This window comes from Humulus lupulus, chromosome 1, assembly GCF_963169125.1.
Source record: "Humulus lupulus chromosome 1, drHumLupu1.1, whole genome shotgun sequence".
In the NCBI taxonomy this organism is placed as follows: domain Eukaryota; kingdom Viridiplantae; phylum Streptophyta; class Magnoliopsida; order Rosales; family Cannabaceae; genus Humulus; species Humulus lupulus.
In genome coordinates this window covers 4,285,816-4,346,763 of record NC_084793.1, presented here as the reverse complement: position 1 = coordinate 4,346,763, position 60,948 = coordinate 4,285,816, and the positions used below count along the sequence as shown (strand labels likewise).

Genomic DNA, 60,948 nt, shown 5'->3' with positions numbered 1-60,948 from the left:
AATTACTATATTTATTTTTTAAAATATAATTTATAAAATTGATTATCAAAACTTGAATTTAAAATAAACTAAAACCTAAATAAAATAATTATACTTTATATTTTTAAGGTGTTGACTGTATTTTTCGCTTTCAACTAAATAAATAAGAATTTAAAGAAATGCAAGAAAGAGACACGAGTTTTACGTGGTTCATATTATAAAACAATCACAATCCACGAGACTTTAACATTAGTGTTCTTGAAGCTTGAGATGACCAGCTCTAATAGAGGTTTCTTAGGTAGCGTATATATTCCTTTGAGTACAAAAGAGAGATCAAATGTCTAAAGGCCAAAAGTCATTTACAATGGAAGTTCGAACCCTATTTATAGTGGTTGCGGATAATTAATTCCCTTAATGAGAATATATTACAAATATTCCCAGTCATTTGGGAGTTTAATGCTAATTAATACCTCCAGATGCACTAATTAAGGTGGTGGGCCTAGGCGTATCGCACGAGGCCCAATTCGTAGGTTGCAGCCCATTACTTAATTAGAGACACGCCCCTTGATTTCATTGGAAGTCAAAGAGACTGTCAAAATATAGTTGGACGTTTCTCATGTTAGACAGCGCATTGGGACATGCCAATCGTTTAGTGTACGAACTCGACACCACTACTCGATGCACAAAAATCTATCAGATGGCCGCTTGCGGTACTAAGCTACTACGATTGACATATGTCGCTCCCTCAAAGTCCCGAGGACAAACTCCTAGACCTGGACGACTAACTGACCAAAAAGATGGGAGGACCATAACGGATGTCCTCGGGACATGGCTTAACTTGATGACATCCACACCTGGAAATGGATCATAATACGCTGGGAGAAGTCTACGCTTCAGGTAGCTCTAGGCGAGTTCCACAAGACTTCATTCGCTCCCGAAAGACCTAATTACTTCTCTAATGACAACTACTTGTCCAATGATGACAACATTAGACATTGATATATTGATACTATTTTGTAAATAATTTACAAAATTAATTAATAGCAGTGGCAGCGTGGAGTGGTGGTGTTCTAACGCCTTGAGGAAGTGGTTGTGGTGGTGTTACTATGGAAGAGAATGAGAGAGGGGCAGAGAGAATGGTGTTAATGGGAGGGGCAATTAAGTGCACATATAATAATTAGTAAGTATTATTAGGTATAATATATGATATAAATAATAAAAAATTATAAGTTTCCCCTTTTGAAAAAATTCCAAAATTCCTGACAAAAAAAAAAAACTCCAAAATTAAAATAACTTTTTATTGCTTTTATAAAAAAAAAGGCTTAGAAAAAATTAGTCCGTGACACGTTGCGAGCCAATCTTGACCGTTCGTGAAAACACGCGCTATAGCTTGAGCGGTAACGCAGAAAACCCGTAACAAATCGGGGTTCGATTATATAATAAGAATGAGCCACTGTTGAGGACTGAGGTGAGGCTTAAGTCAATTTCACTCACGCGCTCCTCTCTCGTTTTCTTCTGCTAGGGTTTTAGGGTTTTCTCCAGAGGAAGGACAAAAAAGAAAATCACTGAAACAAAAAAAATCTCCGAATCGATAGAAGCATGGATAGGTATCAGAGGGTTGAGAAGCCCAAGCCCGAATCGCCAATCAATGAGAACGAAATCCGAATCACAACTCAGGGTGTTATCAGAAACTATATCAGCTATGCGACCACTCTTCTCCAGGTACTTTTCTTTTCCCCTCTACACATGCAACAGAGTAATTTTTTTTCGAAGGATTGTTTGTATCATTGTTTTTTGATGAGTTCTATATCAGATTATATAGATTATTGTGCTTTTGAACACAGTGCTGAACATATATTTCAATGATTTTTTTTTAATAGACATTATGTCTTGGTGTGTGTTTATTTAAATATTTTTGTGGATTTTTGAAAATGAATTTTATTACTTACCATCGAAGGAAGTTTTGGTTTCTGGGTTTTGTTTTTTCGGATAAAGGGTCTCTAATTTCCTGTTTAACTTTATGTTTGATTCTCTGATTGCATATTAATAAATTTGATAGGTAGTATTAAGCTTCAAATGGGAGCCAAAAGAAGAAGAAAATTATTGCTTGGTTGATTCTTTTATTCTTCTCTGTTTGTCGAGTTGGGGAAGGTCTCTGTTTTCTATGGGTTTTTTCTTGTATGGCCTTGCCTCTTACAAAGCTTCTAGATGCCATTGTTGGGCAAAATTTTATGCTTGTAATTTCACACTGCTTCTCACGCCTTGTTTGCCTAGTTGCATGTTTATCTTATGGTGTTGGGTCTGATTAGTGTTTATTACGCCGGGATGTTGTTTGGCCTGAAAATTCTGGCTGTAATTATTCAAACTGTGTTTTGTTTCCTATTGTATTTAGGAGAAACGAGTAAAAGAGATTGTACTGAAAGCGATGGGACAGGCAATCAGCAAGACGGTTGCCATTTCAGAGATTATAAAGGTCGGTATAATCTCGCAAGATGAACTTTTCGGCTTCTCTCTCTGATACAAAACTAATATGTAATTTGTTTCTAAAAAACAGAGCAGAATCCCAAGGTTGCATCAAGACACTGCTATCAGCTCAGTGAGCATAACTGATGTATGGGAACCTATTGAAGAGGGTCTTGTGCCGTAAGTTTGGTTTTATAGTGTTTCCATCTTTAATGTAATATGTAATTATGTGAAGAAAAAAAAATTGCCGTGACCTGCTTCTGTGTGCTGTGTTTATTTTTGTATACGCACGAATGATGGGACATATTTTGCTGGTTTGTTCTGTTCATTTTATGTATACTAAAATGTTAAATTCTGATGCAGTGTGGAGATGACTCGTCATGTCTCGATGATTTCAATTACTCTATCTACTAAGGAGCTTGACAAATCCTCTCCTGGGTATTTTTACAGCTTGATAAATGATAATCTTTGTTTATTTGTTTTTTTTTTGGGGTGCTTTTGAACTCATAAGTTGAATGCCATCGAGGTCTGACTGTTAAATTAACGGTTTGTGCAGCTACCAAGAGCCTTACCAAGTGGATCAATCTAAACCACAGCCCAACTATCAGCAGCAATTGCAACAACCTAAGCAACCTCGTGTTCAATATAATGCTGGAAATGAAGGTGATGCAAATAGCTTGTTTTTTCTCATAGCAACATGCTTTTAAAGTTGTAAATATTCTGAATCCTATATGTTTCTTGCTTTGCTTTTAGAATCATATAACCGAGGGCGGGGCCGTGGTAGAGGACGAGGGAGGGGTTGGAATAGGGGCGGGTATGGTGGAAACTATCAGGGTGGGTATGGTGGAAATTATCAAGGTGGTGGATATGGAAATTATCAAGGAGGTTATGGAAACTACCAAGGTAATACATTCTTGAATATCTTGAGGGCTCAAATTTGTTTTATTGTGGTTTAATGATCGAAAGATTTCCTTTCAAACTTTATCTGTTTTTTGACGTGCACTTGCTTCCACTAGACAATGGTGGATATTCAAATCGGGGTAGAGGTGGTGGACGAGGTAGGAATTGGGGTTATCGTGGTAAGTGGTTTCCATAACTGTTATTATTCATGCAATCTGTTTCATTCATCGATGCTCTGCAAACGAAGAATTGTGTTTGGCTGTTTACATTGAATACTAATAAAGTAATAAGCCTAGGAAGGAACTCATTTTCATGTTTTCACTTGCCCATAACAAAAGTTTTGATGACTTCATAAATGGGATTGGTGGTGGATAATATAACTTTTAATATCATTTCAATCTCTTTACTTAATTTCCATTACTATTCTTTTCATTGCGTCAATTAAAATGACCTTAGTTTCTTCTCGGCAAGTATAATTATCCAAATATGCTTGTTCAATAAAACTAAAATCTTGAATCAACTCCTTATCTTATAGGTACAGGTACATATGAAAGAGGTACAGGTTCTGGATATGAGAGGGGTACAGGTTCTGGATATGAAAGAGGTGCAGGATATGAAAGAAGTACAGGATACGAAAGAGGTGCAGGTTACGAAAAGGGTACAGGATATGAAAGAGGAAGGGGTGGAGGTGGAGGGGGAAGAGGGTATGGCCGTGGCCGAGGACGGATGGGTGGCCGCTCAAGGGGGGGCGGTGGCGGGGGCAGTGGCGGTGGCGGTGGCAACCAGGTGTAATCGGTTGACAGTATGCTGTTATTTTGCTTTAGCTAAATGCTTGCCTGTGGTCCGTGGGGGTGAATTTTTATCAGGTTACTGTTTTTAATAGGCGTGAAATGTGAGCTTTCGAAAGCAGTTTCTATTTTCAGTTTCCCTCTTGCGTTTATATGAAATGTGGGGCAAAGGTTGTTTTAGTCAAGTGCAAAAAGTAGTTGGTTTAAGCTGTTAATTCGTTCCAACTATATTCCCGCCAATATTTGTATTTAGATTTTTTTGTTTGTTTATCACATATCTTTATTCCTTGAAAAGCAGCCTCTTTTATACTATTAAAATATAACACAGCCATGTTATTTCCTTGTTTACCTAGATATCTGTGATCACTATTTTTCAGAGAATTGAAAATGCAAAATATGGAGCCCTTTTAGTTGTCAATAGGTCCTATTTTAAAGATTATAAAGTAAAATATGTGGATGGTAAATTTATGGTGGTAGCTCAAAGGGTACGGCTCTTGTGCCACCAAGTCCTTAAGCTAGTACTTGCAATTATTATATTTTTTGGGCAGGAAAATATAAGTGCTATGCAAAAGTTTTTGCAAATTGTACTAACCACACTTGAAAAACCCAAATAAACTTGAGAAAAGTTCAAACGGCTTAATAATTACATATTGTTTTTAGATTTTTAACAATCAATTTAGAATAATGTTTTAAAATTTCAATTTAGAATAATATATCTAAGTTTAAAAGATGTATATTGTTGAATCTAATTATTTGAACATTTTTTTTCAAAAAAAAAAACTTAAGATTGGTTTGAGCAGGTTAATCCGACCAAATTACATAAAACATTAGACAGGTTAAACTTTTTTTTTCTTCTTAATTAGACGGATTAGAGTTGAATTTTCGCAACTCGATTTTTACATTGAGTTACTAAAATATGTTTATAATTTTCAAATTATAAACACATTTTAAGTTCATTAAATGTAAACCCATATTATAAATAATGTAAAATTGAGCAAATGGGTGTCTTCAACAATCACAAATTTATTCACTAAAAATGAAATATATAATTGTGAAAAATAAAATCTCAGATATGACAATTACTATTAATTTAAAATGATTTTTAATTTTCTTAAGGTTTTAATTATTTGTTTAATAAAAAGAATTATATTTTATGGGCACGATTTTGTAGCAGTCAAAATTCGAAGGATAAAATTACTAATTATTCTATATATGGCATTGTCACATCATTATTCCGCTAGCCATTTGTGGTGAAATCTAACAAAAGTTCCGCGTTTGAGTAATGTGTATAGTTCGGGAAATTTTTTTATTATCGTAAATCATTCGGGAACACAATATGAATTGGTCATAGTTCTGGGAACAAACAAATTGTTTATTCTACTAATTGTCATTTAAGTATTCCTCTCGCGTATTCAATTGCTTCCAATTGCAAGTATACAATTTAATTATTTGTTATTATTGAAAACAAGTAAAAAAGCCATAAAGTAATATGACACTCTTTTTACAAGAAAAAAGGACTAGTTTTTAGTTTCAAGAACTCATATTTGCATTACAAGAATTATATAAACTTCATTTTTTTTTTAAAAAGTACTCATTTGCAACCAAGTTTTCAAGGAAGACATATAGATTATTACTTTACACCTTTTTTTTTTTTTTTTTTTAAAGTAAAATGCCTTTCTAAATTTTAAGCAACTTTTGGATGACAGTATATTTGAATCTATATAATATATTGAGTTCACTTCGTATATTTTTATTTTTAAAATTCATAAGATTAAAAATATGTTATATAATTAAAAAAATGGAAAGTGAAAAATTAAATACATAGATAAATAATAGAATTTATATTATTATTCCTTAAAAAAATGTTAACGTAGCACCCCCTAAATAAATAAATAATACATGGATAAATAATAGAATATAGGAGAACTGTATATCTATTACGATTTTTATAAAAACTTTCTAAATTTGTAAAAAATAGTATTTTTTTTTAAATCCCTTATTTAAATGCCAATTGCTATATCACCATTTTTATTTTATTTGCAAATTTAATAAATATGGCATTTTTATTTAAATGCCAAACACGAGATTTTTAAAAGATATATAAATTTTAAGACATATATGTTTTTTATTTATCTGAGAATAAAGCCTTAAGAAAAATCTCACCAAAGAAGAACTTATTTTTTTAGTTGATATTAAAAAATTATTCCACTTTATAGTAACGTTGTTCGTGTATCATTTTATATTTATATTGATTTATTTATATATTTTGTCGTTTATACAATGCTTTTACATTTTTATGGCTGACATGATTCTGTGACATATTATCACCTGCTTGTGTAAGACATTGTCGTTTCCATGTTTGTTCCCATTTTTCTTGACTTCAGTGAAACATTAAAATAAGTTTATGGTTGAAATTGGATTAATAAGAAAAATTTAACCATATTTGGGGAAAAGTATAGAATTATTCAAAATGCTAGATTTAAGTACTTAAATTATTTTTATTACTGCAAAAATATTCATGTTTAACTTTTAATTGTACTGTTAGTCTTCCCTATTACTATCTAACAACAAAATTAAATGGAATACTTTTAACGTCCTTGGCCACAGCCTGGAACACTCAAGACTGTGGCCTGGGGTTACTGAGTAGCCTCTCAATTTTGCATTTTTATCAACAAAAAAATATCTCAATTCAATCAATTTTGATTTTGTAACTTTCATTCACTTAATGGTAGTCAAAATCACATCTCTACAGCTATTAAACACAATAACTCATGAAATTCAAAATTAGAGATGTGTAACTCTTATTTTACACATTAATTGATGATTTTTTTAGGAGTTACAAATTTGTAACCAAATTTGCACTCTTTAAATAAATGTTACATTTTGACAAAGTATAATTTTGTCACACCTCTTAATTTATCACATTTTCATTTAATCAAAACGTTATATTATTTTAACAATAAATATAAATTTAAATATCAAATAAATAAATATTCATGTAAAATTAATAAGTCATTAATTTGCATTTATAAAAGTGACACCTTTTACATTCTTAATCAACAATAATATTTATATGGTTGATTATAACAGTTAGATATAACCTGAAAACGACAAACAAGTGGGTGCTCAACAAAATAATCTCTTTTTAATAGTAATTTTGTACAATAATTTAGTTTGATAATTCTTTTCAAACACATCCTATCTCAACAACTTTTCTGTATACCATTTTACAAAAAATTATATATATATATTTATATAAGCATTTTTTTCTTCTATTTTTATCAAGAAAAAATCCTACTAGTATTCTCAATAATATTGTACATATACTACATCATATGCAGTTTATTGAAATGAGAACTTGTCATTTTGATGTATATTGACACGATTTGTAGCCAAATACATCCAATGTATGGGGTCCAATTTCTTTAAATATGTTAGTAATTATCACTCTCGGCGGAGTGCTATAAAAGTGATGTATAATCATTTTTTACCGTTTTCATAAAATTGATGGTCTAAAATATTTGACAAATGCTAAAAACTGTGTCAAATTTGACACAAAATATAACATAGGTCAAATTTTGTCCACAATAAATATCATTTTTAATTACTTATTTGCCACTCATTAATACAAATTATTATTTTTTTAATTTATCTTTTAATAAAAAAACTAATTATTTTTGTATATTTTCAATAAACACTAATATTTATATTGACTTTTTTTAGCTAGTTTGCACATTGAATAGAGTAGGGCCAAATATATCATTAATATATAATTTGGGCTAAATTTGGCACAAATTATACACCATCCATTGGAGATGGTACTAGATCATCTCTAATGTAAGATGTAAAATATATCAAATTTAGCACAAAAAATGAGTTAATGTTTTATTTGTAATTGAACTTCAATGCAAAAGATCCAGACTAACACAAAAAGTCAATAATTTATTTAATATTTATTGATAATTTACAAAAATTAATTTTTTTTATGTACTCCAAGAAATTAGTCATTTAAAAAAAGATATATGGTTAACAATTAATTGTCAACTACTAAATTATAATAATTAGCGATAACATAGTTAATAAAAAATTAATATTTATTGATGTGCTAATTTAACTCGTGCTATATTTGTGCCAAATTTGACATAAAGTTTAGCATGTGCCAAATTTAATACACTTTTTAAAATAATATTAAAGTTATATATATAGGACAATTTTTCTATAGGGGCTTCACTTTAAGCCCTACCGGTAGGGCTTTCAGTGTTTCTCGACCCGTGAACAGTTTTCGGCGCGATTTTTTTTTTATGACCGTGTATATTGTAACTATTTAGAGCATCCTGCAAATTTTCAAAAAATTCCGAATAGTTTACAGTACCGAAAACTAGGTTCAAACATGTTGTTTTCCACGCGCATAAAAAAAATTAGTCACACGCGTGTGCAACATGTTTGAACCTAGTTTTCGGTACTGTAAACTATTCGAAATTTTTTGAAAATTTGCAGGATGCTCTACATAGCTACAATATACACAGCCATAAAAAAAATCGTGTTGAAAACTGTTCATAGTTTGTAAACACTGAGAGTTCTATCGGTAGGACTTAAAGTGAAACCTGTAAAAGAATTATCATATATATATATATTTATTTTGTAAGATATGCTTAATTTGCATCAACTTTTTTTTACATTCGGTTGGAGATGCTCTTGAGTACTTGGACGTAAAAATCAACACAAAATAGGCTGCCTTGTGGCCCAGCTGGTTTCGATTTTTTTTCAAGCAGAATAGTAAAAAACACAACAAATAAAATAAAATAAATTATCTGATCAAATATATCACAAACACACAAACTAAATATATCTTATCTATGTGTCTAGGTTCATTGCATGTTCCCCACATCCCAAATAATTTGACACGTCAGATTAACTTTTTGTTTTTTCGTGAAAAACATGCATGGATTATTTTGTAACGTAAAAATAAAAAAATTAACTATCAAAATCTCGATGATAAAATTGGCCAATTAGTTTAATTGTGGAATTTATTATTAAGGAGTTTTTTTTTTCTTTCGATTATTTGATTCACTTGCTTTTAAAGAAACATATTCAAATTTGAAAGTACATGTTTATAAAAGAGTGTTGTTATTTGACATTTTAAGGTGTCCAACACTACATAATATGATATTTTATGATTGGTTAGCGATAACTCATAATACTTATTAATTCAAATAAGTAAGACCCGATATTAAATTGCACCAATAACAATCTATATATTTGTGGTGTTGGACACTAGTAGTACCCTTTTACAATTATCTTTATAAAAAGCTAAGATGATTTGTCCACTAGTAGTACCTGTGTATGAGCCTCAATTAAAGGCTAGGTACATTCATATATATATATATAATTGTACCCATACACAATTTCAAGCAAAAAATACATACATATAAATATTTTTATAGATTTTAAAATAATAAAAGTTAACGGTGTATTATTTGAATTCAAGTTGAAAATTTCCATATTTAGGCGAAAAAAAAATAATTCCATAACTAATTAGTTTGAAGATAAAAAAGCATTATAGACTTCTAGAAGATTAAATTACTTCATATACTGTAATAATATACTAGGGTTTTTACTATTATATATCTCACATTTTTAAAAACACATGCAGTCATAATTAAGAATATTTAAAATTACAAGAAATTATTATCCATATCGAGATATTATTAGGTAATTTACATATATATATTATATTAGAAAACAATGTTAAACTTTCATAAGTTCCTATTATTATTATTATTATTATTATTATTAGAAAAAGGCTTATTTATAGAAAATACTGTCAATCTAATCCATTAAACTAGACTTTTGCAGCAAAAATGTCCATCTTATTACCCTGTCTTTTGCACTATACAATATTTCTTACCTTATAATTTAATATATAAAATAAAATTTAACTTCAAAATTCATTGGAAAAAAATATATATAATCCATGGTTAATCAAAGACAAATTAAAAAAAAATCTTATATAAATAGAATCATATTTACTTTTTGTACATCAAATTATAAAATTACTGTATATTTATATATGCTAGATACAAACAAGGCGAAATACACGTTTGTTTAGTTTTATTTATATAATTTATTAATTATATTTATTAAATTTGTATTATTATCATATAAATATTTTAAATAAATAAATAATATTATATATAAAATAATAACATAAACATATTAAATGAATAATTAAACTAAAACACCGTTTACGATTTAAAAAATATATATATATAATATGATAACCTTTTTAAACATAAATGATAATTTTTTAAATAAAAATTAAGATTATGTATTATATATTATATATTATTATTATAATATTTAAAATTATATTGATATAAGTATTAAATATCTAGTCTTGTATTAAATATTTAATAATAATATTTTATAACATTTGAATTCATATTAATATAATTAGTAAAAAAATAGGATTATATATTATTATCATAATAATATTTTATAATATTTAAATTTATATTAATATAGTTATTAAATATCTAGTCTTATATTATATATTATTATAATAATGATATTTTATAAATTTGAATTTGAATTTATATTAATATAATTATTATATATATAGCCTTATATTAAATATTATTATAATATTTAAATTTATATTAATATAATTGATAAATATCTATTTGTAAGTTAATTTTAAAAGTATATTACATTAAATATTTATAATATTCCATTAAAGTTAACAAAATAAACGATTAAAAACAATAATTTTTATTATCTACACATTTATTATATAGAAGAGATAAATTCTAAACAATCAAAATATAACAATAATAACATATAACTTTGTGATTTATTTATTGTAAATTAAAAAATATAATAATAAAAAAAGTTGGCTAATTAGTTTTTATAATTACCAAATTTAATGAGAAACCTGGATATACTTTCTAGCTTTGAAATTATAAATATAATTATGTATATATTTTAATCAATATTCAACAATATCATTGCAAATGAACTAATATAGTACTTAATTTCCATGATTATGTTTGCAAGTGGGTCACTCAACTTGCCTATGAAACAGGAGAACAAAGGGCACTATCGTAACTTACGTTAGAACCGGTCACAAATCATTGTACGTCTACTTTTGTCTTTCATTAGCATTGGGAAGTTCTTGAGTGCACCCTAAAAAAGACATATCGGTAATTTTTTTTTTTTGTTTTTGGGATAGGGAGTATTTTTGTCGAAATTTTTTATTATATGTTGGTATATATTGTAGTTATTTAGATCATCCTGCAAAGCTTCAGAAAATTATGAATAATTTACAGTGCTTAAAATAATGTTCGAATAAACTACTTTCCACGCCCATAGAAAAACAGTCACGAGTGCAACAAACTATTTTTATTTTATTTTTTGGCATTGTAAATTATTCAGAATTTCCTAAAAATTTACAGGACGCTCTAAATAACTACAATATACACGGTCATAAAAAAAATTTGAGCTGAAAATACTTTCCAACCAAAAACTAGAGAGGAGAGCATGGTGTGTCCCATTTTAGGAGTGCACCAGAGATTTTCCTATTAGCATTATTCCAAAAAAACATAATTTTAAGTAGTAATGGAAATAATAATCATAAATTATATTAGGTAGTTCTCCAGTGCACTCCCAAAAAGGGGCACACCGTTACACCCCTATAGTTTTTGGCACGAGAAGTATTTTTGGCGTAATTTTTTTTATAACCGTGTATATTATAGTTATTTAGAGCATCCTGCAATTTTTTCGGGAAATTCCGAATAATTTACACTGTAAAAAATAAAGTTCAAATAGTTTGTTACACTCGTAACTTTTTTTTATCCGCGTGTAAGGTAACCTGTTTGAGCCTTATTTTCGGTACTCTAAATTATTCAGAATTTCCAAAAAATTTTACAGGATGCTCTAAATAACTAAAATGTATACCTCGATAAAAAAAGATTTGCCGAAAATACTTTCCGACCCAAAGAATCTTCCAATTTTATTTATTTATTTTAAATTTCTCGAGTCATTATTTATATTATTATTTCATGAATTAATCATAGTTCATGGTTCATCATGGAGAAGACTAATATATATATAAGCTAAGATGAACAAGGGTTCGTAGAAATGACGAATGGCATTAGGACACGTGTCGAACCGACAGTGTAGAGATGAGTTCATTGGCAGTTGAGCTCATCAGAAGGAGAGTGAACTTGGTCGCATAAGAGTCCACATTCGTTGGCCACCTCATAAGAGCTTTCGTCTATATATTACCTTCCTCATCTTCTTCTTCCCACTCTCTCTGGTCCGTACCATTTATAAACTAAATATTTCTTCTTCTTCTTCGTCTTTTTTTTTTCTAACACAGAAAAGAAATTAAGAGATATTAATGGAAGAAAATAGTTATCTGAAGATGATGGTGATGAGCAATAACAATGGTGGCAAAGGGAATAAGATAGATGATCTTTATCATGTGATTCACAAGGTTCCTTCTGGTGATTCTCCTTATGTTAGAGCCAAACATGCTCAGGTATATATGTTTATATATATATATATATTTATTTATTAGTTTTAGATTTGGTTTTTTTAAGAAATATATATATAATCTACTGTTGTATATATATGAACTATTATTGAGTATATCTAGTACTGCACCTTTATTAATTTGTGTGCCAATTATTTATATATATATACATATAATGATTGAGCTATAGAAATTGTATACATATACTAGTAAAATACTTCTTATTCAAGTAATAATTACATAAAATACAAGCTAGGTTTCTGGGATATTTTGATGACTCATGTCCAAGAAATTTATTTGATGTGTTTTTGTAATAATTTATTTAGATATAAAGATAATAAATATAATTGTGGTATTTTTTTTTTATTTTCGATCGTTGGATCCCCAAATTTTCATATTAATTGGAAAGATCTGACTCATCTCCATTTCTGGATCTTCATGATCTTTCACCATTTCTTTCTCTTCAAATCAATAAGATTCAAGAATAATAGACCAGATTAGAGCTTAATTCACTTCAAATTTGAAGATTTTTAGTATTAATCTCAGTACTCTTCTCGATCATTATGAATAATTTCGAACTTAAATCCACTTTTGTTCAATATTCAGATTAATATTTAATGAATTTGAGGTCAAATGGTCAACATTCAGATTAGTAAGGTATAGTATCTATTGTTTTAGACAAACTAATTAGTTGAAGATATTAAACCAATTTTGCTAAGCTTTAAAGTTAATCATAATATATATTGGTTGTAAATTGTAATCTTAATCGACATTACTAATTAAAACATTATTGTATGATTTGGGATAGAATTTCAATGTTATTAGAAAATATAGTAAGCAATTATTACTTAATGTATGTATTATAATTTATTTTTATTTGATTTTGCTATTTTTGGAAAGAAAAAAGAAACAACTCAATAGTATAGTTCAACTAGATAATTTTTGTATTATACTCGAAAATTTTCCAATTAAGTTGAATTTTAAGTAAGTAATTTTTGTATTCGAAGAATGACAAGTAAGAACATTTGGTGAAAACTTTGGTGGGACCACACTCATATATATCTAGTCTCCTCCAAAGTTCCTCAATTACTGTCCGAAGAGGACAAAAAAAGAGACATCACTACTCGATGTGAAATTTAACAAGAGATATATATTGATTGGGAAATGTTGTTGTGTATTGAGATATCGGTGTATATAGTGTAGTTATAATAGTTATTACACAACTTTTTTAGAAAGTGAGGATTCAAATATTGAATTGTATTACTTTTATACGTGTGCAAAATATATTGTTTGAATTCTGATTTCGGTACCTTATATTATTTGAAATTTTTCAAAAATTAGTGAGATCGATTTTTGATAGTATCATGTACACTGTCATGCATATAAAAAAAAAATTATATTGTAATTTTTTCAAGTGCCGAAAATAGAAGCTCCTACTATAGACTTTTTTCTTATATTGGAACTTGTATGAATGTATCTTGGTGCAACTCACAAAAAGAGGTGCACCGATGCATATCTTTTTGTTTGCACCCTCTGAACAGTTTTCAGCGCAATTTTTTTTATGACCGTGTATATTATAGTTATTTAAAGTATCCTTCAAATTTTCAGAAACTTTCGAATAATTTATAGCACTGAAAATAATGTTCAAACATTCGTACAACAACATGTTTGATGAAACTTATTTTCGATAGTGTAAATTATTCAGAATTTTCTGAAAATTTGCAGGATTCTCTAAATAACTCCAATATACATACACACTCATAAAAAAAAATTCACATCGAAAACCGTTCACAAGGTGCAAATAAAAAGAGGTGAATTGGTGCACCTCTTAATATAATTAGTATATTAATTAAGTTAATTAATTACATATAATGAGAGAGAGCTGTTGTTCATGGTGGTACACAGCTAGTCGAAAAGGATCCAGAAGCAGCAGTAGTGTTGTTTTGGGCAGCCATAAACGCAGGAGATCGAGTAGACAGTGCCCTAAAAGACATGGCAGTTGTGATGAAACAACTCAATCGATCCGAAGAGGCCATTCAAGCTGTCAAATCATTTAGAGGTCTGTGCTCCAAACAAGCCCAGGATTCACTTGATAACGTTCTCTTAGATCTATTCAAGGTACCTAATAATACGTACATAATTATACTCAATTTCTTTCATGCATGCATGCATGCAAATTTCTACGTACTTTGTTATTGTTTTGTGTTTAATGTTATTTATAATACTATGTAGAAATGTGGGAAAGTTGAGGAGCAAATTGAGTTGCTGAAGAGAAAGCTGAGGTTGATCTATCAAGGCGAGGCCTTCCATGGAAGACCTACCAAGACAGCTCGATCCCATGGCAAGAGATTCCAGGTTTCTGTTAAGCAAGAAATCACGAGATTATTGGTACGTATATACTCGTCGATCATTTTATTACGAGAAATTGGTGAACATGACGTTTTCTTGAAGTGAATTTGCAATTTGACCTGCTTTTGATAATTTTTTGCAAAATGACATCTGTCTAAAATTCGACCAGTTGTCTTAGAGTCCATTTTGCATCCTCGTTATTTGAATTTTTCGACAATCTGTCTAAATTTTCGACTAGCTCTCTAAATTATGAAATATCATCTTACAAATAATTATTAAAACTAGACTAGAGTGCAAAATGACTTTAAAAAATAAGACATTTTGCCGAGAGACCATTTTATTAACTGTATATACATATCATTAACAATTCATTAGTTTTTATAATTAACAATTTTTTAGTATTAATTCTAATAATAGTAGCTTCATAATGTTTAGAGAATTCCAATTAAAAGTAATTACTTTTATATATATTTGAAAGTAATGCTATGTTATAGTTTGTTTGGTCGTGTAATCGGAGTATAGACGGGCTAGGCTCACACCTAAGGCTCTACCTTAAATGGCTCCCAAATTTTAGAAAAATATTAATTTTTACATAAAAAAAAAAGTTAAATTTGAGAAAAATATCATTTTATGTATAAAAATTAAAAAATATATATTTTTGTTTCTTTATTTGCCTTGGGCTCGCCTATCTGAAGCACACCTCTTTAGTTTGTATATAACATAAAGTATAATTAGTAAAAATAGACTATTTTATAAAAATAAAAAAATTTATATATATATTTTTGCAAAATGATCTATATTTGAAATCAAGATAGGAAATGAGGAATTTCCAATAAAATATGTAGAATTCTCTAGTGTTGAGAATTTTCGATAAAATAGTAAGGGGTATCAAGAATATTTAAAAAGCTATTTTATAATTTTTTTTATCAAAATAACATTATTATTATTATTAAGCAAAATAACCATAATTTTTTTTTGGTCAAACACCCTCTTATATATCCAGCGAGCTCACTCTAAATTATATTTTATATGGGTTTTTCAATAAAGTTTTCAAAAATATGACTTTTTTTTTACAAGTATTATTTTATGGCTTTTTAAAACTTGTATTCCCTTTTATGAGATTTGTTCCCCATATTTTTGTCAAAAAATCATTATTATGCCATATTTTTGTAAAAAATCAGTATTATGCCATATTTTTTTCCCATAATCTGATTTTACTTTAATTAAATTTGTCCATACAAACCAAGAAAAGTTTAATTACCATATTTTTAAATATTAATAGCTAAAAAGCCATAATTATGAAAAAAAATCCCTTATTTCTATTGCAGGGGAATTTGGGCTGGGCCTATATGCAAAAGTCGAGCTTTATGATGGCTGAAGTCGTGTATAGAAAAGCCCAAATGATTGATCCAGACTCAAATAAGGCCTGCAATTTGGGCCTTTGCCTAATCAAACAAGGCCGATATAACGATGCTAGTTTGGTTCTAGAAGATATATTACAAGGTAGGCTTCCGGGCTCTGAAGATTCAAAGTCACAAAAAAGGGCCCAAGAATTGCTAATCGATCTCGAGTCAAGAAAATATTTAACCACACCTTCACCTTTAGATCTATTGGGCCTTGATGATGATTTTGTCAATGGGCTTGAGCAGTTGATGAATGAGAAAGGCCCATTTAGATCTAAGAGACTTCCCATCTTTGAAGAGATAAGTCCATTTAGAGATCAATTGGCTTGTTAAATATGTATATTTTAGAGTAGAATGTGTTGTGTACGAAATGAAGGTCATTGATTTGTTTGTAAGGGTTTCAAGGTTTGGTAGAATAAGTCCAGTTGTAATTATTTAGAGGACACTTTTTGAAGTAGAAGTGAAATTGTATCATATGTCTTTGCATTGTGTAATTTGAAACACCACTGGTTTGCTAATAAAAACAGATATCAAGAACTAATATATTTGTCCTATGCTAAAATTTTCAACTATTTGAATGTTTATTACATCATAATTGGAATAAAAATAAATTAGTGGTAGCGTGTCCGGTAGGGTAGTTTTTTTTATCTTATCGGTGCAATACACTCATTGTATAGGCAGATGGTGTTTTCACCCTAATATTTTCTCACGACGGTGTTCATTATAGTAGTAAGCACTTACAGGTGAGTATTAATGGTTGCGCCAAAAATGTGATTTAGTTATTATCGCAAAAAAAAGTATTAAAGTGTAATTTTTGAATTTTTTTGGATATTATCGCTGTTAATTAGACTAATAAAAAATGTGCAACGTGGATACTTGGCAGACAATTAACGGTAAGTACTAACGGTTGTAATAAAATTATAGAATTAAGTATTATTATTGCCCAAAAAAATATTTGAGTATTAAAGTGCAACTTTTGAAAAAAATTGTGTTTTATCGCCACTAATATCTCTTATTATTATTATTAGGGTTTTATACTTTTTTGGACTCTTTATTTTGTCTCATTACTTGTTTGGACTATATGTTTTGATAAATTACTTTTTGGACCCTGTATTTTGTAAAATTGTTCAAATAGAATCCCAAATCCTTTTTTTTTTTAATTTTCTTAACTGAAATCATAAATAATTCACAAAACGAATACTTCAGAAAAAAAATAAAATTATTCTACTTAAAAACTGTGTGGTGTAATATTCAAATTTTTATTTATCAAAATTGAATTTTGAATCTATTTAAACCATTTTAGTCGAAAAATAAAATTTTAAAATACACGGTGGAAAGAGTTAAGTTAATCGGAAAAATTTATGTAAAAAAAGTTATAAACCCTTAGTATTGAAGGTGATTACTTTTACTGATAAGAGTATTAAAAAATATTATCTTTGTTCGTTGGTCAGAAAAAAAAGCCGCCACCTTACCAAACCCATATATAGTATGTTTAGACTTGTGCATATTTCCTTTCAATTTCATTTGTCAAAAGGCTTATTTTCATCGAATCCTCCGAATTCAATCTCCTTCAATAACTCTCTGGTATTATACCCACAAAACACGAGCACCAAAACCCAGTTCTCAAATGGCTACAAAGGAACCAGAGGTAATAACCGATAAACATGAGATGAGGAAATGGTCGAGAGCCATGAGATCCCAAGGCAAAACCATTGGCTTCGTACCCACAATGGGTTATCTCCACGAGGGTCACATAACGCTAGTGAGAGAAGCTCACAACCACTCTGATCTCATAGTGGTCTCGATATATGTAAACCCAGGTCAGTTTTCTCCCACCGAGGATCTTTCCACATACCCTTCTGATTTTCGTGGTGATATCGAGAAGCTCATGGCTATTCCCGGTGGGGTTGATGTCGTTTTTCACCCTCATAATCTATACGACTATGGACCAAATCTGAGTGGTGATAATGGGTTTGAGAGTAAAGGGGGAAAACTGAAAGGAGCTGGAGTGGTTTCATGCGTAGAAGATAGTGGCTTTGGGCATGAGACTTGGGTCAGAGTTGAAAATTTGGAAAAGGGTATGTGTGGGGAGAGTAGGCCTGTTTTCTTTCGAGGGGTTGCCACTGTAGTAACCAAGTTGTTTAATATAGTGGAGCCAGATGTAGCTATGTTTGGGAAGAAAGATTATCAACAATGGCGAGTTATTCAGCGGTTGGTGAGTTTTGATTGATTTCTTCTCACATTCCTCTCTTTGGCTTAGCTTAGCTCAATTGTGCAAAAATGTTAAACGTTTGAATGTAGTACACTGTAGCTCTGTTAATGGTACCAAAACTCATTTTCTTGCTTGATCATTTGAGACCAATTTAGTGTGTTGTAGTCTTATGTTTTTGCTAGTACATATTCCATTGAATCTTTGAACATGTCAGTAGCGCTATTCATAATATTAAACATCATTGTGACCAATAGTACTGTTTATCTTTACAGGTTCGAGATCTTGATTTTTCCATTAAAGTGATAGGTTCTGAAATAGTTCGTCATAATGATGGCCTCGCAATGAGTTCACGCAATGTTCACCTCTCACCTGAACAAAGACAACAGGTACTGACTAGTGACCAAGTTCTTTTTTTTTATCATTCTAAATTTTTGTTTGTCATGTACGTTTTTATTTGGTTATGTTCTTTTGTATGCTACCCTACAAATGATATTGTCTGCTCAGCTCTATTTACTATAGTGGTACAACTTGTTTGATTGTGGTCAATTTATTGTTCTCTGTGTCTCTAGGCATTGTCAATAAACAGGTCCTTGTTAAGAGCTAGAATTGCTGCAGAAAAGGGTCACGTTAATTGTCAAGAGTTGAGAGATTTGGTCACCAAAGCAATCCAAGAAGCTGGTGGAAAAGTTGATTATGCTGAGGTAAACCCAAAAAAAAAGAAAAGTCAATTTTCAAGTGCTTTTACTTGTTGGATTCAAAATACATTTTCCAGAACCAAAAGTGTCCCATGTAACGACGCACGTCACTATGGATGCTTCTTGGAATGACAATTGACCCTGCAACCAACACGAGTCTTTCCAGTAGAAAACTTTCCAAGAGGTTATCCATCATGAGACTACTCCAGGTCAAGCACGCTTAACTTTGGAGTAGTCTCATGATGGGTGACCTCCTGATAAGTTTTCCCAGGAAGCAAGCACGTTGGAAAGACTCTTGTTGGTTTGCAGGGTCAGTCGTCATTCCAGGAAGCATCTATAGTGACGTGGGGTATTACAAATGGTATTAGAGCCTTGACCCAGCCAAAAGTGTGGCCGACGGGGACATCGAACCCCTAAGAGAGGGTGATTGTGACTGTCAGAATCTCGTGATCCCCAAGGAGAAAGACCGAGTAAAAAATGTGCAATCTCACATCGCCTGGGTAAGGTCAAGTGTGATGATTCTAAGACTGTGTAGGTATGGGACTGAAGAGGGCCTAAATGGATTGATGGGTACTACATATGCCAACAAAATGCATATTCTTTTCGGCAGCCCATTACATGAGAATTCCAAAGTTAAGAGTTTTTGAATTAAAGTAATCTCATGATGGGTGACCTCCTGGAAAACAGTCATAGTAACGTGGGGCGTTATAGTCCCCTCTAGTTTTAGGAATACTTTTACAATATTCATATAAAATGAGCCTTAAAGATGTAATAAAATGTTCTTTTTTATGGTAGCAGATTGTCGACCAAGAAAGTCTAAGGGCTGTGGAAGAAATCACAAGTCCTGTTGTGTTCTGCGTTGCTGCGTGGTTTGGGAAAGTCAGATTGATAGACAACATGGAGATCTGCTTACGAAATGGTGATCTATAGGTACCTATTTTTTTGTGCTTTAATTAGGCCTTTGAGACCAGAATTCGCAGCAACTTTCGACCTATTTCTTCTTTTAATAAAGCTCATGTTTACGATGTTGTACTTTATATTATAATAGGGCATTGTTCCCAACTAAGCCATGCACAATTTGCAGGTTGTCTTATATAGGTGGGAACCATCTTTATAGAGATTCTTTTCATCGAGACCATACACAGATTTAGGAAAATAATGCATTGGTTTTGACCTTTCTTGGTAATGTCTTTTTTTTCCTTTTTTCTTCTAACTTTCTTGATATTTGATAGTTTTGAGAGATGCATTTTCCTATGGAAAGGAAAGATAAAGTGTAAAAAAGATTCTCAAGGTTAAATAAATGCATGCCATACAATGAGAGCATCAAAATGAATTACAAATACTATCAAACAAATTTGGAATCAATCACACAAAATTGCAATTTTCCATTGTTTTAACCTCGAAAAAGATTCAAGGTAAAGGAACAAAAGACATTCCACGCGTCAAAAAGACTAGACAAGGAAAGAATTCACTACAAACTATACATACAGTCTTAACAGTAGACTGTATCGGACAAAAGTGGAAAAAGCAAACCAAAAAATGGTGGCAAGATGAAGCTGTAAGAGGAACTCCAACATAGAATAGTGCCAGAGGAGTGAAGAGCCATCAACAATTGAAGCCTCCACAAACAGAGAGAACAATTATGAGAATCAGTGCAATTAAGATTCCCAAAACTATTAGCTTTATCTTCATGTTCTGCAACCACATCTTCCTCCTCACTTGGGTCCCCTGCTGCCTGAAATCTTGCGCCTACGTAACAAAGTTGATTAATTGGGAAGTTAAAATAAAAGCAGCCAAGAGATGAGACAAAAATCATATGCCTGAAATATGAACCGCACTTCTTTCAAAACTATAAATCTAAGAGAATTACTTGGTGCCCAACAACACAAAAAGATAGTGTATCGCTATTGGTGTAATTCAATATCGGGTCCCACACATATGTATCATTAAACAACCAACCATAGGATGCCACCTCATAAATCTAAAGACATAAAGACAACTAATCTGACTCCAATCCACTACTGGAATTTATTGGTTATATACGGTTCTCAATGCCCATTAGCAAGTAAAGAGAACATTTTCAGCCAACAATATCATTTTTTTTTCAGTCAAAAAAAAAAAAGACATTCAAAACCTGCACCTCTACAAGTTCATTCATATAACTCAATGGCAACAAATAAAGCTATGATGAAATGCTGACCTGAGAGCGAAGGTTCTCTGTTTTATCAACCAGAAGTTCGATTTTCTCTCCCCGGTCCAGGACCTGCACAGGGCAAAGTAATAAAAAAAATCGAGTGTCACACACACAGCATTTCCCAAGTTATAAACAACCGCAACAATCCAAACATCTGAGAACAGAAACAACCAAAAGGGTGGAGAGAAGGAGAAGACTACAGATAATAAATAGAAATATAACAAAGAAATAATTTTCTTTTTTTATTTTGCAGTTCCAAGATATCAATTAGAAGAGGGAAGAGCAGGGCCTTACCTTTTCAATATTTTCCATCATAACACCTTTAACTTCTGAGACCTGAGCTTTTACTTTAGCAAGCTTGTTGATCTCGTCCGGATGATCCACACAATATTGCATGTGCTCCTTTAATTTGGATCTAAATATATAGTTCGCCAAAACTTTGAAGTTATTTATACATTAGAAAAACACATTTTTACTTAATGGATTAGTAAAGAGAAGAGATTTACCCAAACTCCTTGTTCAGGCTATTAGCAACTGCTGTTGCAGCTTTGCCTCCACCATATCTCTTGGTAAAATCCTCCTTGACTCGCTCAAGGAACGCAATTGGAATCTGTCGACCAATAGCCTCTACAGCAACCACGCAGTAAGCTGCAGAAATCAAAGATTATCTCAATAAGGTCTTACAGACTATACGCAGCGAGTTTCTAAGAAATGAGCAAACCGGAAACGAAGAAAATGAGTTGACCACTGCTTTGCATGTGAACTTACATTCTTTTTTACTATACATATAGTGCACATCCACGAATAGGTAATGAAAAGAGATGCAAAAGGAAAGGTCTTGAAATGGATTGATAAAGTTTCACAACTTCCAAGTTTAGTAATTTCACAAAAGATTCACAAAACATATTTCCTTTTATACATGAATAAAAGGGAAAGAGAAACAGTTTCATTGTTCCATTACAGATTAGTAAATCTGGCCATAGAACGAAGAAACATGTTTATTCTAATACTATGACACCAATCACCCAAGAATAAAACAAAAAATAGTATGATCGTTGGTAATGCATACTACGTAATCAAACTTATTACAGAAAGGAAGCAAAAGTAAAATCAGAATGATTAAAACAACCAAAACAGCAAGGCTCATTAAAATCCAAAAAATAAAAAAAGAGTTTCTTAAATAAACAAATTCCTCTTTTGGTATTAAATTCATAGCACAATACAGCATTTTGTTTTGTTAAAGCAGAACATGATTGGTGAAAATATTTATGAGCTTATTTACCTAATATACCTTTTCTATAATTTGGTACGTTAAACCAGATTTAGTACTTAATCTTTCCTTTTTTAAAATATGTATATAATATATATTGGATCTTCTAGCTGAATCTTACAATCTTTTAGATAGTAAGAAACTCTATCAAATTACGTAAATCGCTACAAGGAATATGGGAGCAAACCAAGGATTAGACCACTGAAGCTCCCCCTTATGGGGTCCTTAGTACTTTATCTTTGTCCAGCAAGTTATCTCAACAACTGCATAATAAACCGAGTTACATGTATTGTATTCTATGATTCGTTCAAATAAAAGCGCATCAAACCAATCAAAATTAAACTTTCAATCTCGATATCATCTCTCCTCCATTTCTCTCAATAGAAAAAGCTTAGTAGCTAAACAAAACAACAAATCTATTATAAAAGGCTTCAAAAAATAAAAATCATACAGTTTCATAGATATATATATCTGATAACCATGACCAAATCGTGAATCAAAGCAATAAGATCAAAGCTCAAAGTTCAAAGAGAAGGAATCGGAATAGATCGAAAAGCTAAGAAGAAAAAATTACTGAATCCTTCGTCGACGAGGTAATTGAAGGTGTGTCCATCGCAGTTGTAGGTGAACTTGTTATTGGTGGCCGGGAGTTTTTGAAGGCACTGCGAAGCTATGCTGGTGAAGTTGCCTGTAAATTCGGTGTACTCGGCGAGGACCACCGTCCCACGCGCGACGAAGCTGTAGATCAACGATTGCTGCCCCATCAACGTGAATCGAAACCCTAAGAGAGAGAAAAAATATTCAAAGAAAAGCTCTGAACTGAACAGAGGGTTTTTGTTGCAGAGAAGAAATTTAAACTCCGAAGATGATGATTTTATTCTTAGAGAGAGAGAGAGAGAGAGAGAGAGAGAAAATGTTTGGTTTTCGCTTGAATCATAAGAAAGGTAGCGAGTGTGTCTTTGTTATGAATTTGCTAAGGTGCCCTCCAATTCCATAAAAATTACCGAAAAATACATTAGCCAGATAATTAATTATTATTGTAAACTGGTTTTATATTTTTTTTAATTCTGGATTTTGTCTCCTTATCTGTTTGGACTTTATGTTTTGACAAATTCATTTTCGGTCCTTTTATTTTGTAAAATAGTTCAAATAGACTCATAAACTCAATTTTGATGAAGAAAAAATTGAATATAACAGCACAGTTGCTAAGCAAAATAATTTTATTTTTATTTTAAATTGTTAGTTTAGTGAATTATTTATAATTTTAACTCAAATTTTTTTAATCAAAATCAAATTTAGAGTTCTATTTAAAATACTTTACAAAATATAGGGTCTAAAAAATTATTTATCAAAATATAAAATCTAAATAAATAATTTGATCAAATATAAGATCAAAATATAAACCCTTATATATATTAAATTATTTTAAATTTAGAAGCAAGGCTGGTGGTTTTGAATTTTTGTTTGGTTCTTAAAACACTTGTTCAATTCAACAGTTCAACTATGTTGACAAAATTGTGAGATATCTCCATATGTATTTAATAGCATTTAATTGATACTTTTTGCCAAAAACAAAAAACAAACATTTAATTAATACTTTGAAATTATCAAACATAACCCTAAATAAACAAAAATAATCACTTATGACTCATGCCATATTACTCGACAATATTTATTTATTTTATAATATTACTAAATGTGAATTATAAATTGATAATTTTGTTAAGGTTTAGTTTTAAGTCATAAGGTGCAAAACAAAAGCTATAATTATAGTGTTGCCAAGGAACAATAAATATCACATTAAATTCTTATTTATAAATTAGTTAAGTACTTTTATTATGAGTTTAAGTATGTTGATTAGTCTACAACTAATTAATTAAGAGTAATGATATGTGTACCTAAAATATATACTCAAATATTGCACATAATAATGTGACAGTTTAGTCTAGTCAATCACATTTATTAAAATTAAGACTTATTGTTTTAAAAAGTACTGACACGTCACTATGTGTAATGTTTTGTACATATTTTAAGTGGAAATATCATTACTCATTAATTAATCAAGGAATGGATTAATTAAAAATGTTTAGTTTTTTTTTCTTATTTGATCAGATTTAATTTTTTATTTTGGAAAACAACTAAAAGATGTTTTCCATTTTTTTTTAAGTAAGCCAAATATTTTTAGGTTTTTTTTGAACAAAAAGAGATATTAAATTATGAAGCCAAACAAGTCCATAGATCCTCTCTATTCACATGCAACACATTAAAATCAATAAAAGACAAATTAACATTGTTTCATTGATTGTTCCATAGTGAAGAGAATGATAATAGACTTAGTTAATTATTGAATATTCATACTGTTGTTTTTACTTAAAACACTATAATTATGGTTTTTAATGATTAAAAAGCATCAATTTATTGTTCATAAAATGGCACACACATTTAATTTTGCCCATTGTATTTTTATATTATTATTATTATTTAAGGGATTATATTTTAATTTTATTTATCTATTATGGTTACTGCCCATCTTATATAAAACTATTTAGATGAAAAAAAAAGGTTAAGACTCTTGTGATGTTCCACCAAAATATTCCTTTCTAATGGACACTTAACCTAAAAAAATTAAAGTTATGACTAAAATAATGACAATTAATTACAGCTCACCCCATCTTTCTACCTAAACATTAATTTTTGGTGATGACATTTAAATTTATGTATTTTTTAATAAAAGAGCAAAAATATTTTCTTAGTATATAACAAGCTAAAAAAAAGTGGTTAATTTACTTAAAACTATTACGAAAATCCCTTGACCAATCATCTATTTTTCTATGTATAAATGAATCTTCTAGAACCTTGTTAAATATGCCAAATTTGATAAGTTGGAATCATTTGTATAATGGTAAATATCATTTTGGATATTGTGTTTTGAAAAGTTATTGATCGGACCTTGTGTTTTATTAAATAATAATTTAAACTCTGTGTTTTACAAAATGGAACAAAAAAATATCTTGCATCATATTTTGGTCAATTTTTTTTCAATATAACTAAAATACCCATACTTTTATATATTAATTAATTTAATATTATAAAAAACAAATTAAAATGAAATAAATATTTAAAATAATATTATTAATTATTAAAATATATTTAAATGAATTAAAATGTACAAATAATTTTAATAAATAAAAATCAAAATGACACATACTCCTAAACTTAAATTAAAATCATATAAACAAAATTCATTAGAATTCATCCTTCAAATCTAGATTAAGCATCAATACAACACTAACAAATGCCTAAACAAAGTTGAAAAAACCAAGAATCTAGCAAATGCCAACAAAAAAACTCCAAATTACTTCAGATGAACAATTGCCCAAAAAACTTAGATCTACTCTTCCTTGTCGTTCTCCTCCAATGTCCACTCATGACCCCTGCGAGCCCAGATGAAGATCTGGCTAAGCTTCGTCGTGAAGCTCTCCTCTAAGTTCTACCTATTCTTCGTCTTCTTCTTCTCTTGTAGCAAGAATTTGGCAAGAGCAAAGGGGATAGTAGCTCAGCCCCTCCACGGACAGCTAAGTGCGAGATCTGACAACGCTCCACGCACAACAGCTCCTCCACGAACAAATCTGAAGCGAGATTGAAGCCATGTCCCTCGGTCTTCATCCCTCGGTCTCCGTCTACAACAAGAACTGACGAAAGCAAGAAAGAAGCAACAAGAACAAACATGAAGCCCATTCTTACACCATTTGAATCAGCAACCCCAGTCAAGCTTCTAACTCACTAATTTAAAATACTTGTGGACTATGACTCTTTTATAGCTTGAACCACGTAAAATCTCAATGTCATTTTCTTCTAATTCATGGCAAGTTCTTAAATTAGTTTGATAGCTAAAAAGGCAGTGAACGCCTATATTTAGTGGAATTTTCATTCCACTCCAAAATAATATTAGAAAAAAAAAAGTAAAATGACCATTTTTTTGCAATCATTTTATTGAATATTTAAAAATAGATAAAATAATTATATTTTTATTAATACACTACTTATTTGATTCCATTCATACACCAAATCATACAAGAGAATTCTAATTCCAACGTTCTTTCCAAAACTAAATCAAACATCATAATATCATTCCCATTACTATTTCTATTCCATTCTTCTCCCTAACACGCGGCCTTATCCCTCTCCTTCACTCCCTGGTCCTCCTCCAATCCAAGCAGTTTCCCCACCTCTCCATGTTAGTTCATCTTCAATGTCACAAATTGGAATAAGTTTATAAATATAATTTCTATGAGACATTAAAAGCATTGTCATTCATACATTTTTATTTTGTGTTGAAATAGGAAAGTTTTTAGTTAAAAATTATTAGTTAAAAAAAGTATTCATTGGGTGGGTTAAGGTTGGCATCCAACCGATGAATACCCTTAGTTGATATTAAAAATAATCTTAGTTATGGATTAATTATAATTTTCTCCAATAGTGTAGTTATCTAGTTAGTGATATATGTATAAGTGCTGAATTGGTGGTGTAATATTTTTTTAGTTTTTTTTTAAATAAAATTATTTTTCTAATGGTGTGCTCTAAAATCTGTGCCAAATTTAGTACATACTAATTTATTTTATAATTAAAATTAATTGAAAAATATATATATTTCTATATGTTTTTTTTTAATTTGTGTCAATATACATTAAAGCAAAATTACAAATAATATGTCAAACATAACATATATTTATTTATTGTACTAAATTTTACACTATATTTGCATTATTTGTTGGACATGGTTAGAAACTTTTGTGTATATTGTTGGGGAGAGTGAACTTACACCAGCTATATAGATAGATTATAAATGAAACTTCCACTATAGAATACTAAAAAATCAAGAGAAAAACCAAGTGCAAACCGAAAGGCGAAATCCAATCTAGGACGAGAAGAATAACACTACTTGAAAACTTCAAAGTTGAGGGCACTACTTGAAAACTTCAAAGTTGAGGGAAAAACACCAAAATTCTCTTACACGAGAAGTAACACTAGCTAAATTCTCTATTTTTTTAGCCCACCATAAATGCTTGTGGCTTTTTCTAAAAAGAAAAATAATTGTGATTGAACAAATCTTTGAAATTCTCAAGACAAGCATTTTCTTGATTAATTTATTGGAAAAAACTTAAGATCTTTGAGGTGTTAGAAAGCGAGTCGATAAGTCTGATCAAGGCTTCAAAACTCTAAAAGACTTATTTTCTAGTGTAGGCACTGTCACTAAATCTAAATAACATGATTAGAGCTTTTAAATCACAAAATTAGAGCCAAAAAACGCAGTAGACACATCAAAGTCAAGTGACATATCGCTTAAGGCCTTTACGTGGTTTTCTTACATGGGGTAGGCGACGTGTCGCCTAAAAACATGTGACATGTCGTCTCCCCACTGGTTAACTTTCTCAAAATTAACCTTAGAGAACTCGGATTGCTTCTCAACTTTTTGAACATACTTAGATATCTCATTATACCGCTTTATACCAAAAAGACAATTTTTGAAGGCCTACAATTTAAACTCAAAATACATACATTTATTATGTGAAATTGTCAAGGGTTTCGTACCTAACTTGTGTTATACTAATTAGATTTTGTATTTTACCTAATCCTAATATGTACATATATTTGAACAATTGAGAAACACTCTTTTTACACACTTCGCACAATGATGTGTCAGTGTTATTAACTTATGTTTTTAGCATCATTCTTTGAACTATATGTTATGGTGATACTCACCATATATTATTGTTATTATTATCAATGAAGTTGGTTTTAGTGCAATTCTCACAATTTTCTATAACGTGGGATTCTAAACTATTTACATCTAGTCTATTGTAGATGAATTAAATGTATTTTTTTATAGAAGAACGTGGCTCAATAACTTGAAATTAAGAAACCCAAGATAATACGTCATTGTTTATTACATTAATTGCATTTTAACAACAAATTAAATGCCCAATGCAAATGCAAATCCTGACTGTATATAAAGCCAGACATACGTCACTTATTTAAACTGAACAAATAAAAAAAACCACGTTGTTTGTAATTTAAAATTACATATTGCTTAATGCTTACGTTACGTGAGCAGATGACGTGAAATAATTTTAGGCCTATTTGATAAGATTAAATTATTTAATTAAGGGAAATGGGTGAAAATAGCCTCTCTCTCTCTCTCTCTCTTTTTTTTTTTTTTTTTTTTTTTTTTTTTTTTTTTATTAGTGATTTTGCACTTTGGCCTACGTTTGATAATTTTTTGCAAAATGACCTCTGTCTAAAATTCGACCAGTTGTCTAAATTTTTCAACTAGCTGTCAAAATTTTCAACCACCTGACTAAATTTTTCGACCACCTGTCTAAATTTTCGACTACCTGTCTAAATTATGAGAGATCATTTTGTAAAGAATTATTAAAACTAGACTAGAGTGCAAAATAACTTAAAAAAATAGGTCATTTTGCCAAGAAGCCCTTTAATTAACTTGTTTGAACTAATTTATTACAATTATTAGTTTGGATCGGTTTAATCATTTAGATATGTCCCTTATGTATTTAATGAGATTGGATACTTCCAATATTTTTAAACACTTATTTAGCTTAATTTATTCAAATAATTCATAGTATTATAAATAGAAAAACTAATTTATTCAAAATGATACAACACCATACAAATACAACATAAATTATAAACACAATCATAAATAGATATATATTTTTAAAATATATATATACAATTGGATCTGTTTTGTTTTATTTGACTTTTACATTTATTCAACAACTGATCTGATCCATTTTTGTTCTTCAAAATGTAATCTGATCTGATCTAATCATAATTGGATATCTAATTTTTTACGGTCAGTTCTAATTGGATTGAATAATTTTTGCACACCCCTGTACCCCACCTAAATTCTTTTAAAAATAATTAGCATAAATATCCCTAGAGTTTTACTTTCTTTTGACAATATAGTCCCTAAAATATTTTTTAGCAATTAAGTTCTTCAATTCTATAAACAGTAGCCATTAAGTTCTTATTGTTTATTTTTCTTTTCACAAATTTCTTAGTTTTTGAATGAATTTATTGTTAAATTCTCTATATAAAATGACATGTGCACCAAAATATTACACTAATTGACGTGACACTATTTTTCAAAATAGTGAATCCCACCTAAAATAAATTTGATTGGTTAAATAACATTGTTACATTAGTTGGTGTAATATTATTTTGCTGCACATATCATTAAATGAAAATGATTTCAGCATTATAAATTATTTGTAACTTTTCAAAAATTAGCAAGATGCCTACTATAACTATCTATTATGTATGTAAAAAAAAAAATTAATTTATAATTTCTCAAAATATCAAAAATAAAAAATATACAAAGACACAGGTTTTACCTAATTATATATTTTAAAAAAACGACAAGTCGTTATATATGAAAAACGACGTGCCATTCATTGAATTAGGCAAAGCATTAAAATCCACCAATTCTTCGGATAGATCCAAACCAAACCCAACTCGCCACTCCGGAGTTTTCCGACTAAAAGATTTCATTCAAGACCCACAAATATTTTTATTCTGTTTGGTTGTCGAGAAAAAGCGAGAAACAACGAGAGAAGAAAGTGACAGAAAACAACACAGATACTGAATCAAAATGAGTAGTGGCTTTGCAGCTTCAGCTTCAGCTTCCGGACCCATCGTTTCTTACTTGCCATCTAAATCCAAAACTCACAGTAGCTACACCTACACATCGAGCTTCTTCAATCCTGGTACTATATCCTCCTCAGATTTCAAGCTCAGAGGCGTTAGATTTTCCAGAACAAAGGAAACCCAGATAAAAAAAGGAGTTTGTAATAGTAGCACGAGACCCGGGGGTCCTGGTTCTGGTACTTGATTTTTTCTTTCTCGGTGGTTTTCATATAAATAATTTGGGTTCTCCAGACCCTGTCTCTCTGTTATCTCTGTCTTTCTAACATTTTTTAATGGAGTCAATTTTGAAGTAAAGAAAAGTGGGAAAGTTTTATCTTTAATTTTCTCTCAATTTTGGATTAGCTTTTTCCATATTAAAACTCCCACATGTCCCAAATTTCATGCTTGCTCAATTTATTATTTGGTTTCTTTAATGGGTTATTTAATTTATGTAATTTGGTTTAGGGTATGTTCTTATTCCTCTTGGGATGTATTCTGACCAAATATCTATAACAAAAACCATTATGGGAAACAATTTCGATGGTTCATGAATGTGCCATAATTTACCTTAATCATTATTACAAGAAAAGTAATGTGTCTAATTCTTCAGTCACTACCCTCTTTTTCTTTTTCTTTTCTTTTTTACATTTTTTTTTTGCAGGTGATAATGAAAGCAGAAGTGTTCTTGATGCATTTTTCTTGGGAAAAGCTCTAGCAGAAGCCTTAAACGAGCGCATTGAGTCAACAGTTGGGGAGTTTTTGAGTACAATTGGTCGACTGCAATCTGAGCAACAAAAGCAAGTACAGGAGTTCCAAGTAAGGTTCCTTTGGAACTTCATGCAATTTTTCTAATAGCTTCATGAGTTATTTTTTCTTGTGGAAGATATTGTTTGGGGTTCTATTTTGGAAGATTTAGCATTATTCATAATAATAACGAAAAAGAAAGAAAAAAAACTTGGGCAAGTATAACACCACACTCATTGAGGTGATGAGAAGCTTTATGTGCGAGACCTCTTATAGTTTATTTTCCAGTTTCCTTTCACTCATATTATGCTGCTATTCTACTCATTAAAATGTCGAGCATGGTAGTGTTTGTTGAGCTTTTCCACCTGTGAAACATAAATTAAAAACATCATGACTTGGTCTGGTACTGGTACTTTTCCATTCGATATTTTTGGCTGGTTCGAGTGAGGTTCTTTCTTTTCAGAGTTTTTCTCTTGAGATTGGTCTGAAACGATTGTATTCAGAAACAATGATGGAAAAGATTGCTGGTTGTGGAAGATTGTTTTTATTATATTTTCAGATGTTGAAGGGTCCCCTCCACCACTTACCCATATTCCTTTGTAATTTTAACTCTGCCAGTCTTCCTCTGTAAACACATGGTCTGCTAGGGAAGATCAAGATACAGACAAAGTAGATGGTTACATGAAATTTCTGATAGTTATTGGAAATTTCAACTTTGTTGCTCCATGACTAATTGAAAGCTCAAAAACCCTTGTAAAAACTCAATTCAGCAAGTAATATTTTGATCCTTATGTAGGAAGATGTATTGGAAAGAGCTAGAAGAGCCAAAGAGAAAGCAGCAAGGGAAGCCATGGAGACTCAAGGACTGATTTCCAGGTCTGTTACAGTAGGGACCACAACAGTTAATAATGGGATTACCTCAGGTACCTCTTCCTTAACTAGCAATGATGTAAGTCCAATAGATCAACCATTTTCGGCTGACTCTACTCCCTCAGCTGCTGATATGGAACGAGATATTACCAATCAAAATCCAGTTTCAAGGTTATCAAATGAAGACTGATTTAATCTTCTTTTGTATCTGATATGATGTTATCTGACCATGTCAACTCTCATCCATAAAGTTATATTGATAAGTCTATAAAGGCACAGAGCTTTTTCTTAATTTTATTTATTTATTTTAGATGTATAATCCAAGTGAAAAAGGTAGCTTTTATTTTGGAACTAAATAAAAAACACTCCCTAGTCATTTGGACTTGTTCATCACCTTATAACAATTACCATTCATATTGCTTTCTCTTCAGTTTGACCAGTCACAGCTTTAGAAAGAGAGTATGATAGAATTAATAAGTGGGCTAATTATATCAGAATACAACATTTTCTTACATTTGTAAATCGAGTTTCAGATATGAATTTTTTCCCAAAAATGAAAACAAAAAAATCAAGGCAAAGCAAAACTGTGACTAACAAGATAACCTAAAAATAAAAAACTTATTCCTCGGCATCACTGACATCCATAGAAGCTCCCTTCTTGTAATCCACCTTGAAGTCATAATCGTCATCCATTGAATCTCCTTGGGTTAGTTTAGTGGCTTTTTTCTTTCTCTTCTTTTCTGCTTTCTTCAACTTGGGATTGAAAATACCCTCTGCAGTGTATAACATCTCATTTTGCTTGCTTTTAGCTGTTTTTACCTTGGCCTCCTTGCCTGTTGCATTATTTTCTTCAGATTTCATCACCTGGTCATCCTCATCTTCTTCACCATTATCAGCCAACTGAGAACTTCCTTCACCTTGAGTTGACTTTCGTTGACCATCATCCTGAAACAAATCAGACACCATCAATGTTATCACTAACAACTATATATATATACAAAAAACCAATGAAGAAAATTAAAGTTTCAAAGCTTAGCTAAAAGCCAACCCGGGACAACAATTTAAAAGAATTTGGGGAGATAACAAACCTCTACCATGTCTTCATCAAATTTAAGTGGATTGCTTGGGGGGACCTCAACAGGTTCGATGAAATCATCAACAGATTTGAGGCTTCCGATGAACGAAGATTCTCCATTGTATACTTCTTCAATACTAAACACTTTGCCAAGTTCTGTAACAATCTTTGCTTCAGTAGTTTCATCTTGGTTCCTAACTGGGGGCATGGTGTAGTACGGAATCTTGCCTGGAAAAAAAAATTAAAAATTAAATACTAAAAAAAATAATAACAACGCATTCACCTAGCTCAGTCATGTGTTTCAATTCTTAAGTCAATATGAACTTTATCAAAAGAATGCAGAAAGATGCGTACCCTCATTCCAGTCATGTAGAACAATTCTTGCGGCAGATTCAATATCTACAATACCACCCTTTTTTAGCTTACCCCTGACAGTGGCCACCTTCTGTAGAAAGTCGTCTACTGTCTCAAAGCTTGGAATTTTGTATAGAGTTACCAACAGTTTGGCCGGACAAAGCTTGAGAATTTCCTTCACTGTCATCATCCACATCAAGGTAAGTGAGTATGTTTGTTAAATTTTGGCTATGGAAGTTAAAAACAATTATAAGCTAAACAAATTGAGAATTTTTTTACAAGCATTATAAAAAAATCAGAAAGTTGAAGTAAAAAAAATTGTTCAATACCTGGACTAACCGGGTCCTCTAACTTCTCAATTCTTTTGCAGTTTCGAAGTGTTACGGATGGATCATTTTCTTTAGATTTAAGCATAACAACACCAGGACAATCCAACAATTTAACATTCTTGTCTAGCTGAACCTCTTGCATTGATCTAGTCAATCCTGGAGTGGCACCAACATTGACAACATGGCATCTCTTCAAACTGTTAATCAAACTACTCTTACCAACATTTGGCAAGCCAATTACACCCACCGTAATAGATCTTTTGATCTGCCAAAGATAGATATGCCAATAAGGTCAATACAAGAAAATGAACATGAATTGTCCAAATTATAAAAATAAAAGGGTTTGCTTTAGTTGTAGATTTGTGCCAATCATGATAATACAAAAAGAAACTTACATCGTGACTTCTTGAGTAATTTTTTAACAATTTAAGGAGAGTATCAGCTCCAAGACAATCACTTGTCTGAAGAAGACTACTAGTAGTTTTAGCTGCCTTGGAAGATTTCCACCCCAAATTTGATCTCTGCTCTTGAGTGCTGCACTTGAAAGCAACAGCCGGCAACTCTTCTCTGAGATAATTGAGCCATTTCTCAACAGCTTCTCGAGGAACAAGATCTGAAAATCAAGAACAATTCCAATCAATAAAAGAAGAATAGTATACACAAAAAAATAAAATTAAAATATTTCTGTACACCTATAATTTTCCGAAAAGCAATTAGCAGCCAGGAACCAACTTATTTTAAACATAGATAACCCAAACATAATCCACAAAACTCACACAAATATCTGCATCTGAAAATATGTCTTTCTTTTCTGTGTTTGTAATGTTGCATAGTCATATGTACAATATACAATTTTTTATTTAGGAGAAAAAATGAATAGGGTAAATACCAATTTTATTCAGCAGCAACACAAGATGCTTAGTAGGACCCGATTTCATCACCATCTTTTCCATATCAACACAACGGGTACCCAATGGATCCCGAGCATCAAGAACCTCCAAAATGACATCTGAAGCTTCTACAACTTTTACCAACTCCTTGTAGAAAGCCCTATCTGAGCTATCTGTTCAACAAAAAAGACATCAAATTTAAAGTTAGAAGAGAAGAACAACAAGAGATAACGAAGAAGAAGAAGAAAGCAATATCATAATTAAAACCAAATTCTGCTAGGACAAAAGCTCAATCATGAACACACCCCGGTTTTTCCCAAATACAGAAGCATCGTCACCAGTCTTTTCCTCTTCTATTGCAGACAACTTGGTATCATCTTCCTCCTCATCTTCCAACAATCCCAACTTTCTCTTCCGAGCCTAAAAACAATACTAACTTGTCATAACCAGCTAACTAAGAAAATGCTTTCCATTCGCAATGAATAAAAAAGAAAACTCACAAAAATAACAATTCAGTTCAGTTCAAATTATTGAAAGTACATACATGACATTGGAAGAACTGAGAAAAACGCTAAAATAAACAATCAAAGCAATACCCTTTCTTTACGGGCAACTTTCTTTTGCTCCATTTCATCAATAGCGCGAGCCCGGCGAGCTTCGAGAGCCTTAAGCTCCTGTTCCTTAAAAGGCCAGTCATTGGGAATACCAGGATCTTTCTCGACCTTGCTCTTGCGATTCAATCCGAGCTTCTTGGCCTCCTTAGCCTTCTTCTTATGGTGCTCCTTCACCTTCCTTATGACCTTGTGCTTCTGCTTCAGAGTAATTCTCTTACTCTTACTCTCTACCAACCATGGAAACTTTAATCAATTAATAAATCTTGAATAAAAAAATTAAAGAAGAATCAAAATAAGAACGGCAATTGAAAATTAGGAGTTTGATATAGTTTTGCTTACTTTTACTCCTCTTCACCATTTTCGCACCTTAGTTTGTTGGATTTGATATCAGAAACTAATTGGAAGAGACTACGGTTTGTAGCAGCCTCTCTATAGTTTTAGGGTTTTGGCAATTGTCGAAGAAACGACTACCTTGCCTTTCTGCTGTTTAGGGTTTTTCAACTGGACTTGGGCTCAACGAAATTGAGTTCGTTAGGGCCCAAAAAATAAATGAACACAATATTAATTGTTTTGCTTTTCAAACTACGATATTTTTACTTTAAGTTTACAAAAATATATGAAAATCAATAATCTTTACAATAGTACGATTTTTGTTATAAAAATTTATAAACTACGGCTGGGATATCGAATTATCAACGTATGGTAAATACACTAAAATCTTTATATTAAATATCCAAAAAAGTATTGTTCAGATAACCAAGAAATACCCAATTGCAATGAATAGAAAATTTATGATATACTCATAAAAATAAAAATAAAAATTATATTTTATTTACAATGAATAATTCATTGATAATAATCATAACATAATATATCATGAATAAATGAAGATACCCCTTTTATTCAAGCAAGTTCATCATCCATCTTAAGAGCGTCTCGGCTAATTCATGAATATGCTTATTAGCCAAATGACGAATATAGATCAAGGACACTTTAAAAAAATTGGACAACAAACTTACAATATCATCTAATAAATAACTCAAATCATTCAAAAACTTGGATCTCTCGAAGAAAACTAATACTAATGTCAAACAATCTGATTCTATAATAAAAAAAGAACATCCTAGATGTAAAACTCAATCCAAAGCTACAACCACTACTTGAACAACTAATAAACAACTTGCAAAATCACTATATAACAAAAGTAACATCATTAAAGATAAAATTTTTAAAAAAATGCCCTAACTAAGCTATTAATGAAATAGATCCCCTTTAGCAGAAAATAAGTATGAAGCTAGTTAAATTATGATATAAGGGAAACATAAAACAATATACTAATCAGAGGTTTGAAAAGACAAGCAAGGACTTTCCCGATTGAAGCCCAAACAATGGCATCAATGCCAATAATTTGAGATGATTCATCTAGAGCGACTGCAATGCCCCGGATTCCCTATTATGGTTAATGGCTGGATTAGTAGGCCGAGAGGGCCATAACTGTTTAATTATGCCATTAAATGTGTTTATGCAAATTTATGAGAATTATACTATAATATGATGCTAAATGCATGCATGTGAGTCCACATTTGTTTACAGGGGTGTTTTGGTAATTTGGCCCGTTGAGGGTATAATTGAATATTTATTTGCGTGTTAATGATATATTGTGAGACCACATTATAATGTGGATTGGTTCGAGTATTTCGACATGAGACGATCTTTAAACATGATTTATCGGTTTGGTCATAACAGGTTTGAGCTCGGGGCTCGGGGTGAGTCTCGGGGTGATATTTATGGTTATGGCGTTACCGGGGATTTTAGGGTAACGGGATATGAATTATTGGTGTTTGAGGATATTGAGATTAGCGGGAATTGGGAAGCGTTAATTATGATTAACGGGTTAAGCTAAAAGTACCAACTTTACCCCTAGAGTAGCTTGGAAGGCTTTAGATGACACAAGGGCAATTTAGTCATTCTAGGGGTGGATATATGAGACTTTTATGATTGTAGAAGGTGGTAGAATAAACAGAACAAAAACAGGGGTTTGCTTCCTCCATTCCCGTACATCATCTTCTTCACTTCTCCTTTGAGGGTTTTGAGTTCTTGGTGGAGATTCAAGCTAGGGAAACTTAAGGGCTGGATTGGAGACTTGATTTAGCTTGTGAGGGAGGTCCAAAACCGGTTCCAAGGTGAGCTTTAGCCACTGGTTTTTATACATGCTCTGTTTTGATTGTTAGTTTCAGCCTTAGAGTTTTGATGTGGGAGGTGTGAATCGAAGGGGGTTTTAGTGTTAGTTTGATTGGAGTTTAATGTGAGTGAGCTAAGGGTGTTGTTTGGGGGTTTAATTGTGGGTTAGGAAGAGGTTTTATGAAGGTTTGAAGGACTGGTTTGGGAGGGAATTGCACAAGGGAAAATCTTGTTCGTGCGTGGGCGTTCTAGCTGGTCTGGGCTGGGCGTCGCGGCGTAGCAGGGGTGCGCCGCGGCCCTTGGCGTTTGGCAGGCAGGGAGCCCTCTCTGTTTGAGGGCGCGTCGCGGCGCAACAGAGGAGGGTCGCAGCCCTTAAGGCTAATTTTGCCAAAATGTGGTTTTTAGCTTGGGGATTCAAACCATAGGCCTCGAGGTTGGACCTAGTACCCGGTTGGGTGGTATTTGATGTCTCAGGGGCTGGGATTTGGTTTGGGAACCCTCAGTTATCACTTTTATTGATAAATTCTATAATTTGGTTATGACCAGGTGGCCGTCAAGGAATTTAAAAGTTAATCGTTCTCAGGGGTCGTTCATATAATAATTCTCACTCGAACCAGAGGTAAGAAAACAGTGTAGGATTACAGTTGTACCCTGTATAGGTATATGACATGCATGGTTTGACATTGAGGCATGTTGGTTGATATATGTGGACGTGGATTGCATATTAAATGCTGATGTACGTTGTTTACCTGCTAAAGACACTGACTAGTTAGGGACCGACTCTAAAGTCGAGAATCACGCATTGAATGGCTCTATGGCATTAATGCTAGACCGACTCTAGGGTCGAAGAACTTATAAGCGCTTGCCTGGTCTACGACCAGATGACTATAACCAAGGTATATGACCCCGGTGACCGTTTGTCACATGGCTAAGGGACGTTGTCCATAGTTCGACTCTATAGTCGTGAGGAAGGTTATGTTGGTGACTAATCACCATACACCTGTCCTGACCAAGCTTATGAAAGAATCACTTATCAGTTAAGCCCTGGTGACCCTATCGTCACATGGCTAGAGGGAGCGATGCTCACTATTGTGACTTTTGGCTATTGTCACCTATTTGTTGGACTGATAGTCCTGAATGGTTATTATGATCGTTGTTGATATTATATCATGCCTTATTGTGTTTTCTTGCTGGGCCTTGGCTCATGGGTGCTATGTGGTGCAGGTAAAGGGAAGGAAAAGCTTAACCAACCCTGAGTGGAGAGCTTGGGCGACGTGGTGTACATACAAGGCCGCTTGACCGCCACGGTCAAGGCGTTCTTAGAGGGACTAGGGGTTTACCCTACTTTTGCCACTTAGGCCGGCGGGGATTGTAAATTTGAAACTATAGCAACTCTTTTGTATTACGAACTACTTGTAAACATTTCAAAAGGCTCATGAGCAGTTTATTTAATTACTTAATGAAATGTACCCTTTCCTTTTTACTGGTTTTCACCTTAACCTCATAATAACACCTAGATCACGTTTTTAACCAAAGGACTCGGGTAGCGAGTCAAATTTCCGGTTCACCGTAACTGTTCTGAGGGTAACCAGGACGTTACAGCGACATCAACATTCATTTTATTGTGACCCATACGAGGAGACTCCCAATGTTGCAACAATCGGCGTTTCGTCGAAGCTTTTAAAGCACTTAACTTTCGAATTGCAACATATTTTATAAATAATACTGTTATGCGTTTGACTATTATTTTAGGATTTTGAGCAACACAACCATGGATAATCTAATTCATTTCTCCCAAAATATACCAAGCTGAAAGTAGAAACAACTCAAAATAATTTTGAGAAAGCACTTCCGAAGCTTTCAAAATAACTTGTTGAAATTATACTTCCATACTAATATTGTATGTGATAGTAAAATGCAATAACTTCCAATTCTTCTTGCAAGTCGGACACCCAAAAATGACACGACGGTTAGTGTTGACGGAATAAGCACAAAGGGGACACATTGGAGACAAAAGCACTTTCTTTTTTAACAAACATGATGAAGTAAGAATATTATGAAAGCCTCGCCAAACCAATGATAGTATTTTCTTTGGCAAATGTGATTTCCAAAACGTCTTCAACCATAAAGAAAATATATCTCTCTTTAAGGAGTGGTTGTTGCAAAAAATAAAAAAATAACCATTTTCACATAATAATTACCATCCTGAAAAGAAAAAAAAGCCATAACCATGAATCCATTTTTAGAAACCTATAATAACTCTACAAAATAGAGTTATTTTACTACAATTTTTATGCTAATTGTTGCTCAGTCTTTGAGTTTTTAAGTAGTTTATTAAGTTTTCAAGTAATTTTTGAATTTATTAGTCTTATTATAATTTTTTTAGATTTATATATATTTTATTGCAATATATTGTAGTTTAATTATTTGAATTAGTATTGTTAAGTTAGAAGTAAAAAAATGCACTTTTATTGAGCTTAAATGTTAAAGTAAATTAAGTTTTAATTAATATTTTCATGACACTTATGTTGCATATTTTATTATTGAAAATATTTAGCTTTAATTTATTTATATTTATTTGTACGGAGTATGTTGCATTTTTGAAAAGCGAGAAATAAAACTGAAATTAGAATGGAAAAGATGGCATTGTTGAAGAAAGAAAAAGAAAATATGATATTCAAAGCCCACGGCCCAGCAAGCTTTCAGGCCTACAACCACCTAGCCACCAGCACTCTCAGTGAGGCTTACCTGCCCATCAATCACTCCAGGCCCGCCTCCCTACAACACGCCCAGGACAGCCAGCCCAGCCCGCCTGCACTCCCACGGCCCAACCGCCTGCCTCAAGCCCGGCCTGCCATCCTTTCTCTTGAGCCCACAAATGGTCTCATTGTCCCATTGTCTCACAAATGTTTTTTTTTACCAATTTTTTCTATATATTTCACTACAAAATCTATTATTACACTCCAAAATTCACCTTCTCATGGCTCAAGACATCTTTATACACTAATTATGTCGTATTATTCTTCATTTGAAATTTAATTTAATCAATTTAAATTAATTATTGTAACTACATTTCAAAACCATATCATTCTCTTTATCTTATTTTTTTTGGTTAATTTTTCATTTAGTTTTAGAGGAAGAGTTATCCTTCAAATTTTTCTAATTATGTTTGTATTTTATATTATAGTTATAAGTTTATAATATTTTTAAGATTATTAAGGTAATGATCAAACAGTATGTAATTAGATAATATTTATCTTGTATTGTGATTTCCTATTTTTCTGCAATAAAGTCTATGGATTTTTTTCTTCAAATATCTTATTTCATCTTTAATATATTGTATTTTTTATTATTGAAAGATATTTACACCTTGATCTTCATTTGTGCAAAATCATGATATTATGATATTCTTTTATTAAGGTGTGCCATTAAATCGAGCATATCAAAGCTTAGAACAAAAATATTATGTTTTGTCTTATAAGTAATGTTTTTTTATATTTTTTTTTCATTAGATTGATTTACACTAAATACTTTAAAATTATAATATTAATAGTGAAGATAAAACTTATATTTATATGATAACTCAAGCTTAAATAGAAAATCTAGTTTGAAGAAGTGATAGTTTGATTAATTTTTATTATCAATATACTTATAAATATTATTAAGTTTATATTTTGTAGATTGTATTATCTTAATAATTTTTCTATTACAACTTGCTTACAATTCTATCTTGTTTATCTTTCTTCTCTTAAATATCTTTATTTTCAATATTTGATTTTTTTGACATTAAATCTTATCAATCTTTAGAGTTAAGTTATAATTTATTTATTTTTAGTTTAAAATAATTTATTTTTTATTTTAGTCAATTCATTTGGGTTCGACCTCGTCCTTACACAAATATTTGTGTGCTTACGAGTTATTAATATTTAAAATTTATCAATTTTGGGTCCATCAACCTTCTAAGAAGAACAACACATATACACTCTTTATCAGTGACATTGAAATATTGATTCAACAATTCCATATTCCATCCTCGTGGGCGCTAAATAATTAAATCTTTAATCATCCACCAATATCGAGCCATCAATGATTCCAACTCATCACAAAAACTCGATGGTAATTAAAAACAAGATATGACATATATGTTGGTATAGACAAAATAATATAGAATTCCATGAATTAATTTCGACCAACTCTTCTCCTTAATAGTACTAAAGAGTCGAGTTTTATCCCGACCGCTCAATATTAGAAACCCCAAATATTTTTCAATTGCAGTAGTGATTCACATATGAAAAATAAAAACATTAAAGATCACACAAATCTACTGGGTTATTTGACGAAAAATAAAATTCATATTATGAAAAGTTTTGTTGATTGAGTGAATGATATTGGGGATAGAGTATATTAGCATAACTTTTAATTGAGAAAATTCAAGATAACAACATTATTATGAGAAAACAACATAATTTTTTAAAACGACAACTTCTCATAAAAACGACAAATTATCAGAAAACACGATGTTTTTTAAACAACGACATAATAGCTGATAAACGACAACGTTTCAAAGAAACGGAAAAAAAATCAAAATATTGGGGTGAGAGAGGCTCGAACTCTCGACCTCAGGATCACTCAGTAGCTATGAGACCTACGCGCTAGCCAACTGCGCCACCACCCCTTGTTGACTTTATATTTCATAATATTTTAATTATAATAATAATTTTAGAGTTAAAATTTTCTCCAATAATACAATCAGCTATTAATTATTTTATATTGAAATACTAAATTGCTTTATTCGATGACTTATTCATTGGAAATGGGTTTGGTCAACTGCCCATTTCCTATTTAATTAAATAAATACAAAACAGAAAATGAAAAAAATAAAATTGCGGGGTTGAGCTCAAAACGCAGCCGTTTAGTAATAAATTCACAGTAGAGTAGTACTAGCGTACCTTGTTCTTGTACGGTTCGAGATTTTGGGAGGAAATCAGGTACGCACAACCCCAATCCTCATCGATTCACTCTCATCTCCCTTCATTCGAATCGAACATTCTCACTATCAATTTCTCAAACCCTAGTTGAAGTCTCTTCTCAATTCAATTCGGTACATTTACATTACAGTTTGATTTTGTTATTGTCTTATTTGATTTTTTTTTTTTTTGGTAAATGAATGCATTTGTGTATGGAATCTTCTGAGGTAGAGTGGTATTTTCTGTAATTTTAAGCTGTTAATGGAGGATTGTATTTTGGGAAGGGTGAGAAAGGAGGTTTTGTATAGGTACATTTTGTATCTCTTTGTTTGACTTGTTCCAAAGATGTTGGAATAGGAAATGAGAGTAGTTTGCTTTTGTTTTCTCATTCTTGTATACAACTTTTTCAGTTTTTTAAACCAATGCTAGTTGATTAATTGCTTGTGTTAGTTGTTTTCTGGGTTTTCAATATCAAATTTTGATGCTCATTTAGTGATTGTAGGTGGGGTTGGTTATACTCATTCCATTGAGTATGCTTGCTATTCATTGTGTTGATTGAAGGGAAAAGGAGTTCCTTTTATTCACTTATGGCAGAGTATGTGCCGTCGATGTCATGTGTTAAGCTGCATACGCGGATAAGTTGTACCATCAAACAAAAGGGATTCTCACCCCGGAAATCACATATCAGAATAGTACAAAGGTTTGCTTGCTTGCTTATTAGTGTTTCACGATATTAGATATCTCTGTTTGCTATTTTGAGCCAGTTGAGTAGAAATTTTTACCAGTTTGTTACACCACCAATGTATATGTTTTGGTTTTATGCTCTTCAAGCTCAACACGGTTATTAGTTGTAGTTATGACTACAGGAAGTATTCACATGGAAGCCGCAACTCTATGCAGTCACCGGGGTTGAAAATGAGCGAGCTTAGTGTTCCTGGCTTCTCAAACTTGAGCGCAAGTCTTTGGTCCAGGAGGGCAACTTTCAATTGTACCTGTTTAGGATCATTGGTAAACTCTGAAGGTGCAACGGCTTCTACTTGGGTACCAGTTGTTGATCAGATACTTCTGATGTCAAGTATATTTCTTACTTATATGGCTGGTGTAATTCCTATTAGGCAGCCTTATAGAAAGGATGTCTCCAGTGACAGCAATGTTTCTGGAAGTTCAACCTCTTCTGGTAGGTAAGGGTATGCATCTCAAAAAATTGAAGTTTCATGTTCTGTTGTTGGAATAAAATATAAGTTTCTCAGTTACTGACAGATCATGTAATGCTTCTATCTTCAGATTTACTTGTTATTATTTCACTTAGTTACTTAGGGATCTTCTGTTAATTGCAGCTCAACAACAAACAAAGACCTAGCTAATCCAAAGTATGTTTTAGATATCGTTAAAAGGAAACTTTTGGATTCTTTGGATGCCTTTGAACGTGGAGATGTTTTGGGAAATAGGATTCTTGAATACAGTGAGCTACGTCCAAAACGACCTTTAAATTTGAGTGCCCTTGCGGATGGTCCAAGATTAAGATTGCTCTGGGTTACTTTTCAGCAAATTGAGGAAGAGGTAAGATCTGTGTTCTTGTTTTAGCAATAATTACTTTGTTAAACTTTTTTTTATTGCAAGAGTTTATGCATTCCAATTCATTAAAGGTTCAGAATTTTTTTAATACTAGACCTGCTAATTTGAACTGTTATCATTTAATTAATGGCCATAACTCTTAAATACTATGTACAACAATTTCACTGTTTTATTTGTGAAATGTGATGATTTTTAAATTAGTTGATGATTATATGGCTGATTAATCTAATATTTTAGAAAGTGAAATTTTTAGAAATCTTCTATTCAGGGTGGAAATATAAATTTAATACATGAGAATGATATAGCTGATGAGCAATCTGATTATATTAGATGGACTAGTTGTTCCCCAATTATTTAATTCAACAATTCTCACTATCTAGTAAAATTCTTCTTGTCATACGTCTTCTAGACAGATTTAATCTTACTTGTTCCATATGTCAGTTCCTTGAACTAATTTTCTTTGCGCTATGATGCTAGCTTACATTTTTATTTTATTTTGATCATGCAGGTGAATAATATATCAAACACTGAATCTATCGACTTGTATGATAGGTTGATTGTTTTTTCTAGAGTGATTGGAAAATCATGTCAACCTGTGTGCATGACTTGGCTGGAAAGGGAGCACGCCCTTGCAAGCATCAATCTTGACAAGGTTAGTTTCGAAATTCAATGTACCTTTCTGTAATATTTCTACAGCTGATGTTTTTCTGTACCCTTCTTTTAAGGCACTTGTTTCATTGTTGGGTGCAAAGTTAAATGGAGACAACACTATTCTGCTGAACATAAAGAATTCAGGCAAGGAAGATCTTTATGCAGATTTATTGTGCTTTCTTTGTTTTGGTTCTATCAGGTAAATCATTTATGCGTGTCTTGTGTATTTAATCTTATCTGTTAGCATATCATCATTTATCTATTGTGTTTGCTTGTATATTTTGATTAAGTTGCTGCAGTTCTATAAATACAAATGATACAATTCTTATGTAACTGTCATTGTGTAAATTATCAGAAATTACACCACTGTCTGAATTTCTGAACGAAATAAGCTAGTATCCCGATTGATTTTGCAGAATACTTCCCTTTAAAGTTATGTGGCCACATGCAGCACAATAAATATTGTAAAAAATAACCTCTCATAAAGTACTTAAATTAACAGATGAGCACTTGTCTCTGTTTGATGTTGATTGCCATAATCTTTTACTGCTGCATATGCACTCTACACATAATGTTCCTTAAGAAGAATTTTCTCATTGGCAAGGTATTTTCGCTTGACTTTAGACCAATGTTATTCTCTTTGTTCATTGCATTCTGTAATTAACATGTCTTTAACTTTTATGAGTGTGCTTACCTTCATATGTATTTTTATCAGGGAGGATTGCTATTATGACAAGAGCTTGTTTTTTTCAAATGGAATTTCCATATTGGAAGATTTGTTGGTAAATATAGCTGATGGGATGGCAAGCATATATTTAGAGCTTATTTCTGTTGATAGTAATGTCTCGAATGAAATGAATAACTTGTGCATGGCATTATGTACTTTGTCAACACGAGCTCTTCAAAGATTACGCAATGAGGTACACCCTTGTGAAGCACTGGAGCTTAGTAATCATCTTCGCATGGTGTTGTTTATTGAACTTGTCTCTTGCATGATACTATTGATCTGCTATGTGCCTAGGCGTTCTATTTCTTTCCTTTATATGAATAATAGGGCATCACTTTGTTTTTTAGAATTTTTTTCTGAGCCATCATATTAACTTATATAGAAATGAGTAATCATCATGTTTTCAATTACTGTAACCAGAATGCTTCGAGGACTTACACAGAATAGATGTGATTTTTGGGTCTAGAAGGAAAGCTTTTATTTGTAGATTTTAAGTACACAACTTCTTGTTTATTTCTATTTTGGTACACTAACATGAATTCCAAATTTAATCAAGAAATGACCTCATCATTAGGTAGCTTTAAATCAGTGGCTGTATCAAAATTTGGAGGCAGTTGTGTCAATGTATGAAGATCGCTTTGACCTATGCACACTTCAAAGACGCCTAGTTGAGGAACCAACCAATAGTTCTACAGAAAATTCTTGGTGGAAAAGGCTTATCCAGAACAAATCTAAAATTGCACCATCTTCATTAACCTATGTGTCCCTAAACCACTTTTCCATGTCAGTTAAGCGGACAAAGGAATTGAGGGCCCTGGCAGGGTGGTAAGCTCTTGTTGCCATTTCCCCCTTTTTGCCCTTTTTACTTTATAATGTTTAAAGTGATAATTTCTGTTTCATCGTTTCCAAATAAACTCCAAAGAGGATTATGGTTGATTTGTGTGTTGTTGTAGGAGGTATTACTTCAGCCTATTACTAGAGCTGTCCGACATTGGAATGCCATTTGTTAGAGCTGTTATCAACAAAGTAACCGATGCCATCTCATTCTTTTTAGTTTGCTTGATTGGTCGGTCGTTGGGACTCATCTATACCGGAATCAGGCAGTCCCTTAAATGGAAATGAGATATAAAACTAAGAAAGGTACACCTTTTGTTCATTGCAATTTTTGTTAAAGGAAGCAGAGTCAATCAGAAGAACTTGTTTCAATCTGTCCGGTTGAAATTCCATTTTTGTTCTAGCCACTTGAGGCTACCTTATCCTTGGTTAACTGATCTGACACCAGAATTCATTTGAATTTGACATCAATACCAACTTTCATGTGATCCTGTTTCAAATTGGGAAAGTTGTTTGGCATATATATAAGAATAAATGAGTTCTCATTCTTTTTCTGGACTGGCAGTTCCCAACTTCTGTATATATTTATATCTATATCTATATCTATATATACTTGTTTTCCTACATGATTTTTTTTTTGTAGGGCTGCAATGTCCCCTTCTTTCCTTCCCAAACTGAGGTAAAGACCCTCCTTTATTTTTCTAGTTTACTTTTATGAAAGATCATTATCAGCTCTGGCCTAGTGAATAAGCAACTTAGTTTTGCTTTCTCAAGTATCTTGATGGCTACATCAAACCCTGTTCAACTCTAATCTTTCAAAAAGAGTAGTGAAATTAAATTATCATATGAATGAAACTTTATATTGGTCTGTCTCACTATATTTAACTTGTCTTTTGTTATATTATTTTGGTAAAGAAAATGGGGGAAAGACATTATATGTGGGTGAGAAAATGATGGGCACATAGAGAGGGATACTACTTTTCAAAAGATCACAAAGAAAAGCAAAAGTACATTTCAGGAGATAATCCTTGTGCCCTACCATCTTTACATGGTAATCTCTTTATTTTTTTTCTTTGAAGAAACTTCTTATTATTTAACTAATCAAATAATCAATTCATTGTTGTGTCCACACCTTTCTATAAAGCAAGGTTTTTATTTTTCTCTTATTTTTTTAAAACCTATGATTATTTCCAGAATTAGTGGTGGTTCTAAACCTCATAAAATCAGGTTAATCCGCTCTTTAAGGAGATAAAAAAGTGTTAGTCTTAGTCAAGTGTCAATTTGACTTAATCTTTTTACATTTTAAAGTATTTTTACATTTGAATTACTAACTACTTTTGCTAACTAATTATTGTTCTTAACTTTATATACCAATTCCCTCACCCTCTTTTATTTGGATACCTTTAGTAAATCCAATTAAAATGTACTATTATTACAAGCACCACTACTAACCACAATGGCCTAAAAATTGGCAATTTTTGACCAAAATAGGTTTGATGGTAGGTTTTGGTAGAGTTAAAGATTTTTCTTATGCTAAAGTGTGGTCATGTTATGCCCCCCCACAGAATATTAATTTTTCAAGTGAATGGAAAGAAAATCTAATTTGCATGTGAAAACCCTATTTTGACTAATTATTCTGCCCATTTCGACAAGATGGATGGAAAATGAAAGCATTTAGAAAAGGGGTGAAGTAAGAAAAAGCATGATTAAAGGGTTGATGAAGCATCACTATCCCAACCCAAAAAAACAAAAAACACACCAAATGAAGCCCTAATTATGATACTTTGGTCCAAACAACTGAACTGATTTTTATTACTTTTATTATTATTATTAGGGTTAGTAACGATTTGGTACCCTGTGTTTTTGCAAAGTATCATTTTTGTATCCTGTGTTTACAATAATGTTCATTTGGTACCCTGTATTTTGAAATCGTACATATTTGATACCCTAAACTCAAATTTAATTAATAAAATTTTACAAATTTAATCAAAATGCTTTCAATTATATAAGTTTCAAATTTATATTTAATTACTTAATTACATATAATTGATGATAGTTTGGTCATATAGACAAAATTTTATCTATCAAATCCAAATCTAGAATACCAAATATGTATGATTTTAAAATATAGGGTACTATATAAGCATTGTTGAAAACAAATGGTACCAAAATGATACTTTGCAAAATCACAACGTAACAAAAAAAAAAGTAAATTCCCTTCTTATTATTATTATTATTATTTTCATATAAGTTGTACAAGATCTATTTGGGGATAAATATTCTTACAAGATATGATTGTACAATAATCGAAAGAAGAAAAAAAAACATTGTTGGAGTGAAGATTAAATTATTGTATAAAATGTCAATGTGGACCACACTCTTGTTTGGCCACTCATATCTTTAATTTCAAGGTGAAAAGAACCTAACATGAGACTACTCAGGCAATTGGATCAACTATTGTAGTGATTTGATATTGAAAATCAATCTTGATGTATAATGTTTTTATATATTAAATTAAATCAATAATTAACAAAGGGTAACGTTTTTGTTTTATTTTTCCTTTTTGTGGGTTAATATATAGCTGGAAAATTTGAATAAAAGGGGATTCTGCTGTTGAGAGGTCTTTCTTTCCTTTTCATTACATTATTATTATTATTATTATTATTATTATTAACTCATTAACACGTGTACATGAGATTATCACGTTCCACACATGGAATTGTACAATTTTTTCTTGCTTTTTGATCCAATAATCAGTTTATTATTCTATTTAGTTTAATTATACATGTTAATTACTTTGTTTTTGTTGACTATAGCTAGCTCTTGTCCATTTGCAGAATCATGAGATATTATTTTTTTTCTCATTTATTTATGTATGTATGAATATAATATACTGTAATTAATTAAAAAATACATTAATTATGCTTAATGGGCTAATTAATATAGACTCGTGATATTGCTTCATTGCCACGCAACCTTTCTACTTTTTGTGTCTGAATAATATAGATTCGTATTTCTTATGCAAAAGTAAATTGCATAAAATGTGATTGATTAAACAATTGAAGTTACTTTTGATTAACTATGATTAATTATTTGGAATATACTTTTTTTTAAATTTATATATATATATATATAAATTTGTTTCATTTTCCAATCTTTTAGTTTACTTGTAGTTCTAATTTAATCAATCAATACACAATTGAAAACTTTCAAGGTAAATCATGACATAAAATAAAACTCTTTTCTTCACTATAGATCTAATTAAAAAAAATGTGTAAAAAAGAAAAAAAATTGTCATTATTACAGGGGAAAATATTATTTTAGTTCTTGTATTTCTTTTGAATACATGATCGGTCTCTGTATTTTGTTAAATGACAATTCAAATCACGTGTTTTACAAAATAGATCAAAATAATACCCTAGACTTGATTTTGGGCAAAATATTTTCAATTATAAAATCAATTCTCGGGTCGTTAGTGATGCAATGAGTTCAAAGAAGTGGAGAAAGTGACCGAGGAGATGAGAATAAAAGATTATATTTAAAAAAAAAAATTATCAAAATTAGTTATAAAGTACTATTTTGATTCATTTTATAAAAAATAAAGTATGAATTATTATTTAACATAACACAAAAACTGATCAAATATTTAGAAAAACACGTAGCAAAACTAGTATTTTCCCTTATTATATTAAAAAAAAGTCATGTATATGAAATAAAAACTACAGTCCAAAATGTCAATTTCTTTGATGTCTCGATAAATTATTTTATCCCAAAGAATCAACTAAATCAAACAAAAACAATTAAATAAAATATTATTAATAAACTAGCGGATATCATTTTTTGAGTGTATGAATGACACAATATATATATAGATATATATGTTCAATTATTCAAACATATAAATAATTTAAAGTTACCTAATTATCTGGGCTGTGCTCTTTTTCTCTTACACATTTGACCAATAATAAAAGCTAAATATATATATATATAATTATATGAAAAAGAAACATAGAGATTTGACTATATTTGTCTGACTACTGGCCGTAAGCAATAAAAGTTGGAAGACATTATTAATAAATTTATATACAAGGGTAAGCAGGAATAGAAACTCGCTCAATTATCAAAAGAAGCTATATATATATATACTTACATATATATATATATTTATATAGAGAGAGCCTATAGTATAACTATTATATATAATATTATTCAATGAAGAAAACAATAGTAGCGTTTAAAGTAAAAGCTATATAGGGAGCCAAGTAAATAAAGCAAGAAAGTTGAGAAAGAAAAAAACAATTAGGGCAGCTCCTACCTCAATTTATATACCTTACCTATAGAGAGAATCATTTAGGTCTTTACATTATATATATATAAAGAAAAACACTATTTTGAGTGGCACAAGTCTTATATTTAATAAAGTCTTTCTGCCTTAAAAGTTGAATTGACCAAACACTGTTGGTTCATTTGACTAATCACAAATATACATATAAATCCTTAACAAAGATTCTTAAATAATCATATATATATATATATATAACATGCATTGAATTGATCATATATGTATATATGCATGAAAACATCATCATGAGAGCCAAGAAAACAAAGTTTGTATAGATATGTAGATGTTATATATGGCTATATATATCTGAAAAGTTAAAAGGAGAGCACCAAGCACCAAGGTTGCCTTTTATAAGAACTTTTTTTTTTTTAAATATCTATATATATATATATACACACACATAATACTTCACAAAATATGCACCAGTGCATACTTTTTAAGTTTTTTTTTGAGTCGTGAACAGTTTTTGGTATGATTTTTTTTTATGACCATGCATATTGTAGTTATTTAGAGCATCCTGCAAATTTTTATGAAATTCTGAATAATTTACAATATCTAAAACTAGGTTCAAACAAGTTATTTTCTACGCACACAAAAAAAAAAATAGTCACAAATGCAACATGTTTGAACCTAGTTTTCGGCACTGTAAATTATTCGGAATTTCCTGAACATTTGCAGGAAGCTTTTGTAATATCCAACATTTTCATTATACATTTTTTTTATTATAAATCAGAGTTTTTATACATAAAATATACAAGTTTACAAATTTAAGAAATAGTAATGGAAAAATAGTATTTAAAATATCATTTTATGTTTTTAATGAGATTAAAGAGAGAGAAACTTGAATAGTCAAGTATTGGACCCGAATGTCATATAATTTTAATTGGGGATTTTTATAAAATTAAGAAAGTTTTGCTAAAGGGCTTATTTGAAAAGAATTTTAGTATTTTGGGTCCAAGTGTAATTTTTAAAAATAAATTTAAAAAAAAAAAAAAAAAAAAGAAAAGGCTTCAGCCTTTCTTTTTACCCGAACCCCTCTCTCTCTCTCCTCAGAAAACCCCTCTCTCTCTCTCTCTCTCTCTCTCTCTCTCTCTCTCTCTCTCTCTCTCTCCTCTGCGTATTACTGTTGCCGACGACGCAGGAGTACTTTCCGGCCACCATTTTTAGCCACGCGCCGGACCGTTGGATTCAGAGGCCTCCGAACTATCGACCCACGCGGGAATCTAGAGCTCACTCGCCGATTAAACGCCTCAACCACTCGATTTAAGTTCGGCCACCCCGCGACTTCAAAGTTGCGATTCGGCCACCTCGGGCATCCGTTTGCCGATCCGTCACCACCATCGTGCTCCTCGTGTTGTGGGCTTCAAAACCCAATAACTTGTTCCTACATCTACCATAGTTGGGTGGTGGGCCCACCACGAGCCACCGCGATCCACCGTAGACCGGCGGTCGAAACTTAGTGTTCGGGGTTTTGAAGTACGTTTTGAGTCTCAGAAAATCATCGTTTGACTTGTTGTGGAACCCGATCATTTTGGTATAATTTCTCTAACCTATATATTGTGATTTAATTGTGATTGATTAGAGTAATTGTTATTATGTGTATTTATAGTATATAATTATATATTATTGATATATGAAATATTTTCTGTAATTTACTGGCTGTCTGGGATTATATATATATTGATACAGGTTTTGATTTTGGGTTTGTCCACTTTATAGCCGTTGTGCTGTCCAATTTTCTAGAAAATATTAGATATTAAATAAAGTATAAAAATACATATTTAATTGATTTTATATTAATATGGAAATTATTATGATTAAGTAATTTTAATTATTATTGTTATTATTTTGTTAAGTAAATCAAGAATACAGATTCATATATATATATATGAAAAGTATGATTTATAGTAAACCTATTATCTAACCATTATTATTGTATATTAATATTTGAATATTAAAATAATATCAAATATTAGTTTCTTACAGTTATTGATATTTGTAAGACCAGTGAATTTTGGAGAAAGTATATTTATTATATCACTGGAATTGATATTATGACTATTTAATAATAATAGAAATATTTATATTTATATTATTATCATTATATTGATTATTACAACTTTATGTTAAAAATATGATTTCTTTTATAAAATGATTATTTGAATATATACATTCATATACGTATTGCCATTGAAGTATTTTGTTATTAATATCGAAATAAGTTTAATTATAGACGATAATTATTATTTTGTTGGGATTATTATTATTATTATCATAAGAGTACATTATCTTATGAGCAAGGTTTAAAGCATTGTTTTATATGAAGAGTTATTTGCATTACGTTGATAATAATTTATTATTATCATTTATATAGTTTCTGGTATTATTAATATACACTATCAATAGTGTATATTTATGATTTTGATAGAATTTAATAAATGATGTGCCTTGAATAGGATTTGTATGGATTTGATTGATTGACTCTTGGTGAGCCGTTTTAAAATAAGCTAAGGACCTAAGGTAAGTAAATCTCACCTTTTGTGCTTAAGTGTAAGATGCATGACTACATTGATTGTGTACATCTGATGAGTTAAGTATGGTATGATGATGATGCATATGATAAGTATGTGAAGAATGGTTATATGAACACCATAAGGGTGTTGTGTGATATGTAATTGATGAATTCTGTGATATGTGAAAGATGTCTTACTTGGTTAAGAATGATATGAATTATGTGCAAGTATGTGTTCTTATGTTGATGGATATGTGGATTACTCTATGTTCATGATTTGTTATATGTTATGATATATGAAGCGTTTAAGTTTTTAGGCTGGAAACCTTAGACCTGAGCCATAGCTCTACGTTAAGGTATAACAACGCCACCAACCCAAAGCTTCATGTATTATGACTAAAGATGTTTTGAGTTATATGAGATGTGATACAATGCCTTGATTGAATACCATCAACATGAGTCATGAACATGAACATTGGCATTTCAGCATCAGCATGTATGCATGGCATGTACAGTTATGTGATACATTATTATGTGATATAAGACCATGCATATGAATATGAGAAAAGTTATGAAATGCCTTGAAAAGTCTTATGTAAAGTTAAACATTTTAATGACACAAGGCTTAAGCAAAGTGATAATAAGATGTTTAAAAATGGTGCCACTGTTTTGATGAAGCAATCAAGTAAGTGTAATGAAGAAGACGGAAGTCTATAAGACTTATAGTGGCTGCCCACTAGTGTGGGCTAGGTCAGAGCTGACCATTCAGATATGTTTGCCATGTTTCCGTCTTTCTCCTCCATATGTGTAATAAGTATGGCAGCTATGGCAACGATGAAATGAGTGTTATGATGAGCCTAGCTGAGATGATGGCTAGCCGGAGGAGAACCCATGGGATTCTATATGATATGTGTAACAAGCCCTGCAGGCATTGGCTGAATCAAACAGTGTGCACAAGTGATATTGGGCCCATAAAAATGTGAAACTAAAAGAAAGAGCATAAAAGTAAAGTTTGAAAGTGCATGAGCAATAAATGAAATGCATAAGTATATAAGTCAGCATATTAGTATATGTGCACTACAAACTCACGACATTCATGTGTATGTGTATGCATGAGATTTGCTTACTGAGCGTTAGCTCATTACGTTATTTTCCAACATTTTTCCAGGTGTGGCTTTAGCTATTGAGCAACTTGTGGAGCACGGACTCAGTAGCAATGCAATAATGGTTTAGAGTTTTCATATGGCTGCCTTAAATTTAAAGTATTCATACGTGTAATAATTTCTTCTAATAAGTTTATATAAAAGTTTTAAATTTTTCTGTATTTCTTCGTATCATTTTATTTAATTATTTTGGTCAAGTGCCTTACATACTCGTAAACCCTAGAATTACGAGTATGTGGCAGACGTACCCTACCTTAGGGCCGTTACAAATGGTATCAGAGCTTTGAGTTTGTAGATGTCGTATACTCGTTATGTTATTAGATTTTGGGATCTGAAATGCTACTGAGTTCCGCCACAAGACAAGCCACACGTTAATGGTTAGTATAATTTATCCATATTTTAGTTAATGTATGTTAATGATGCTGTATAATTGTATTAGAAACTCATTGTGTGTTTGAGTTTCCATGATATAAGTATGAGTTTGGATTAAATGAATATTCTCATGCACGGTAGAGAAATTGAAGTTTGTTATTTATCTGAATGCATGCCTTTATTATTGATGTGATAAATAATTGATGATTTATCGATGTCGATGTTTGGATTGTTAATTGATATTCTCAAGCTTTGAAAGTGACCTATCAATTCAGTTAGTGTGTTAAGGGTTAATATGTCAGGTTAGTGTTTTGGAGAGCAAAGTTTTAGGTTGTTGCTGAGAGCACACACAATAAGAGACTTTAGTAAAACAGTAGTAATATATAGATATATAAAAAAAAATACATAATACATTAAGGATTGGGGTTTTGGACACGTTCTACCTCGTCGATCAACTTTTGTTGTTCAACTCTAAGGGTCTCCCCAGTAGTTTGCAGTGTCTGAAATTTTTCCTTCATATCGACTGAGTAGTTAGCAAGAAGTTTAGTTAAAGTCTCATTCTCCTTAACCAACTTCTCCTTCTCTCGAGTCAATCCCTTGTTGGCATTTCTAATGGTTATCATCTCTTGTTTTTGTGTTTCTATATACCTTTTCAAGTGGTCAACCTCTTGTTCTCTTGCAAGAACTCGTTGGCCTAGGTTTGAGACCGATGCTGCCGCCTGAGTGGTAAGAACTAAGGAATCTTTTACAGCTTGTAGGTCTGACCTATGGGATAAAATTATTTGGTCTTTAGGGGTGAGTATGCTTTGACCTATACTAATGGCCACCTTTTTATCGAGCATAGCTGAATCCTCCACCGTGACAAGGCCAGTATCAGAATAAAATTTGGGAAGCCAAACTCTGGGAAATTGAGTATTTCGTTCTGGGATGTGTACCGTAGGATACACCATTAGCTGTGGTAAGGGTGCAGAAATTTGTGGTGAAGATTCGATAGTGGGAAGATTTGGCTCAGGTAAAGCTAAAGTTAGGTCTAAGTTCAGCTGAGATGATGAGGATGCCATGGGTTGCTTAGCTTGAGTAATGGATGGAAGTAATAATGATTTGGTTTTCAAAAGCTTGAGATTGATTGTGTTTTAGTGTGTATGTGATGAATTTTATTTATAGAAAAAATGAGTTGAACTGTTGGGTCATTGGATCCTTGAATTTGTTTGTTTTCAAGATAGATATCACAGATTTTATCTTGTTCAATGTGTTACGCTATCCTCTCTGATGATGAAAGCCAAACTTATTAAATTTTGTCGACATGGAAATCACTTCTATTGATTTTGCGATCTGATTTGAACATGGAAACAATTTATAAATTGTTGAATGAATCGAGGTGATAAATGTTATTTACTGAATTACTCTGTAGTGTGAATTACTTTCGGCGATTAAATTATAGTATATTAGCTGTTTTATTCCGAAAGTAAGATAATGTATTACTTGTGTGAAGTGATGACTGAGTATTATTGGTATAGGTGTTGAAATGAGACATGTCTAACTTATTAGACATGTGAGAATTATTCGTTTTAGTAGATGAAGTGGTGGATTGGTCAGTCAAGACTTATCCCATGTTTTATTCAATGAAGGGATACTAAGCTAAGTGTGTGAATTTCCGAGTGGCCACGGTTATTTGCATTCTAGCATAGTATCAATGTGCCCTTTATTATTTTATACATTTGGAAACAAGTTTGATTTTTAAATGTTTTCTTAGAGAAAGAATGAGAGTCAGGCTTTTCTGAACTGGTACCTAATGAATGGCCTATCTCACTATTTCTCATTCAGGGCAAGAAGTCGGTTTTGACAACGAAAGGGTTTCATAAAGACTTGGTTTTAAAGAATAATCTTCATCGGCTATATAATTGTTTTCTAGTTATCTAATTTTATGCAAAAAAAAAAAAAAAAAAAAAAAAAAAAAAAAATTGACTGTAAGACATGAAGATCAAGGATGTTTTCATGATGATGGTCATTTTCTCTTCCTACGTTATGTGGTTTGTGTTCAAAAGTATGGATGATGAGGATTCGTTTGTATTTTCGTATACATTCATTGTAATTTATACTATTGTTATAGCTTATTTCCTTTCTTTCTATATTGTAGTCCTCATGTGAGGTGTTTACATATCCTCGCCTTTTATATATGATAAGGATTACAAGTCAAGAATAAGTTTTGTTTTCGGGGTGAAGGTAAGTGTTGTGAATAAAATCTTATGATGTGTAATGTTGTTCTGTTTATTTGTAATTGTAGTTCTTGTCTTCGATTATCTAATTTATTTTGAAATTTCGAGGACGAAATTATTTTAACGGGGGAAGGATTGTAATATCCAACATTTTCATTATACATTTTTTTTTATTATAAATCAGAGTTTTTATACATAAAATATACAAGTTTACAAATTTAAGAAATAGTAATGGAAAAATAGTATTTAAAATATCATTTTATGTTTTTAATGAGATTAAAGAGAGAGAAACTTGAATAGTCAAGTATTGGACCCGAATGTCATATAATTTTAATTGGGGATTTTTATAAAATTAAGAAAGTTTTGCTAAAGGGCTTATTTGAAAAGAATTTTAGTATTTTGGGTCCAAGTGTAATTTTTAAAAATAAATTTAAAAAAAAAAAGAAAAAAAAAAAGAAAAGGCTTCAGCCTTTCTTTTTACCCGAACCCCTCTCTCTCTCTCCTCAGAAAACCCTCTCTCTCTCTCTCTCTCTCTCTCTCTCTCTCTCTCTCTCTCTCTCTCTCCTCTGCGTATTACTGTTGCCGACGACGCAGGAGTACTTTCCGGCCACCATTTTTAGCCACGCGCCGGACCGTTGGATTCAGAGGCCTCCGAACTATCGACCCACGCGGGAATCTAGAGCTCACTCGCCGATTAAACGCCTCAACCACTCGATTTAAGTTCGGCCACCCCGCGACTTCAAAGTTGCGATTCGGCCACCTCGGGCATCCGTTTGCCGATCCGTCACCACCATCGTGCTCCTCGTGTTGTGGGCTTCAAAACCCAATAACTTGTTCCTACATCTACCATAGTTGGGTGGTGGGCCCACCACGAGCCACCGCGATCCACCGTAGACCGGCGGTCGAAACTTAGTGTTCGGGGTTTTGAAGTACGTTTTGAGTCTCAGAAAATCATCGTTTGACTTGTTGTGGAACCCGATCATTTTGGTATAATTTCTCTAACCTATATATTGTGATTTAATTGTGATTGATTAGAGTAATTGTTATTATGTGTATTTATAGTATATAATTATATATTATTGATATATGAAATATTTTCTGTAATTTACTGGCTGTCTGGGATTATATATATATTGATACAGGTTTTGATTTTGGGTTTGTCCACTTTATAGCCGTTGTGCTGTCCAATTTTCTAGAAAATATTAGATATTAAATAAAGTATAAAAATACATATTTAATTGATTTTATATTAATATGGAAATTATTATGATTAAGTAATTTTAATTATTATTGTTATTATTTTGTTAAGTAAATCAAGAATACAGATTCATATATATATATATGAAAAGTATGATTTATAGTAAACCTATTATCTAACCATTATTATTGTATATTAATATTTGAATATTAAAATAATATCAAATATTAGTTTCTTACAGTTATTGATATTTGTAAGACCAGTGAATTTTGGAGAAAGTATATTTATTATATCACTGGAATTGATATTATGACTATTTAATAATAATAGAAATATTTATATTTATATTATTATCATTATATTGATTATTACAACTTTATGTTAAAAATATGATTTCTTTTATAAAATGATTATTTGAATATATACATTCATATACGTATTGCCATTGAAGTATTTTGTTATTAATATCGAAATAAGTTTAATTATAGACGATAATTATTATTTTGTTGGGATTATTATTATTATTATCATAAGAGTACATTATCTTATGAGCAAGGTTTAAAGCATTGTTTTATATGAAGAGTTATTTGCATTACGTTGATAATAATTTATTATTATCATTTATATAGTTTCTGGTATTATTAATATACACTATCAATAGTGTATATTTATGATTTTGATAGAATTTAATAAATGATGTGCCTTGAATAGGATTTGTATGGATTTGATTGATTGACTCTTGGTGAGCCGTTTTAAAATAAGCTAAGGACCTAAGGTAAGTAAATCTCACCTTTTGTGCTTAAGTGTAAGATGCATGACTACATTGATTGTGTACATCTGATGAGTTAAGTATGGTATGATGATGATGCATATGATAAGTATGTGAAGAATGGTTATATGAACACCATAAGGGTGTTGTGTGATATGTAATTGATGAATTCTGTGATATGTGAAAGATGTCTTACTTGGTTAAGAATGATATGAATTATGTGCAAGTATGTGTTCTTATGTTGATGGATATGTGGATTACTCTATGTTCATGATTTGTTATATGTTATGATATATGAAGCGTTTAAGTTTTTAGGCTGGAAACCTTAGACCTGAGCCATAGCTCTACGTTAAGGTATAACAACGCCACCAACCCAAAGCTTCATGTATTATGACTAAAGATGTTTTGAGTTATATGAGATGTGATACAATGCCTTGATTGAATACCATCAACATGAGTCATGAACATGAACATTGGCATTTCAGCATCAGCATGTATGCATGGCATGTACAGTTATGTGATACATTATTATGTGATATAAGACCATGCATATGAATATGAGAAAAGTTATGAAATGCCTTGAAAAGTCTTATGTAAAGTTAAACATTTTAATGACACAAGGCTTAAGCAAAGTGATAATAAGATGTTTAAAAATGGTGCCACTGTTTTGATGAAGCAATCAAGTAAGTGTAATGAAGAAGACGGAAGTCTATAAGACTTATAGTGGCTGCCCACTAGTGTGGGCTAGGTCAGAGCTGACCATTCAGATATGTTTGCCATGTTTCCGTCTTTCTCCTCCATATGTGTAATAAGTATGGCAGCTATGGCAACGATGAAATGAGTGTTATGATGAGCCTAGCTGAGATGATGGCTAGCCGGAGGAGAACCCATGGGATTCTATATGATATGTGTAACAAGCCCTGCAGGCATTGGCTGAATCAAACAGTGTGCACAAGTGATATTGGGCCCATAAAAATGTGAAACTAAAAGAAAGAGCATAAAAGTAAAGTTTGAAAGTGCATGAGCAATAAATGAAATGCATAAGTATATAAGTCAGCATATTAGTATATGTGCACTACAAACTCACGACATTCATGTGTATGTGTATGCATGAGATTTGCTTACTGAGCGTTAGCTCATTACGTTATTTTCCAACATTTTTCCAGGTGTGGCTTTAGCTATTGAGCAACTTGTGGAGCACGGACTCAGTAGCAATGCAATAATGGTTTAGAGTTTTCATATGGCTGCCTTAAATTTAAAGTATTCATACGTGTAATAATTTCTTCTAATAAGTTTATATAAAAGTTTTAAATTTTTCTGTATTTCTTCGTATCATTTTATTTAATTATTTTGGTCAAGTGCCTTACATACTCGTAAACCCTAGAATTACGAGTATGTGGCAGACGTACCCTACCTTAGGGCCGTTACAGCTTTAAATAACTATCATAAACATGGTCATAAAAAATTCGCATCGAAAACTATTCACGAGCTGAAAACACATAAATTAGGCATCGGCACATACCTTTCTAGATATACACCATAAAATTATCCAATATATATAATAAAAGGGTTCAATTATTCGTATATAATAAGTACATAGTGGAGCCATATATATGGAGCGGAGTACTTGATGATCTCTTGTTCAGTATAAACATTATACATATACATATATATATATATATATATATATATATATATAAGTTGGGTTGCAACGACACAAACCGGAACACTGCAACATCAACAAACAACTCATGGTTTTGTAGGGTTCTTAGTCTGACACATTAATTACAATCAAATTCTTTCATATAAATATATCTATATATATACCCTACAATTGATTTTTCATATGTAGTTGAGTACAGCTAAATTACCATATGTTAGCTTTTAGAACTACTATATATAATTAATATGTATAGTTATAGCGTGTAAAGTAGATAATTAATGACAGAGACTTTAGGAATGACAATGGTGCGGGTCGGGGATAGTTTTTCAATTATTATTTCTATTTCCGTAGGTTAATTATATAATTATACTTGCTTATTAACTATTAGGGATGGTACGAGTATTAA

General features: G+C 31.4%; 7 protein-coding genes, 1 long non-coding RNA gene and 1 other non-coding gene across 14 annotated transcripts; 6 read left to right on the top strand and 3 right to left on the bottom strand.

Annotated features, from left to right (window-relative positions):
* The first annotated feature begins 1,434 nt into the window (after window positions 1-1,434).
* LOC133783334 (uncharacterized) lies at window positions 1,435-4,478 on the top strand. The gene is made up of 8 exons (XM_062222948.1): window positions 1,435-1,701; window positions 2,372-2,452; window positions 2,534-2,622; window positions 2,806-2,880; window positions 2,999-3,105; window positions 3,196-3,345; window positions 3,459-3,521; window positions 3,878-4,478. Exons 1-8 carry the CDS (start codon window positions 1,579-1,581, stop codon window positions 4,132-4,134), a joined length of 945 nt encoding a protein of 314 aa, XP_062078932.1. The 5' UTR covers window positions 1,435-1,578; the 3' UTR covers window positions 4,135-4,478.
* Window positions 4,479-12,431: 7,953 nt separating this feature from the next.
* On the top strand, window positions 12,432-16,959 carry LOC133783327 (protein SULFUR DEFICIENCY-INDUCED 1). The gene is made up of 4 exons (XM_062222936.1): window positions 12,432-12,672; window positions 14,572-14,784; window positions 14,899-15,054; window positions 16,344-16,959. The coding sequence occupies exons 1-4, from the start codon at window positions 12,532-12,534 to the stop codon at window positions 16,749-16,751; spliced, it is 918 nt and encodes a 305-aa protein (XP_062078920.1). The 5' UTR covers window positions 12,432-12,531; the 3' UTR covers window positions 16,752-16,959.
* Window positions 16,960-17,915: 956 nt separating this feature from the next.
* Window positions 17,916-20,654, top strand: LOC133783312 (pantoate--beta-alanine ligase). 2 transcript variants are annotated; one of them, XM_062222901.1, is made up of 5 exons: window positions 17,917-18,633; window positions 18,903-19,016; window positions 19,200-19,331; window positions 20,124-20,255; window positions 20,410-20,654. In XM_062222901.1, exons 1-4 carry the CDS (start codon window positions 18,046-18,048, stop codon window positions 20,253-20,255), a joined length of 966 nt encoding a protein of 321 aa, XP_062078885.1. In that variant the 5' UTR covers window positions 17,917-18,045; the 3' UTR covers window positions 20,410-20,654. The 2 variants fall into 2 exon arrangements, with proteins under 2 accessions (XP_062078894.1, XP_062078885.1); XM_062222910.1 differs by having other exon boundaries at window positions 17,916-18,633; window positions 20,124-20,503.
* On the bottom strand, window positions 20,618-23,710 carry LOC133783323 (vesicle-associated membrane protein 722). Its single transcript, XM_062222923.1, has 5 exons — window positions 23,364-23,710; window positions 22,026-22,167; window positions 21,814-21,934; window positions 21,526-21,588; window positions 20,618-21,074 (listed from the first exon to the last, which is right to left on the bottom strand). Exons 1-5 carry the CDS (start codon window positions 23,551-23,553, stop codon window positions 20,931-20,933), a joined length of 660 nt encoding a protein of 219 aa, XP_062078907.1. The 5' UTR covers window positions 23,554-23,710; the 3' UTR covers window positions 20,618-20,930.
* Window positions 23,711-30,307: 6,597 nt separating this feature from the next.
* LOC133783304 (uncharacterized protein At4g13200, chloroplastic) lies at window positions 30,308-32,402 on the top strand. Its single transcript, XM_062222888.1, has 3 exons — window positions 30,308-30,693; window positions 31,158-31,312; window positions 32,037-32,402. Exons 1-3 carry the CDS (start codon window positions 30,462-30,464, stop codon window positions 32,298-32,300), a joined length of 651 nt encoding a protein of 216 aa, XP_062078872.1. The 5' UTR covers window positions 30,308-30,461; the 3' UTR covers window positions 32,301-32,402.
* Window positions 32,403-32,572: 170 nt separating this feature from the next.
* Window positions 32,573-35,847, bottom strand: LOC133783300 (guanine nucleotide-binding protein-like NSN1). The gene is made up of 9 exons (XM_062222882.1): window positions 35,712-35,847; window positions 35,355-35,599; window positions 35,064-35,178; window positions 34,758-34,931; window positions 34,264-34,481; window positions 33,869-34,133; window positions 33,540-33,719; window positions 33,199-33,413; window positions 32,573-33,055 (listed from the first exon to the last, which is right to left on the bottom strand). Exons 1-9 carry the CDS (start codon window positions 35,728-35,730, stop codon window positions 32,729-32,731), a joined length of 1,758 nt encoding a protein of 585 aa, XP_062078866.1. The 5' UTR covers window positions 35,731-35,847; the 3' UTR covers window positions 32,573-32,728.
* Window positions 35,848-42,143: 6,296 nt separating this feature from the next.
* Window positions 42,144-42,228, bottom strand: TRNAM-CAU (transfer RNA methionine (anticodon CAU)). The gene is given in 2 exon segments: window positions 42,144-42,179; window positions 42,191-42,228. It is a non-coding gene; the product is annotated as a tRNA-Met (tRNA).
* Window positions 42,229-42,438: 210 nt separating this feature from the next.
* LOC133783271 (uncharacterized) lies at window positions 42,439-47,080 on the top strand. Of its 5 annotated transcripts, none has more exons than XM_062222839.1 (9): window positions 42,439-42,541; window positions 43,023-43,220; window positions 43,375-43,701; window positions 43,858-44,080; window positions 44,604-44,747; window positions 44,821-44,945; window positions 45,462-45,666; window positions 46,048-46,298; window positions 46,427-47,080. In XM_062222839.1, exons 2-9 carry the CDS (start codon window positions 43,108-43,110, stop codon window positions 46,593-46,595), a joined length of 1,557 nt encoding a protein of 518 aa, XP_062078823.1. In that variant the 5' UTR covers window positions 42,439-42,541; window positions 43,023-43,107; the 3' UTR covers window positions 46,596-47,080. The 5 variants fall into 5 exon arrangements, with proteins under 5 accessions (XP_062078823.1, XP_062078856.1, XP_062078829.1 ...); XM_062222872.1 differs by having other exon boundaries at window positions 42,441-42,541; window positions 43,387-43,701; XM_062222845.1 differs by having other exon boundaries at window positions 42,523-42,654.
* Window positions 47,081-51,380: 4,300 nt separating this feature from the next.
* Window positions 51,381-60,201, top strand: LOC133783266 (uncharacterized). Its single transcript, XR_009870848.1, has 6 exons — window positions 51,381-52,183; window positions 53,106-53,169; window positions 54,330-54,701; window positions 56,521-57,899; window positions 58,822-58,885; window positions 60,046-60,201. It is a non-coding gene; the product is annotated as an uncharacterized LOC133783266 (long non-coding RNA).
* The last annotated feature ends 747 nt before the right edge of the window (window positions 60,202-60,948 follow it).

Bases quoted from the DNA above. Each gene is read 5' to 3' on its own strand.
- LOC133783312 (XM_062222901.1), top strand. From the start codon at position 18,046: ATGGCTACAAAGGAACCAGAGGTAATAACCGATAAACATGAGATGAGG. The intron at 18,634-18,902 runs GTGAGTTTTGAT...TTATCTTTACAG, and splicing joins GGCGAGTTATTCAGCGGTTG to GTTCGAGATCTTGATTTTTC. The intron at 19,332-20,123 runs GTAAACCCAAAA...TTATGGTAGCAG, and splicing joins GAAAAGTTGATTATGCTGAG to ATTGTCGACCAAGAAAGTCT.
- LOC133783323 (XM_062222923.1), bottom strand. From the start codon at position 23,553: ATGGGGCAGCAATCGTTGATCTACAGCTTCGTCGCGCGTGGGACGGTG. The intron at 22,168-23,363 runs GTAATTTTTTCT...TGATTTCTGCAG, and splicing joins CCTCGTCGACGAAGGATTCA to CTTACTGCGTGGTTGCTGTA. The intron at 21,075-21,525 runs GTCAGCATTTCA...TTTGTTACGTAG, and splicing joins CAGAGAACCTTCGCTCTCAG to GCGCAAGATTTCAGGCAGCA.
- LOC133783334 (XM_062222948.1), top strand. From the start codon at position 1,579: ATGGATAGGTATCAGAGGGTTGAGAAGCCCAAGCCCGAATCGCCAATC. The intron at 3,106-3,195 runs GTGATGCAAATA...CTTTGCTTTTAG, and splicing joins ATATAATGCTGGAAATGAAG to AATCATATAACCGAGGGCGG. The intron at 3,346-3,458 runs GTAATACATTCT...TGCTTCCACTAG, and splicing joins AGGTTATGGAAACTACCAAG to ACAATGGTGGATATTCAAAT.
- LOC133783327 (XM_062222936.1), top strand. From the start codon at position 12,532: ATGGAAGAAAATAGTTATCTGAAGATGATGGTGATGAGCAATAACAAT. The intron at 12,673-14,571 runs GTATATATGTTT...GGTGGTACACAG, and splicing joins TTAGAGCCAAACATGCTCAG to CTAGTCGAAAAGGATCCAGA. The intron at 14,785-14,898 runs GTACCTAATAAT...AATACTATGTAG, and splicing joins TTCTCTTAGATCTATTCAAG to AAATGTGGGAAAGTTGAGGA.
- LOC133783300 (XM_062222882.1), bottom strand. The intron at 34,932-35,063 runs GTGTGTTCATGA...TTTGTTGAACAG, and splicing joins TGTATTTGGGAAAAACCGGG to ATAGCTCAGATAGGGCTTTC. The intron at 33,720-33,868 runs GTATTGAACAAT...GGATGATGACAG, and splicing joins AGAGGACCCGGTTAGTCCAG to TGAAGGAAATTCTCAAGCTT.
- LOC133783304 (XM_062222888.1), top strand. From the start codon at position 30,462: ATGAGTAGTGGCTTTGCAGCTTCAGCTTCAGCTTCCGGACCCATCGTT. The intron at 30,694-31,157 runs GTACTTGATTTT...TTTTTTTTGCAG, and splicing joins ACCCGGGGGTCCTGGTTCTG to GTGATAATGAAAGCAGAAGT. The intron at 31,313-32,036 runs GTAAGGTTCCTT...ATCCTTATGTAG, and splicing joins AGCAAGTACAGGAGTTCCAA to GAAGATGTATTGGAAAGAGC.
- LOC133783271 (XM_062222839.1), top strand. From the start codon at position 43,108: ATGGCAGAGTATGTGCCGTCGATGTCATGTGTTAAGCTGCATACGCGG. The intron at 44,748-44,820 runs GTTAGTTTCGAA...CCTTCTTTTAAG, and splicing joins CAAGCATCAATCTTGACAAG to GCACTTGTTTCATTGTTGGG. The intron at 46,299-46,426 runs GTAAGCTCTTGT...GTGTTGTTGTAG, and splicing joins TTGAGGGCCCTGGCAGGGTG to GAGGTATTACTTCAGCCTAT.